The sequence below is a fragment of the Dendrobates tinctorius genome, unplaced genomic scaffold (genome assembly GCF_039654945.1).
Source record: "Dendrobates tinctorius isolate UK_male_01 unplaced genomic scaffold, ASM3965494v1 ptg000015l, whole genome shotgun sequence".
In the NCBI taxonomy this organism is placed as follows: Eukaryota; Metazoa; Chordata; class Amphibia; order Anura; family Dendrobatidae; genus Dendrobates; species Dendrobates tinctorius.
The window spans coordinates 9,101,930-9,174,018 of record NW_027361683.1 but is presented as its reverse complement, the minus strand read 5'-3'; the positions used below and the strand labels follow the sequence as shown (position 1 = coordinate 9,174,018).

The 72,089-nt window shown below is 44.7% G+C and overlaps 1 protein-coding gene across 2 annotated transcripts; it reads left to right on the top strand.

The window, feature by feature from the left end:
* The first annotated feature begins 26,706 nt into the window (after positions 1-26,706).
* Positions 26,707-56,115, top strand: ZC3H12A (zinc finger CCCH-type containing 12A). Of its 2 annotated transcripts, none has more exons than XM_073562486.1 (6): positions 26,707-26,776; positions 31,833-32,402; positions 45,052-45,191; positions 51,221-51,455; positions 52,644-52,750; positions 53,266-56,115. In XM_073562486.1, the coding sequence occupies exons 2-6, from the start codon at positions 31,879-31,881 to the stop codon at positions 54,201-54,203; spliced, it is 1,944 nt and encodes a 647-aa protein (XP_073418587.1). In that variant the 5' UTR covers positions 26,707-26,776; positions 31,833-31,878; the 3' UTR covers positions 54,204-56,115. The 2 variants fall into 2 exon arrangements, with proteins under 2 accessions (XP_073418587.1, XP_073418578.1); XM_073562477.1 differs by lacking the exon at positions 26,707-26,776 and adding an exon at positions 30,779-30,898.
* Positions 56,116-72,089: the final 15,974 nt, after the last annotated feature.

Below are 72,089 nucleotides of genomic sequence, written 5' to 3'. Positions count from 1 at the left end.
GCACTATGCGGTGGCCATAATACTGTATGGAGTAATATACTGTCTGCTTTTGGAGCTATTAGAGAATTTAAAATGGATATCAGTCATGTGATGTAAGAAGTGAAGTATTTTTCATTGTACTATATCGCTATTTCTCTGCCGTATCAGAGGATCATGAATTGTGGCATGTGTTAAAGGAACCCATTGACACTCTTGGGACCTGGGCCCACGAAAATCTGGAGCCAGCCCTACCCCCCCCCACAACTTTAGTGAAATAACCCCCAGTTTTCAATGCCTAACTATTATTATAAAGTAAATTAAGGTTGACAAGCTTAAGGAATAAGAATTTATGTTTTTGGCATTAAAATGGGCACTGTAGGTGTGTTTCCTGTCCTCCACTCACTGCCAACTTTTCTTCCCCATTAACTTGCATTGGGTTTTGTGTTTCAGTCGGCCTTCGACTTTTCACGATAATCGGCCGATTTCGCTCTACCCGACTTTTGCGAAAGTCGGGTTTCATGAAAAAAGGCAAAGTCGCTCATCTCTACTAATGACAACATTTTCAATATGATGACATAATATTATCAAATTCTGTGTCGTATATGTGGGTTCAAAATGTTCGCTATAGACATTAACCCCTTTACCCCCAAGGGTGGTTTGTACATTCATGACCGGTGTATCAGACCAGATTAACCCCCCACCCAGAATATACCCGGGGTTAAAGTGGCCTAGGCCAGATTATACCCCGGGTATATTCTAGCCTAGGCCAAACTATACCCCAGGGTATAAATTGGCTTAGGCCAGTTTATACCCCTCTGGGCTAGATTATACCCCAGCTGCTGTGGATCAGATTTTTCACACTTTTAAAAACCATAAAAAATGGGGCTCCCATGCAGTACACGGGGCCCCAGGCAGCACACGGGGACCCCAGGCAGCACACAGGAGCAAAGACAGCGAATGGGTTGCCAGGCAGCACATGGGGCCCCAGGCAGCACATGGGGGACCCAGGCAGCGCACAGGGGGTCCCAAACATCACACAGGGGGTCCCAAACATCACACAGGGGGTCCCAGAAAGTGCAAAGGGGGGCAGAAACAGCGCACAGGGGGCAGAGACAGTCTCTTCCCCCCTTGCGCTCTGTCTCTGCCCCCTGTGTGGTGCCTGGGACCACGTTCACTGTCTCTGCCTCTGTGTGCTGCCTGAGGCCCACTTGTGTGCTGCTGGGGGCACTATGCGCTGCCTGGGGCCCCCCGTGTGCTGCCTGGGGCTCCTGTGTGTTGCCTGGGGTCCCGTGTGCTGCCTGTGGCCCCTGTGCTCTGCCTGGGGCCCGTTTGCTGCGTGGGTCCCCTGTGCACTGCCTAGGGCTCCTGTGTTCTGCCTGGGGCCCTGTGCACTGCCTGGGACCCCATGTGCTGCCTAGGGCCCCTGTGTGCTGCCGGGGGCCCTGTGCACTGCCTGGGGCCCCATGTGCTGCCTAGGACCCCTGTGTGCTGCCGGGGGCCCTGTGCACTGCATGGGGCCCTGTGCGCTGCCTGGGGCCCCTGTGTGCTGCCTGGGGCCCCCGTGTGCTGCCTGGGTCCCCGTGTGCTGCCTGGGGCCCGTTTGCTGGTTGGGACCCCTGTGCACTGCCTAGGGCTCCTGTGTTCTGCCTTGGGCCCTGTGCACTGCCTGGGGCCCCATGTGCTGCCTAGGGCCCCTGTGTGCTGCCGGGGGCCCTGTGCACTGCCTGGGGCCCTGTGCACTGCCTGGTGCCCCTGTGCTCTGCCTGGGGCCCCGTGTGCTGCCTGCCTTTGCACTGCCTAGTGCTCCTGTGTGCTGCCTGGGGCCCTGTGCACTGCTTGGGGCCCCATGTGCTGCCTACGGCCCCCATGTGCTGCCAGGGGCCCTGTGCACTGCCCGGGGCTTCTGTGTGCTTCCTGGGGCCCAGTGTGCTGCCTGTGGCCCCTGTGCTCTGCCTGTGATCCCCGTGTGCTACCTGGGGTCCTTGTGGGCTGCCTGGGGCTCCTGTGTGCTGCCTGGGGCCCCGTGTGCTGTTTGGGGCCCCCGTGTGCTGCCTGGGACTCCTATGTGCTGCCATGGGGCCCAATGTGCTGCCTGGGGCCCCGTGCACTGACTGGGGTCTTCTTTTTGATGGTTCTCAAAAGCGTAAAAAATCTGATCTACAGCAGCTGGGGTATATTCTGACATGGGATATATTCTGACCTAGGTTTGGCCTAGGCCAGAATATACCCAGAGTAGGTATAATCTGGCCTAGGCCATTTTAACCTCAGGTATATTCTGGGCGGGGGGGTTAATCTGGCCTGTTACACCAGGCCAATTTTTACAATTCTCTCCACTGTCACTTTATGAGGTGAAAAAAATGGAAATTTGGCAAAAATTTTGAAAACTTCACAATTTTTCAACTTTGAATTTTTATGCCCTTAAATCACAGAGATATGGCACACAAAAAACTTAATAAGTAACATTTCCCACATGTTTACTTTACATCAGCACAATTTTGGAACCAAAATTTTTTTTTTTAGGAAGTTATAAGGGTTAAGAGTTGACCAGCGATTTCTCATTTTTACAACACCATTTTATTTTAGGTACCACATCACATTTGAAGCCACTTTGAGGGGTCTATATGATAGAAAATACCCAAAAGTGACACCATTCTAAAAATTGAACAACTCAAGGTGCTCAAAACCACATTCAAGAAGTTTATTAACCCTTCAGGTGCCTTACAGGAATTTTTTGAATGTTTAAAAAAAATGAACATTTAACTTTTTTTCACAAAAAAAGTTACTTCACGTCCAATTTTTTATTTTACCCTGGGTAACAGGAGAAATTGGACTGCAAAAGTTATTGTGCAATCTGTCCTGAGTATGCTGATACCTGATATGTGGGGGTAATTACTGTTTCGGCGCATGGCAGAGCACAGAAGGGAAGAAGCCTGTTTGACTTTTTCAATGCAAAATTGACTGGAAGTCAGATCGGTCGCCATGTCACGTTTGGAGAGCCCCTGATGTGCCTAAACTGTGGAAACCCCCCCTCAAGTGACCCCATTTTTGAAACTAGACCCCCCAAGGACCTTTTCTAGATAGGTGGTGAGAACTTTGAACCCCTAAGGGCTTCACAAAAGTTTATAATGTACAGCAGTACAAAAAATCATATTTTTTCCACAAAAATGATCTTTTCATCCACGAACCCCCAATTTTTATTTTCCCAAGGAAAACAGGACCCAAAAAGTTACTATGGAATTTTTCCTGAGTAGGCTGATACCCCATATGTGGGGGTAAACCACTGTTTGGGCGCATGGCAGAGCTCGGACAGGAATGAGCACCATTTGACTTTTTCAACGCAGAATTGGCTTGACGCCATATCGCATTTGGAGAGCCTCTGATGTGGCCAAACAGTGGAAACCCCCCACAAATTACACCATTTTGGAAAGTAGACCCCCAAGGAACTTATCTAGATGTGTGGTGAGAACGTTGAACTCCCAAGGGCTTCACAGAAGTTTATAACACACTGCTGTACAATTAAAAAATCATATTTTTTCTACAAAAATGATCTTTTCAGCCTCAACTTTTATTTTCCCAAGTTAAATTCCCCAAAAGTTATTGTGCAATTTGTCCTGAGTACGCTGTTACCCCATATGTGTGGGATAAACCACTATTTGGGCGCATGAAAGAGCGCAGAAAGGAAGCAGCGTCATTTGACTTTCTTAACGAGAATTGAATCGGACGCCATGCTCCGTTTGGAAAGCCCCTGATGTGCCTAAGCAGTGGAAACCCTCCCACAAATGACACCATTTTGGAAACTAGACCCCCCAAGGAACTTATCTAGATGTGTGGTGAGCACTTTTGACCCCCAAGTGCTTCACAGAAGTTTATAACGCCCGGGCGAGAAAATAAAAAAATCATATTTTTCCACAAACAATTTTTTTATTTTCCCAAGAGTAGCATGAGAAATTGTACCCCAAAAGTTGTTGTCCATTTTGTCCTGAGTACGCTGATATCCCAAATGTGGGAGAAAACTACTGTATGGGCACACGTCGGGGCTCGGAAGGGAAGTAGTGACGTTTTGGAATGCAGACATTGATGGAATGGTCTGCGGGTGTCATGTTGCCTTTGGAGAGCCCCTGATGTGCCTAAACTGTGGAAACCCCCCACAAGTGACCCCATTTTGGAAACTAGACCCCCCAAGGAACTTATCTAGATTTGTGGTGAGCACTTTGAACCCCCAAGTGCTTCATAGAAGTTTATAATGTAAATGTCACGCGGGGATTAGTTCAACTAAGGCTGAAATACCCGGGGCCCCTGTGATGTCCCTTTAACTAGGGGAAACCCTGTCTGACCCTCAACCCAGGGTTTTTGCTGATGGTGCAAATGCCTGAGCCTCCAACCTTTCCTTATCTCCTGCTCAGCCCTGCACTTAACCCTCCACCCTCCACCCAGTGAGGAGACACACCACCAAAGCCCCCACACAAATTATGACAGACAGGGAGAACTTAAACTGCACTGCGCCGCACACACAGGAATATACAGTAATGTGAACAGGGCACAACTAAACACAAATATGGGAAGGAGAAAGGATAACAACGGATCATACGCCACCAGATACGAACCTCTCTCTCTTCAACACCTCCACTCCAGACCGGAACCACTTGGTATGAAACACAAGCTATAATCGGCGACGCCCATAGGCCAGCATGACTATTTAAAGACCGTGGGCGTGACTAACCATCCAACCTGGTCTCCAGCAAGGTTAACCCCCGAGAGCCTGAAGATCAAGCCGGCGCCACTGAGGCTATAGTGGATGGAGGTGGAACTACCTCTGCCTGCCGGACGCTGTGGTGTGAACAGAGTCCGACATGACATTACCCCGTCTTCTACAAGGGACCCCCGGACCCTCAAGACTCATCGGACCCGGCTTGTCCGGATGACGATGGTGAAAGGAACTGACCAGCCGATTCGCATGTATGTCTGAGGCTGGAACCCAAGACCTCTCCTCCGGACCATACCCCCGCCAGTGCACCAAATACTGAAGAGTACGGCATACTACTCGAGAGTCCACTACCTTGGCGACCTCAAACTCTAAATCGCCATCCACCATGACTGGAGGTGGCATCGGCGTCGTGTCCACCAAGCCTACCACCTTTTTCAATAAAGCCCTGTGAAACACGTTGTGTATCTTGTACACGGCAGGAAGTTCCAACCGATAAGCCACTGAGTTAATGATGGCAGAAATCCTAAAAGGCCCAATAAACCTTGGACCCAGTTTTAAAGGTGGAATTTTGAGTTTTATGTTCTTCGTAGCTAACCACACCCATTCACCCACACACAGGTCCGGACCTGGCACGCGTCTACTGTCAGCCACCCGTTTGTACCTAGCACTCATGCTCAACAAACGCTGTTTCACCCTCCTCCAGACCGATGACAATTGGGCTCCTAGCTGATCCTCCTCCGGGACACCCCCCGAGTCACCCTGACGTAAGGTGCAAAACTGAGGATGTTGACCGTACACACAAAAGAATGGAGACTCTCCCGATGACTCTTGGCGGTGATTATTTAACGCGAATTCGGTCAGAGGAAGGAAAGTAGACCACTCCTCCTGGTTGTCGGACACAAAGCATCGTAAATGCTGTTCTAGATTTTGGTTCATGCGCTCAGTTTGTCCATTAGACTGTGGATGAAACGCCGATGAATGTGACAGCTTGATCCCCAAACGTGAGCAATAAGCTTTCCAAAACCTCGCCACAAATTGCGTACCCCTATCAGATACTATGTCCGACGGAACTCCGTGGAGTCTGACCACCTCCTTCACAAATACCTGATCCAACGTCTTTGCATTGGGCAATGAAGACAACGCCACAAAATGCGCCATCTTTGAAAAACGGTCAACCACCACCAGGATGACCGTGTTCCCCGCCGAGGCTGGCAAGTCAGTGATGAAATCCATGGAGATTTCTGTCCATGGCCTATTGGGTACCCCCAGAAGCTGTAGCGTGCCAGCAGGACGGGTTCGGGGTGACTTAGCCCTAGCGCACGTGATGCAAGCTGCCACGTATGAGACCACGTCCTGCCGGATTTTGGGCCACCAGAAACGACGCGATACCAGCTCTAAGGTGCCCTTCACCCCTGGATGACCAGCCAGTACCGAGTCGTGGTGTTCCTTCAACACCTTAAGCCGAAGATGCAGGGGTACAAATGATTTGTTGACGGGAAGTCCTGGCAGTACCTCCTCTTGGGCCTCGGAAATCTCCGCCTCTACCTCCGTCGTGAGAGCCGAGACCACTACCCCTTCCTGGAGGATGGGTACCGGCTCTTCCTGAGGTTCTCCCCCCGGAAAACACCTAGACAAAGCATCCGCCTTGGTGTTTTTAGCCCTGGGACGGTAAGTCACAAGAAAATTGAAACGAGTAAAAAACAATGCCCAGTGGGCCTGCCTAGGAGACAGACGCTTGGCCGACTCCAGATAGAGCAGATTCTTATGGTCGGTGATGACTGTGACCTGGTGAGCCGCCCCCTCCAAGAAGTGTCGCCATTCCTCAAAAGCCAATTTGATGGCCAACAACTCCCTGTTGCCGATATCATAATTCCGTTCGGCCGGCGACAGCTTCTTGGAGAAGTAGGCGCATGGATGCATCTCGCTCAAGGACGAGCCTTGAGACAGTACTGCCCCCACTCCCACCTCCCACGCATCAACCTCCACCACAAAAGGTTTAGACACGTCTGGTTGCACCAGAATGGGGGCTGAAGCAAAACTATTCTTCAGACGCTCAAATGCACGTATAGCCACCTCAGGCCAGCTCGCCAGATCGGCACCTTTTTTTGTCATGTCCGTGAGCGGTTTGGCGATAGTCGAAAAGTGTTTTATAAATTTCCTATAATAATTCGCAAACCCAAGGAACCGCTGGAGCGCTTTCAGACTCTCCGGCCTCTCCCATTGCAGCACCGCTTGCACCTTAGCGGTGTCCATTTTAAACCCGGCTGAGGACACAATATATCCCAAAAAGGGCAACTCCTGGACAAAAAATAAACATTTTTCCAGCTTAGCATAGAGCTGGTTCTCCCGGAGCAACTGTAACACCTGCCTGACATGCTCCATTATGAGTGTCCCGATCACTAGAATAAATGAGGATATCATCCAGGTATACAATCACAAATCTCCCCAGGACATGAGCAAATACATCATTAATAAAATGTTGAAAACCAGCAGGCGCGGTGGTCAACCCAAACGGCATAACTAGACTCAAAATGACCCTCAGGAGTGTTAAACACCGTCTTCCACTCATCCCCCTGACGGACCCTTATGAGGTTATACGCCCCCCTGAGGTCCAGCTTGGAAAACCATTTCGCCCCCGCTACCTGATTGAACAAATCCGGGATCAACGGCATTGGGTAGGGATCACGGATAGTAATCTGGTTTAACTCTCGGAAATCCAGACACGGGCGTAACCCCCCATCTTTCTTCTTAATGAAGAAAAACCCCGCGGCTACAGGCGAGGACGAAGGCCGGATGTGTTCTTTGCTCAGACTCTCCGCAATGTAGTCTTTCAGAACTTGTCTCTCAGGACCAGAAATATTAAACATCCTGGCCTTAGGTAATTTGGCCCCGGGTTTTAACCTAATCGCACAGTCATAGGCCCTATGTGGAGGCAGTTCTGAGCAACCCTTCTCAGAGAAAACATCCGCGAAATCCTGCAAAGCTTCCGGCAGGCTGGGCGTCACGGCGGACACACATGTGGCCAAGCAATTGTCTTGGCAGAAACCACTCCATTGTACTATGTCCTGAGTTTTCCAATCATTTACCGGGTTGTGCCTGGACAACCATGGAAAACCCAGGACCATTTGTGCTGGGAGATTATGGAGGACCCTACATGTAACCGACTCAGAATGTAGGACCCCAATGTGGAGTTTCACCTCTGCCACAAACTCCGTAATCTCCCCTTGAGGGAGGGGGACAGCATTAATGGTAACCACCTGTATGGGGTGAGGAAGTATTTCGATCTTAAACCCGGCGGTGTGTGCAAACTCCTCATCTATGAGATTGGTGGCGGAACCGCTATCCACAAACACTGATATTGGTAGCTCTCTGCCCGCGATAATAACCTTTGCAGGGAGCATACATTGAGATACCATCATGGAGGATATGCATACGCTCAGTTGAGTCTCCTCCATACCCTCTGAGCTTAACAGTTTTCCGGCGGTGTGACCCTCTTAGGTAGTACCGGGCAAACGTTAACATAATGACCTCTTTTACCACAGTAGAAACATGCTCCGGGCTTCCGGAATCCTGGAGCGCGACGCTTAACCTGTGCCACGCCAGCAATCTGCATAGGTTCCGGGGACTCATCTACTTCAACCACACTTGCACCTCTGCTTTCCCCCAGAGGTAGCGTCTCCTGTGCCCCCTGACGAAAACGGCGATCAATACGTATCACCAAACTCATGGCAGACTCCAACAATGCCGGAGTCTCATACAGTTGTGGCCAAAAGTATTGACACCCCTGCAATTCTCTCAGATAATACTCAGTTTCTTCCTGAAAATGATTGCAAACACAAATTCTTTGGTATTATTATCTTCATTTAATTTGTCTTAAATGAAAAAACACAAAAAGAATTGTCCTAAAGCCAAATTGGATATAATTCCACACCAAACATAAAAAAGAGGGTGGACAAAAGTATTGGCACTGTTCGAAAAATCATGTGATGCTTCTCTAATTTGTGTACCTGTAACTTACCTGTGGCACCTAACAGGTGTTGGCAATAACTAAATCACACTTGCAGCCAGTTGACATGTATTAAAGTTGACTCAACCTCTGTCCTGTTACCTTGTGTGTACCACATTGAGCATGGAGAAAAGAAAGAAGACCAAAGAACTGTCTGAGGACTTGAGAAACCAAATTGTGAGGAAGCATTAGCAATCTCAAGGCTACAAGTCCATCTCCAAAGACCAGAATGTTCCTGTGTCTACCGTGCGCAGTGTCATCAAGAAGTTTAAAGCCCATGGCACTGTGGCTAACCTCCCTAGATGTGGATGGAAAAGAAAAATTGACAAGAGATTTCAACGCAAGATTGTGCGGATTTTGGATAAAGAACCTCGACTAACATCCAAACAAGTTCAAGCTGACCTGCAGTCTGAGGGTACAACAGTGTCAACCCGTACTATCTATTGGCGTCTGAATGAAAAGGGACTGTATGGTAGGAGACCCAGGAAGACTCCACTTCTTAACCCGAGACATAAAAAAGCCAGGCTGGAGTTTGCCAAAACTTACCTGAAAAAGCCTAAAACGTTTTGGAAGAATGTTCTCTGGTCAGATGAGACAAAAGTAGAGCTTTTTGGGCAAAGGCATCAACATAGAGTTTACAGGAGAAAAAAAGAGGCATTCAAAGAAAAGAACACGGTCCCTACAGTTAAACATGGCGGAGGTTCCCTGATGTTTTGGGGTTGCTTTGCTGCCTCTGGCACTGGATTGCTTGACCGTGTGCATGGCATTATGAAGTCAGAAGACTACCAACAAATTTTGCAGCATAATGTAGGGCCCAGTGTGAGAAAGCTGGGTCTCCCTCAGAGGTCATGGGTCTTCCAGCAGGACAGTGACCCAAAACACACTTCAAAAAGCACTAGAAAATGGTTTGAGAGAAAGCACTGGAGACTTCTAAGGTGACCAGCAATGAGTCCAGACCTGAATCCCATAGAACACCTGTGGAGAGATCTAAAAATGGCAGTTTGGAGAAGGCACCCTTCTAATATCAGGGTCCTGGAGCAGTTTGCCAAAGAAGAATGGTCTAAAATTCCAGCAGAGCATTGTAAGAAACTCATTGATGGTTACCGGAAGCGGTTGGTCGCAGTTATTTTGGCTAAAGGTTGTGCAACCAAGTATTAGGCTGAGGGTGCCAATACTTTTGTCTGGCCCATTTTTGGATTTTTGTGTGAAAAGATCAATGTTTTGCTTTTTGCTTCATTCTCTTTTGTGTTTTTTCATTTAAGACAAATTAAATGAAGATAATAATATCAAAGAATTTGTGTTTGCAATCATTTTCAGGAAGAAACTGAGTATTATCTGACAGAATTGCAGGGGTGTCAATACTTTTGGCCACAACTGTACATCAGGAGGGCTTGTTTAACCTTCCCTGATACCCCATGAATAAACTGGCTCCGCAGTGCTGGGTCATTCCACTGTGTGTCTACGGCCCAACGGCGAAATTCCGAACAATAGGCCTCTGCCAAGCGCTCCCCCTGGCGGAGGGCGCGGATTTTAGATGCCGCTAGAGCCAGTCGGTCAGGATCATCGTAAATGAGCCCGAGGGCAGAAAAAACATTATCGACAGAATGAAATGTAGCAGAGTCAGCTGGTAAGGAAAATGCCCATGCTTGGGGGTCACCACTCAGTAATGACAACACCAGCCCTACCCGCTGGGCCTCATTACCTGAGGAGATAGGGCGCATGCGGAAGTATAACTTGCAGGCCTCCCGAAATACGACAAATTTGCTGCGATCCCCTGAAAATCGTTCTGGCAGCGGAAACTTCGGCTCTGCACCAATACCTGCAGATGCCGTTTGCACCTTCGCTACTACCAGGCCCTGCTGCTGAACTGCCCCTTTCAACTCGGAGACCTGTAAGGACAGCGCCGCCAACTGGTGGGTTATGGAATCTAATGGATCCATGGACTCCTGAAAAATGTAGGCCGATTATAATGTCACGCGGGGCTTAGTTCAACTAAGGCTGAAATACCCGGGGCCCCTGTGATGTCCCTTTAACTAGGGGAAACCCTGTCTGACCCTCAACCCAGGGTTTTTGCTGATGGTGCAAATGCCTGAGCCTCCAACCTTTCCTAATCTCCTGCTCAGCCCTGCACTTAACCCTCCACCCTCCACCCAGTGAGGAGACACACCACCAAAGCCCCCACACAAATTATGACAGACAGGGAGAACTTAAACTGCACTGCGCCGCACACACACAGGAATATACAGTAATGTGAACAGCCTGCCTGCCGGACGCTGTGGTGTGAACAGCGTCCGACATGACAGTAAAACCATAAAAAAATCATATTTTTTTTTCCACCAAAATGATATTTTTGCCCCCAATTTTTTATTTTCCCAAGGGTAACATGAGAAATTGGATCCTAAAAGTTGTTGTCCAATTTGTCCTGAGTAGACGGATACCCCACTGTTTGGGTGCATGCAGTGGCGTAGCAACTGTTTGTGGCGCCCGGGGCGGTCGAAAAATTTGCCGCCCCTTTGGTCGCTGATAATCCGGAAGAATCCGAAGAGCCCACACTACACTCGAAGATCTAATTTTTAGTCTACTACTAACTCTGCTGTTATTATTTCTAAATTTCTAGACTTTCATCTTCTTGCAGTTCTCTCTCTCTATATATATATGTGTATGTATTAGCGTGATGACACTACTGAACCTCCACCACTGCCCTGCCGAGAGCTGCACCATAAAACAGTGTAAGGAGACCCACGTGTCTTCCCCCTGCACAGACCCACAGTACACCCCCTACAGAGCCCTCATGTTCTCCCCTTGCACAGCCCCCCTCCCCCGTGTACCCCCCTGCACAGCCCCTCCATGTCCTCCCCTACACAGCCTCCCCATGTACCCCCCAGCACAGCCCCCCATGTCCTCCCCTGCACAGCCCCCCATGTCCTCCCCTACACAGCTTCCCCATGTACCCCCCTGCACAGTCCCCCATGTCCCTCCTACAGAGCCCCCCCATGTCCTCCCCTGCACAGCCCCCCATGTCCTCCCCCTACAGAGCCCCCTCATGTCCTCTCCCTACAGAGCCCCCCCATGTCCTCCCCCTACAGAGCCCCCTCATGTCCTCTCCCTACAGAGCCCCCCCATGTCCTCCCCCTACAGAGCCCCCTCATGTCCTCTCCCTACAGAGCCCCCCATGTCCTCCTCTGCACAGCCCCCCATGTCCTCTCCCTACAGAGCCCCTCCATGTCCTCCTCTGCACAGCCCCCCATGTCCTCTCCCTACAGAGCCCCCCCATGTCCTCCTCTGCACAGCCCCCCATGTCCTCTCCCTACAGAGCCCCCCATGTCCTCCTCTGCACAGCCCCCCATGTCCTCTCCCTACAGAGCCCCCCCATGTCCTCCTCTGCACAGCCCCCCATGTCCTCTCCCTACAGAGCCCCCCCATGTCCTCCTCTGCACAGCCCCCCATGTCCTCTCCCTACAGAGCCCTCCATGTCCTCCTCTGCACAGCCCCCCATGTCCTCTCCCTACAGAGCCCCCCATGTCCTCCTCTGCACAGCCCCCCATGTCCTCTCCCTACAGAGCCCCCCATGTCCTCCTCTGCACAGCCCCCATGTCCTCTCCCTACAGAGCCCCCCATGTCCTCCTCTGCACAGCCCCCCATGTCCTCTCCCTACAGAGCTTCCCCATGTCCTCCTCTGCACAGCCCCCCATGTCCTCTCCCTACAGAGCCCCCCCATGTCCTCCTCTGCACAGCCCCCATGTCCTCTCCCTACAGAGCCCCCCCATGTCCTCCTCTGCACAGCCCCCATGTCCTCTCCCTACAGAGCCCCCCCATGTCCTCCTCTGCACAGCCCCCATGTCCTCTCCCTACAGAGCCCCCCCATGTCCTCCTCTGCACAGCCCCCATGTCCTCTCCCTACAGAGCCCCCCCATGTCCTCCTCTGCACAGCCCCCATGTCCTCTCCCTACAGAGCCCCCCCATGTCCTCCTCTGCACAGCCCCCATGTCCTCTCCCTACAGAGCCCCCCCATGTCCTCCTCTGCACAGCCCCCATGTCCTCTCCCTACAGAGCCCCCCCATGTCCTCCTCTGCACAGCCCCCATGTCCTCTCCCTACAGAGCCCCCCCATGTCCTCCTCTGCACAGCCCCCCATGTCCTCTCCCTACAGAGCCCAACTGTTTTGCATAATATCAGCTATATGAAGATGTAGGCAATCCAACTCCAAGGATTAGGGAGCCTCAACTTTAGAATTAGTAAATGGGGGAGAGGGAGTAATTACCTAGATGCCGCCCCCTGTAGCATAACATTACATGATGGAATGAAATTCAAGGGGCAATCACATACCGCGGTGTCTCCCTCCCCTCACAGACATCATGGGCAGGCTGGGCAGCGCTTCCCGCCGTCCCCCTCACTCACCGGCTCCTGTGTCCCGGGATCCGCTCCTCCTGCGTCACCTCAGCCACACGCCACGTGTTCTTCTGGCAGCTCCGACCGAACAACCAGCCCCGAGCGGCCAACACCTCCGCCCAGCACCGGCTCAGGAGCGGAAAGCAGCCGGGGCTCCGAGTCCGAGTCCAGCAAGGCAGTGGCGTAGAAGGTAGAAAGCACCTGCACTGTGCCTCCGCGGAGTCCGCGCTGTTCTCCCAGTCAGAGGAGAGGAATTGAATTGCTGCTGCCGCCGCGCCGCCCCCACACACGTGCCGCCTGGGGCGGACCGCCCCCCCCGCCCCCCCCACGCTACGCCACTGGGTGCATGGCAGAGCTTGGAAGGGAAGGAGCACCGTTAGACTTTTTCAACGCAGAATTGGCTGGAATTGAGATCAGATGCCATGTTGCGTTTGGAGAGCCCCTGATGTGCCTAAACAGTGGAAACCCCCCAATTCTAACTCTAACCATAACCCCAACACACCCCTAACCCTAATCTCAGCCCTAACCCTAGCCCTAGCCCTAGCCCTAACCCTCACCCTAACCCTAGCCCTAACCTTATTCCTAGCCGTATCCCTAACCCTAGCCCTAACCCTAGCCCTAATGGGAAAATGGAAATAAATAAATTTTTTTAATGTTATTATTTTTCCCTAACTAAGGGGGTGATAAAGGGGGGTTTGATTTACTATTTATGGCAGGTCTTTATGTTTGGCAGCTGTCACATGCTAAAAGATGCTTTTTATTGTAAAAATAGTTTTTGCATCACCACTAGTGTTGAGCATTCCGATACCGCAAGTATCGGGTATCGGCCGATATTCGCTGTATCGGAATCCCGATACTAAGTTCCGATACTTTTTTCATATCAAATACCGGAATCGGAAGTTCCCATAATGCTAGGAGCCCGCTCGATTTGATTCAGCCAATGGGGATCCTCAGAAGTGTGGGCACATCCTGTTAGGCATGTAGGCATGTTAACTACTGGCATGGCTGTGATTGGTGAAGCAATGATGTCATGATGCACTATAAAAACCGCAGCAGCCGCCATTTTGGGTTCACTCTGCTGTGAATTCAGTTAGGGACAGGCTGCTGTTGAAGACTGTGAGGGACAGTTAGAAATAGCGATCATCAAACATATCTATTGCTCTACCCAGGCTACATAATCCACCACTGTAGCATTTTTTTAGCCCAGCAGCGCTGTTTTAATAGCTGTCTGCAAGGGCTTTGTGAGTGCAGACCCACACTGTGTAGTGTGTCCTGCAGGCACGTCTACTTGTAGGCCGCCCAGCGTGTCTCTGCCTCATACACATTTTTCTTTTATTGCTGCTTTTTTTTTCTCCTGTATAGTGTGCTTCCATACGTATCCATATACGTTGGTTGCAAACACTAAAGGAGTGGACAGCGGAGCCTTTCAGCAGCCTTTCAGTGCTATAGCCCATTTCTCTGCACTGTTTTTGGCTGTCTGATAGGTCTCTCTGTGTGTGAGTGCAGCTCACATTGCAGTGTGTTCTACAGCCACCGCTGGTTGCAGTCCGCTCAGCGTGCGTCACTGCCTCATACATAGTCCTTTTTTTGCAGCTAATTTGTCCAGATTTTTGCTCCTATATTAGTGTGCTTCCATCCGCATCCATTGTCATTGGTTGGTTGCAAACACTATATAGGATTAGATAGAGGAGCCTTTTTGCTGGCTTGTGCCCTTCAGGGCCAGCCAGACTAGTATCACCCTATTTTTTGGAGCCTCATCAATTGCATTGTAGGTTAGCTTCCTGCATTGTAATCGCTCCAAAAAGTTTGTGATACTATAGCTTTCAAACTTTGGTCACATCCTTTTATTTTTCCCCCAAAAAAAAAAAAGGAAATAAAGTTCACCAAACACTCCACTTTAGAGTTGTGTAGGCCACATTAGATCATATTAAAGTGTAGTACACACACTCTTAGCAAAATTAGTGTTTCTTATACTGGTTAGCAGGTGTTCAGGAATAAGAACACTAAGCCCCCCCTTTTTTACTTTTCTGCCTATCTTTATCAGTCTACCAAGATGAAGAAGGCAGGGAGTAAGGCACGTGGTCGTGGCCGTGGAGTTTCAGCAGGGAGAGGACGGGGGATTCAGCAGGGAGAGGACGTGGGGATTCGGTGTCTGCTGCGGCCACCAGTGACCCGGCATCCCCCACTTTTACCAGGCAACAGTCCTTCATGCGCAGCTTTGTAGGACCTCGCCGTGCCCCACTGCTGCGTGACGAACAAATTGAAGCCGTTGTCGGAAGGTTGGCAGCTAACGCATCCACTTCAATGACTTCCGCATCCTCCCAGGGCCAGAGCACTGAAGAGCAACCATCTGTCTCTTCACCACCTGCCAAATTGCCCAGGCAGTCTGAGAGCCCTGGACAGGAGCCATCTCAATCTTTACTTCTGTTCTCAGAATCTGTTGGCTTGGAAAGAGGTGGCCAGCCAAGCAGCATTCTAGAGCTTGAAGAAGAGGGAGTATGCAGTGATGCGCAACTGCTTTGTCCCTCTGAATCTGAAGAGGTGGGTGGGCCAGTGCCTATTGTCAGCACACCTCAGTACTCATCTGATGATGATGAGACTCAGTTGCCAATTTCTGGTGCGTACGGTGCTGGCGAGACAACCCAGGACAAGCCGGTGCTTGAAGAGGGGAGTGGAGATGATGAGGTCCTTGACCCATCATGGCGTCAGCCACAGGAAGGTGGTGGGAGCAGCTCTGAGGAAGAGATTCCCCGAACGGCCAAAAGAGGAGGGAGAGGGCGGGGGCAGACTTGGTTGCCTCTAGCCTCCACTTTGGCACCCGTGAGGAGCAATCCTCTTCCAAAGCAGAAAACGGGCGCTCCAAGGACTTGCAGTGCGTGGTCTTTATTTAACACAGTTGCAGATGATATTTGCTTTGTCAAATGCAAGCTGTGTCATCAGAAAGTTAAATGAGGGAAAAATGTGAGCAACCTCAATACCACAAATATGTGGAAACATGTGCGCACCAAGCATGAGGTGGAGTTACACAGACACACTGAAGATGTAGGCCAACCTTCAGCAGCACCTACCACCTCTTCAGCTCGTGTTGGGGCCTCTTCCTCCAGCTCACACACAGCTGGTTCGGCTTCCTCACTGGAACACCATGGAAGAACCTCTGCCACTGTTGTCCAGAGACCCAGTGAAATTCCACCCACTGAACCACGTTCTCAGTCATCAGCACACTCCCAGGCCACTCACCAGCAATCGGCAGCACAGGCATTGGAGAAAAAGCGGCCATACTCGGCAAACCATCCCCAAGCACTGGCTCTGAATGCCGGCATTGCCAAACTACTGTCCCTTGAGATGCTGTCATTCAGGCTGGTGGAGACTGACACCTTCCAGAACTTGATATCATTGGCAGTTCCACAATACAATGTGCCCAGCCGCTTTTATTTCAGCAGGCAAGCCGTCCCTGCCCTGCAAAAGTATGTAGAGGTAAAAATTAAAAATGCGCTACTAAACGCCATCAGTAGCAAGGTCCACCTGACCACCGATGCGTGGACCAGTAGCCATGGACAGGGACGATACCTTTCCCTCACTGCCCATTGGGTCAATGTTGTGGAGCCGGGTACAGATCTGGAGAGTGGCTCTGTACGTATTCTGCCAACTCCAAGGATTGCAGGAATGCAGTCTGTACATATTGAGTCCTCCTCCTACTCTAGTTCCTTGGAATCAGCACTGCATGAGCCTGTTAGGCCAGATATGAGCACAGGTGTGGCCAAACGTCAACAGGCCGTCCTTAAATTAATTTCTTTGGGGAATCGGAGCCACACAGCACAGGAGCTCTGGAATGCCATCAAGCAGGAGAGCGATGTGTGGTTTGTGCCAGCGAATCTCCAGCCAGGTTTGGTAGTGAGTGACAATGGCCGACATCTAGTGGCAGCTCTGGGCCTAGGCAACCTCACTCACATACCATGTCTGGCACACGTGCTCAATTTGGTCGTGCAGAGCTTTCTGAGGGACTATCCGGATCTTGATGCACTGCTGCACAAGGTTCGCCTAGAGTGTGCTCACTTGCGGCGTTCCAGCATGGCAAGATTGCGCATTGCATCTCTGCAACGCCGATTCCGCCTGCCAGAACATCGCATCATATGTGACCTCCCCACCAGGTGGAATTCAACGTTACATATGTTGGAGCGGTTGTGTGAGCAGCAGGCAGCAGTAATGGAGTACCAGCTGCATCAGGCGCAAACAAGTCGCACTATGCGCCGGACACACTTCACCACCACTGAGTGGGCCACTATGAGGGACATCTGCCAAGTTTTGCGTGCCTTCGATGACTCCACGCGGATGGCCAGTGCAGATGATGCACTAGTCAGCATGACTGTCCCCCTTATCTGTCTGCTTTAAAAAACCTTACAAGCACTAAGTGAGGAGGTTTTTGAAGAGGTCGAGGATGAGGAGTCAGAAATGCCATCTGCTTCTGGCAAGTCTGCGCAACGTGCTTCCACACAAAGGCCCAGGCAGGGGACACTTAGTGAGGAGGATGATGAGGAGTCAGTGGAGGAGGAGGAACACATCTCTCCAGAGGAGGGAGGTTCCCAAGGCTCTAGTAGTAAGTGTGTACAGCGAGGGTGGGGTGATGCTGAGCAGGCTGAGATGCTGCCTCAAGCTGGGGACAGCGTTTCCGGTAAAGTTGGAAGTCTGCAGCACATGGTTGATTTCATGCTGCAGTGCTTGTTAAATGACCGCCGCATCGCCAACATTCTCCACACGGCTGATTATTGGGTGTACACCCTCTTAGATCCTCGCTACCGGGACAACTTACAAAGCCTCATACCACAGTTGAACGGGGAGCGTAAAATGCGGGAGTACCAAGAAACACTTGTGCAGGCCATCATGTTCTCCATTCCCCCCGCAAGTGTTGCTGGTAGTGCTTTTCAAAGCAGCCATGTGGGTAGAGGCAGTGGAGGAAGCTCTGCACAAAGAGGTAGCAGAGGCAGTGCCTCAGGACAAGGCAAGGCCAGTATGGCCCAAATGTGGAAAAGTTTTGTGGGACCACCACAAACGGCTACACCATCACAGACGGCTCCAGTCAGCAGGAGGCAACGTTTCCGTCAGATGGTGACAGACTACTTGTCTTGCCCTGTTAGTGTACTCCCAGACGGCTCTTCCCCGTTCAAGTATTGGGTCTCTAAGCTGGATACATGGCCAGAGCTTAGCCAGTATGCATTGGAGGTGCTGGCTTGCCCTGCTGCCAGTGTATTATCGAAACTTGTCTTTAGTGCTGCAGGTGGTGTGGTAACAGACCGTCGCACGCGACTATCCGCCGATAATGTTGACCGGCTTACTTTTGTGAAAATGAACAAGGCCTGGATCTCACCTAAATTTGCCAGTCCTCTTCCAGAATAAATAATTTGCTGGCAACAGGATCCAGGTCTCCTGTTGTGTTCATGTTTCTATGACCTGAACTTTATTTCCTGGGCTACAGCAATGCCCGTTGTTGCTCAGAAGTGCTGTCCACACAGACAAAACACTCGCTCATGTGTAAGTGGGGTTTGGTAACGTCAGCTGATCCCCTGCTGTGTGTATGGCAAAGTGTCCTGCTCCCTCCAAGCTCAAAGTACCTCAGATTTACACCTGGCTCCAAGTAGGCCTCGGCCTACTACCTGATTTTCCCTTGGCTCCGACACCGCCAGTTGGTGCTCAGAAGTGCTGTACGCACAGACAAAACACTCGCTCATGTGTAAGTGGGGTTCGGTAACGCCAGCTGATCCCCTACTGTGTGTACGGCAAACTCTCCTGCTGCCTACAACTTCTGACTACCTCTGATTTAATATGTTCTCTGATTTGCCCTCTGTCTCCACTCTGTTTTGAGTATTTCCTCCGGCCTACAATACCGCCTGTTTCTGCTCTCAAGTGCCGTCTGCACAATCAACACTTGTTCCTGTGTTACCTGGGTCCTGTAACATCTGCTCATCTCCAGAGGTGAATCCGGCAATGTCTCCTGCTTTGTCTACGTTCCCACTACTTGTAGTGGAAAAGTGGACAGAGCAGGAGACATTGCCTGACTCACCTCTAGGGAGAAGCTGGTGTTACAGAACCCCAGTAACACAGGAACAAGTGTTGGTTGTGCAGACGGCATTTCAGAGCAGCAACTGGCGTGGTTGGAAGCCAGAGGAAATACTTGAAACAGAGAGAAGCCAGAGGCCTAATTGGAGTACGTTGACAGTTAGTAGTAGTGTAGAAACAATCGAAAACTGCCACCAAGTAGGCCTCAGCCTACTACCTGATTTACCCTGGGCTCCGACACCGCCAGTTGGTGCTCAGAAGTGCTGTACGCACAGACAAAACACTCGTTCATGTGTAAGTGGGGTTCGGTAACATCTGCTGATCCCCTGCTGTGTGTATGGCAAAGTGTCCTGCTCCCTCCAAACTCAAAGTACCTCAGATTTACACCTGGCTCCAAGTAGGCCTCGGCCTACTACCTGATTTTCCCTGGGCTCCAACACCGCCAGTTGGTGCTCAGAAGTGCTGTCCGCACAGAAAAAAACACTCGTTCATGTGAAAGTGGGGTTCGGTAACGTCAGCTGATCCCCTGCTGTGTGGAGGGCAAACTGCTGCTGCCTCCAAATTGTAACTACTTCTGATTTAAACATTCTCCGATTTGGCCTCTGTCTCCACTCTGTCTCTAGTATTTCCCCTGACCTCCAACACCGCCAATTCCTGCTCACAGTTGCCGTCCACGCATTCCACACTTGTTCCTGTGTTCCTGGTGTTCTGTTACGTGAGCAGATCCCCCAATGTGTGTCCGGCACTGTTTCCTGCGCTGTCCACCTTCCCACTACAAGTGGTGGGAATGTGGACAGAGCAGGAGACATTGGCAGATACACATCAGGGGATCTGCTGACATTACAGAACCCCAGTAACACAGGAACACGTGTGGATTGGGCAGACGGCTACTGTACGCATAAACTGGCGGTGTTGGTGGTCACGTGAAATCCTGGAAACAGAGTGGAGACAGATGCCTAATTGGAGCACGTTGACAGTCTGTTGTAGCCTACAAACAATCTAAAACTGCCACCAAGTAGGCCTCGGCCTACACCATGTTTGTCCCTGGGCTCCAACAACGCCAGTTGGTGCTCGGAAGTGCTGTCCACACAGAAAAAAACACTTGTTCATGTGAAAGTGTGGTTCGGTAACGTCTACTGATCCCCTGCTGTGTGTACGGCAAACTCTCCTGCTGCCTCCAAATTCAAACAACGTCTTATCTTAAACTGCCTCCAAGTAGGCCTCAGCCTACAAAATGACTATCCATGGGCTCCAACATCATCAGTTGTTGCTCGGAAGTGCTGTCCACACAGAAAAAAATACTCGTTCATGTGAAAGTGGGGGTCAGTAACGTCAGCTGATACCCTGCTGTGTAGAGGGCAAACTGCTGCTGCCTCCAAATTGTAACTACTTCTGATTTAAACATTCTCTGATTTGGCCTCTGTCTCCACTCTGTCTATAGTATTTCCCCTGACCTCCAACACCGCCAGTTCCTGCTCACAGTTGCCGTCCACGCATTCCACACTTGTTCCTGTGTTCCTGGTGTTCTGTTACGTGATCAGATCCCCCAATGTTGTGGCCGGCACTGTCTCCTGCACTGTCCACCTTCCCACTACAAGTGGTGGGAATGTGGACAGAGCAGGAGACACTGGCAGACACACATCAGGGGATCTGCTGACATTACAGAACCCCAGTAACACAGGAACACGTGTGGATTGGGCAGACGGCTACTGTACGCATAAACTGGCGGTGTTGGTGGTCATGTGAAATCCTGGAAACAGAGTGGAGACAGATGCCTAATTGGAGCACGTTGACAGTCTGTTGTAGCCTACAAACAAGCTAAAACTGCCACCAAGTAGGCCTCGACCTACAACATGATTGTCCCTGGGCTCCAACAACGCCAGCTGGTGCACGGAAGTGCTGTTCACACAGAAAAAAACACTTGTTCATGTGAAAGTGAAGTTCGGTAATGTCAGCTGATCCCCTGCTGGGTGGAGGGCAAAGTGTCCTGCTCCCTCCAAAGTCAAAATACCTCCGATTTACACCTGGCTCCTAGTAGGCATCGGCCTGCACCATGATTGTCCCTGGGCTCTAACAACGCCAGTTGGTGCTCGGAAGTGCTGTCCACACAGAAAAAAACACTCGTTCATGTGAAAGTGGGGTTCAGTAATGTCAGCTGATCCCCTGCTGTGTGGAGGGCAAACTGCTGCTGCCTCCAAATTGTAACTACTTCTGATTTAAACATTCTCGGATTTGGCCTCTCTCTCCACTCTGTCTCTAGTATTTCCCCTGACCTCCAACACCGCCAGTTCCTGCTCACAGTTGCCGTCCACGCATTCCACCCTTGTTCCTGTGTTCCTGGTGTTCTGTAACGTGAGCTGATCCCCCAATGTGTGTCCGGCACTGTCTCCTGCGCTGTCCACCTTCCCACTGCAAGTGGTGGGAATGTGGACAGAGCAGGAGACATTGGCAGACACACATCAGGGGATCTGCTGACATTACAGAACCCCAGTAACACAGGAACACGTGTGGATTGGGCAGACGGCTACTGTACGCATAAACTGGCGGTGTTGGTGGTCACGTGAAATCCTGAAAACAGAGTGGAGACAGATGCCTAATTGGAGCACGTTGACAGTCTGTTGTAGCCTACAAACAATCTAAAACTACCACCAAGTAGGCCTCGGCCTACACCATGATCGTCACTGGGCTCCAACAATGCCAGTTGGTGCTCGGCAGTGACTTTGGCACGGGTACTCCCTGTTGCTCAGCCTGGTTCCAGCACGCCAGCTGTTTCCGGGTAGTGTCAAGGTCACTATGCCACCAATCCGTTGTCCTGTCGTCTTGCAGCCGGGTTAGCCGACTCTACGGTGCCTGCAGTTTAGGTGACTCCTATGTGGGCTGCGGGAACTGGCACTGAAGGCTGGATCCGTAGTGCCAATCGGACATGGACCCCCTGTAGGACTGTGGGTTTCGGTAACTGCGGCCGGCTTGCGGCCTGGCTACTTTGCTTTGGATGGGTACCTTCTGCTACCCACCCAGGTTCCAGCACTGTCAGCTGGTTCTCGCCAGAGCCTTTGGCCTAGGTGCCTCCATCTCGGTATCCGAAGGTCCAGCACCATCAGCTGGTCCCTGGTAGTGCTTTCTAGCACAGGTACCTCCTGCCTACTAACCATGGTCCAGCACCGTCAGCTGTTCCTCGGTAGTGCCATTGGCTCTTGTAGCTTTTGCTACCCATCTGGGTTCCAGCACCGTCAGCTGGTTCTCGGCAGTGTCTTTGGCATGGGTACTCCCTGTTGCCCAGCCTGTTTTCAGCACGCCTGCTGTTTCCGGGTAGTGTCAAGGTCACTATACCACCAATCCGTTGTCCTGTCGTCTTGCGGCCGGGTTAGCCGACTCTACGGTGCCTGCAGTTTAGGTGACTCCTATGTGGGCTGCGGGAACTGGCACTGAAGGCTGGATCCGTAGTGCCAATGGGACATGGACCCCCTGTAGGACTGTGGGTTTCGGTAACTGCGGCCGGCTTGCGGCCTGGCTACTTTGCTTTGGATGGGTACCTTCTGCTACCCACCCGGGTTCCAGCACTGTCAGCTGGTTGTTGCCAGAGCCTTTGGCCTAGGTGCCTCCATCTCGGTATCCGAGGTCCAGCACCGTCAGCTGGTCCTTGGTAGTGCTTTTTAGCACAGGTACCTTCTGCTTAGTAACCGTGATCCAGCACCGTCAGTTGGTCCTCGGTAGTGCCATTGGCTCTTCTTCCTTCTGCTACCCATCCGGGTGCCAGCACTGTCAGCTAGTTCTCGCCAGAGCCTTTGGCCTAGGTACCTCCATCTCGGTAGCCGAAGTCCAGCACCGTCAGCTGGTCCTTGGTAGTGCTTTTTAGCACAGGTACCTTCTGCTTAGTAACCGTGGTCCAGCACAGTCAGTTGGTCCTCGGTAGTGCCATTGGCTCTTGTTCCTTCTGCTACCCATCCGGGTTCCAGCACTGTCAGCTGGTTCTCACCAGAGCCTTTGGCCTAGGTGCCTCCATCTCGGTATCCGAGGTCCAGCACCGTCAGCTGGTCCTTGGTAGTGCTTTTTAGCACAGGTAACTTCTGCTTAGTAACCGTGATCCAGCACCGTCAGTTGGTCCTCGGTAGTGCCATTGGCTCTTGTTCCTTCTGCTACCCATCCGGGTGCCAGCACTGTCAGGTTGGTTCTCGCCAGAGCCTTTGGCCTAGGTGCCTCCATCTCGGTATCCGAGGTCCAGCACCGTCAGCTGGTCCTTGGTAGTGCTTTTTAGCACAGGTACCTTCTGCTTAGTAACCGTGATCCAGCACCGTCAGTTGGTCCTCGGTAGTGCCATTGGCTCTTGTTCCTTCTGCTACCCATCCGGGTGCCAGCACTGTCAGCTGATTCTCGTCAGAGCCTTTGGCCTAGGTGCCTCCATCTCGGTATCCGAGGTCCAGCAACGTCAGCTGGTCCTTGGTAGTGGTTTCTAGCACAGGTACCTCCTGCACAGTAACCGGGGTCCAGCACCGTCAGCTGTTCCTCAGTAGTGCCATTGGCTATTGTTTCTTCTGCTGCCACTAGGGGTTCCAGTACTGTCAGCTGGTTCTCGCCAGTTTCTCACCCTTCTTGTACCTTCTGCTACATTTCCAAGATCAAGCTTTTTGAAATTGTCTTTGGTAATCCTTATTGATCTCCATGACGACGACCCTGATGATGATGACCCTGAAGACCACACCAAAGAAGACCAGAAATATGACCCTAAATAATATGACCAAGAGGACAAAGAACATGAAGACAACCACCAAGATACAGAACAAAAGACAGAAGAACAAGAAGCAGAAGAAGCAAAAGCAGAAGAACAGAAAGCAGAAGAACATTAAGCAAAAGACTAAAAATCATCATAGAAGAAATCAAAATTATAAGCAGAAGAAGACTAAGCGGTAAATGGGGGTGAGTCCGTTCCTCCTTCTGGTGCCCCTGGAAAATGCCTGCTGCTGCAGGCCAAACTGAACGCGGACAAATCCTGTTGTAAATCTTTAGCGACAGGCAGAACGTAAGGTGTAATCTTATAACTTTTATAGATAAGTACTACAGGAATGCCTGTCACCATAAGAAAATGAAGAAAAGGAAGAATAGGAAGAAGATGAAGAAATAGCATATGAAAATTAATAATAGCTGAATAAAAAGAATATGAATAATGGAAAAAAAAATTAATGGGAAGAAGATGAAGAAGAAGAAGATGAATAAGGTGAAGAAAAAGTTGATGAAAAAAATGCTACTGCTGCGGATCATGAAGGAGAAAGTGTGGGAGAAGTACAAAAGAAGGTGAAGAGCATGGAAGTTGTGAAACATACATATCTGACAAAATATTAAAAAGTTAACATAGTCAATATCTTTTTAACTCCGAACGTCTTGAAAAAAAAATTGGAATTAATGCTATGCCATGTGATTTGAATAAACCACTATGCCTTTAATGTCTCCTCCACCTCCCACAATACATTCTACATGATTCTTATTTGTTTTCAATTATGTAGAATTAGCCAACAAGGAAATAAAGGGCTTTTTTAAATTCCGATACCGGAAGTCCCATTGACTTGAATGGGACTTCCGGTATCGGAATCGGCGATACCCGATATTTTTTTCGTATCGGGCGATACCATCCGATACGATATTTTTGGGTATCGAACGGTATCGCTCAACACTAATCACCACATATTGAGAGCTATAATTTTTCCATATTTTGACCCACCGAGTCATGTTAGGCCTTATTTTTTGCGGGACGAGTTGTTGTTTTTATTGGTTCCATTTTCAGGAACGTGACTTTTTTTATCGCTTTTTATTCCGATTTTTGAGACGCAGAATGAACAAAATCTGCATTTCATGCATTTCTTTTGGGGGTGCGTTTACACCGTTCTGCATGTGGTAAAATTGATAAAGCAATTTTATTCTTCTGATCAGTACTATTACATCGATACCTCATTTATGTTTTTTTATGTTTTGGCGCTTTTATGCAATAAAAACAATTTTATATAAAAAATAATTATTTTTGCATCGCTTTATTCTGCGAGCTATAACTTTTTAATTTTTTTGCTGATGACGCTGTATGGTGGCTCGTTTTTTTTGTGGGACAAGATGCTGTTTTCAGCATGACCATGGTTATTTATATATGTCTTTTTGATCGCGCGTTATTGCGTTATCTGACACAGGCACTGCAGCAGGCTTTCTCGGCGCCTGCTCTCTGCAGGCACTGAGGAAGCCACCTCCCTGCAGGCCCCTGAAGGCCCTCGCAGGGAAGGAGACCCTCAGAGCAGCGCTGCACATCGTGCTGCTTTGGAGGTCTCAGGGAAGCTCCCTGTGTGATTCTTCCCTAATCCCCGGTACACTGAGATCATGCTTGATCGCAGTGTGCCAGGGGTTAATGTGCCGGGAGCGGTCCGTGACACAGAGTGTTGGGTGTCAGCTGTAGCAATCAGCTGACACTCGGCCATGATCAGCTGCGCTCCCCCCGGGGGGCGCTGCTCATCATTATGATGTACTATCCCATCCTTGGGAATTAAGTCCCAGGTCACATGCATGGGATAGTATGTAGTTAATAAAATCCTTGCGTGGTGTGGCTTCCAAAATGGGGGTCACTTGTGGGGGGTTTCCACTGTTTAGGCACATCAGGGGCTCTCCAAATGCAACATAGTGTCTGCTAATTATTCCAGCAAATTTTACACTGAAAAAATCAAATGGCGCTCCTTCCCTTCCGAGCCCTGCTGTGTGCCCAAACAGTAGATTTTCACACAAATAAGGGGTCGGAGTATTCAGGAGAAATTGCACAACACATTTTTGGGTCCATTTTCTTCTGATACCCTTGTGAAAATAAAAAAGTTTGGGTCTACATTTTTGGTGAAAAAAATTAAATGTTCATTTTTTCCTTCTACATTGCTTCAGTTCCTGTGAAGCACCCGAAGGGTTAATACAGTTCTTGGATGTGGTTTTGAGCACCTTGAGGGGTGCAGTTTTTAGAAAGGTGTCACTTTTGGGTATTTTCTGTCATATAGTCCCCTCAAAGTCACTTCAAATGTGAGGTGGTCCCTAAAACCTTTTTAACCCTTATAACTTCCAAATTTTTTTGTTATGTTTCCAAAACTGTACTGATGTAAAGTAGACATGTGGGAAATGTTATTTATTAACTATTTTGTGTGAGATAACTCCGATTTAAGGGAATAATAATTAAAAATTTCAAAGTTGTGAAATTTTCTAAATTTTTGCCAAATTTCTGGGGTTTTTTTCATAAATAAACTCAAGTCATATTGAAGAAATTTTACCACTATCGCGAAGTACAATATGTTACAAAATAATTCTCTCAATCACCGGGATTCATTGAATCGTTCCAGAGTTAGTACTTCATAAAATGACACTGGTCAGAATTGTAAAATTTGGCTTGGTCATTAAGGTCAACTTTGGCTAGGTCCCTAGGGATTAAATAATTTGGCATTGCTTTTAAAGCGAGGCACCTTCTATCTACTCTTCAGTCAGCAAGCAGGAAAACCAATAGAAGCGGAAGGGAATCCTACAATCAGGTGTGAGTGCCTCCCCGACAGGTATAAAGAGCAGCACAAGTGTCTCTACTTGTCACTGAGGAGAGAGCAGAGCAATGTGTCCCTCCCTGACTGTACACTGCTCCGAGAAACCAATGTGAGTACAACTGCTTCATTCTTCACTCTTCCCAGTGATGGCAATGTGGAGCCTGTGTGAGCTGGGAAAGCCCTCAGGAAAGCCTGTGACTAAACACTGACTATATAACACAGCTTCGGGAGGGCATATTCTTCTGAAGTCCTGCTGTGCCCTGAACAGTAGCATTATGTGTGAGGGGGAAGTGACGACTGTTTTTAATTTATAGTATTAATATTAATATTAGTATTATAATGTCATCCTACTATCAATAATGTTATTGGTAGAATGATCATATATATAAAAGATTTATATGGCACAATTTGGAGCACCAAGTTCATTTTTTCCTGATGGTACTGGACATTTGCACATATTTTGCATTGTTTGCACTTCTTTTTTATATAGTTTAGCACTTGTCTCCATTACAGTGTAAAAAAATGCATAGTAAAATTATCAAATTTCAGAATAAATGTAATATCAGCTGTTGATCCCACTTTGGTAGGGCACTCTGGCGTATGCCAGGTTTTAGGCAGCCCATCACATAGAAATAGGCCTTGTACACTCTCCTCCTATGTTGCCATATACAGAAAAGTGAACGTTCTGTAGGAATTATTGGATTTTAATGGAGGGTAGCTGCAGTATATACTGTGCTCCATAGCTGACTGCTCCACCTGAGGTTCATTGTATTGGAAGCTTTCACTAATATAATTAATGCTATCTAAATACACAGTGCTGGAGATTAGCTCTCCTTCAGTGTAGGGTGAGGTTTGTGATTGATTGACAGGTTGTGAACAGTTGTCACTGCTTGGGGTCAGAGTACGTGACCCACCTTGCTTCTTTACTAAGCAAACTGCAGATAAACTGCCAAAGACAGAAGCCTACGTAAGGCTTCCTGACGCACACATAGTATTTAATTAGACTGTCCTACAAAGAAAAAAAAATGGTGATTTAACGGCACTGCAGTCTGAGGAGTGACTTCAGACTTGTGAGTCCTCACATCATGCGCACTGCACACTGTGAGGAGTGACTCCAGACTTGTGAGTCCTCACATCATGCGCACTGTACTCTGTGATGAGTGACTTCAGACTTGTGAGTCCTCACATCATGTGCACTGCACATTGTGAGGAGTGACTTCAAACTTGTGAGTCCTCACATCATGTGCGCTGCACACTGTGAGGAGTGACTCCAGACTTGTGAGTCCTCACATCATGTGCACTGCACACTGTGAGGAGTAACTTCAGACTTGTGAGTCCTCACATCATGCGCACTGCACACTGTGAGGAGTTACTCTAGACTGGTAGCCTAAGGTCGGACAACCCCTTTAAGATGATCAGGATTCACTAATACTTGCTTTGATGTATAGAGGGACTCCTAACCAAGAGACCCCTCTGTATAAAGGCCATATGTTCTAAAAGGACATATAGTTAAGGATTATCTTTAGGTGGTGAACCCCTTAAAGAGGCTCTAATTGCATTTGCTATAAGTCAAATACTTGATAAATTCAACAAAAGAGCAGATGTTAAAGTGAAACTATGCAATTAATGATAATGACATCAGCTCTAGACAGTCTGTAACAGGCATGGTTATGGTGTGCTTAGTAGAGTTGAGCGAAACGGGTCGGTCAATTTCAAAAGTCGCTGACTTTCGCAAAAGTCGGGTTTCATGAAACAAAACCCGACCATAGCGTGAGGTCGGCCACGAGGTCGGCGACCATGGCGCCAAAGTTGCGTTTCATAAGATGCTTCCAGCGCCCTTTTTCAGCCAATGATGGAGGACGCACACTGTGGGCAACGCGATGACATAGGCAGCGGTCACCACCATCTTTGAGAAGGGCATGCAAGTGATTGTCATGTGTTAAAGGAGCCCAGTGACACTCTTTGGCCCTGGGCCCATGAAAATCTGGAGCCAGCACTACCCCCCCACAACTTTAGCCAAATAACCCCCAGTTTTCAATGCCTAACTATTATTATAAAGTAAATTAAGGTTGACAAGCTTAAGGAATAAGAATTGATGTTTTTGGCATTAAAATGGGCACTCTAGGTGTGTTTCCAGTCCTCCATTCACTGCCGACTTTTCTTCCCCATTGACTTACATTGGGTTTCATGTTTCAGTCGGACTTCGACATTTCACAATAATCGGCCGATTTTGTTCGACCCGACTTTTGCGAAAGTCGGGTTTCGTGAAACCCGACTCGACCCGAAAAAAAAGGCAAAGTCGCTCATCTCTAGTGCTTAGCTGACAGCTATTGTCTGCTAAAGAAACATGTTCATTCAGCACCTATTTGTACATATAAATTCCAATAGAGACTAAGGATACATTTATATAGACTGACCGGCAGCAAGATGCGACAATTGATTGGTAAACCTTTACTGATGGGTGGTCATTTTAATGCCTGTTTTGACAGGCAGATCACAGTAAACAATGTGCGTAAGTGATCTCCACTAGATCGCTCAGTGCGCATAAGCTGCCATAGTTCACGGCAGTGCGAGACCAGCTTAAATGGGAGGATGCACCGCTGAAAACGACAATTGTTTATTCTGCTCATCGGGTGATTTCCACCTGTTCATATGGCAAGGTAATTGTGAACAGAGTGTTTATAACACTAGTTCACAATTATTTTGAAGTGTAACTACCTAATTATCCCTTAAGGGTGCATTTACCTTTGGCATACACAGTGTTAAACGACCGCCTAGCAGCAATATGTTTGCCAGCCGGTAGTCATTTAATAGCCAGTTTATGCAGGCCAATCATGGTTCAGATGTGCACGGAGCAGTCTGTATCATATCGTTCAGTGTGCATAAGGTGCTATTGTTCTCGGCAGCACGAGTCCTGATTACAGAGGAGGATGTGCTGCTTACAATAGTGATGTGCAAACCAATAGATCAATTCACCTGATGACCTAGCATTTTGCTTGCCCGTTCGTTGGCCAGCAGCCTGCTTAGACTGCACAATTATCAGGAAACGAGCATTCCTAGGCACTGTAATTGTGCAGTGTAAGTGCAACTTTAGGCAGGAAAGATAGATTTTTGTGGTAGACTTCAGAAAGATCATCCTTGCATCCTGCTTGAAAATCAGCAAACTTCACCGCCAAAACCACATATAACCCTAGCCCTACTGTGCTAAGAACCAACGTCTACACATTGCAAGGCACCATTATGCTTCTGCAATTGGAGCTTTACTAGCAGTATCGTCTCAGACGTCCATTTTTTAAGTATGAGTTTTTCACATAGAATACAAACCCATTATAATTTATAGGGTTACTCACATGTTTGAGTCCCCCCCCCCCAAAAAAAAACATAGACATGTCACGTCTTATTTTTTCATTGACTTTTAGAAGAAGCTTGAGAAACTGCCATCATTTGCCAAAACCGACATGTGAAAGAAGCCAAACTGCAAAAACAAGAAGAGTCAACACTGTCCTCTCTGCCTTGTGATAGGGAGCCTACATCTATATTGTGTGCTGCCTTGAAAAACTCCTAAATATTTTCAATAGAGAAAAATTGGTTTCCGCTTTATAAAATGTATTAAAAACTATTGTGATACTTTTTTCTTTAAATGGAAAAAATCCTTATTGGAGGCTTTTTCTACATGAAGTCTTTTAGTGTGCAGAATGGGGAACAAGGAAATGAAAACTATATCTGTGTGTAAAAGGTAGTCAGACCTGGAAGGACAGGTTGACATCGTAATGCTACAATGAAGCGACTATAAATATGCAGCCCAATATAACAATGTATCCAGGACAAACACGACACAAACACCGAGCGTGATGGGTGTCACGCAGATTTTATATGTGCAGCAGGTTACATTTTCCATACTAACCCTGGTATATTATTACAACTCCCATATACACACGGAATGTTTAGTATTGAGCTTTCTAGTCATCGGAGATACTGACGTTGGACAGAGGTATAACACATCATTAATGGGCTGTTTGACATCTGAGCCATACAATTGAGTGAATGTATCTTTAAATCACCGGATCCAGCTATGTCATTACCACCCACTGTACACGCCCGACTGACTGTACTCTAGCTTCCTGTTACATAAAACACAGAGTCGAAATGTCACAGGCCGGCCTGCACTGCAAGTCTCAGACCCTAAGCTTTACCAACTCTTCTATGTTGCTTGTCTGTTGTGAATCTTCTGGTAAGCTATATAGATTCTTCTCTCTATACATTTACTTCTTCTACTAACTCACATTCGGCTGAAAGTGGTATAATAATGCGACTTATAACAAGTAAAGTACTCTTTCCTTGCCTTGCTGTTTAACCCCATCCTCATCATGTATCTGTGTATGTATCTGCAGATAGTATGTTCTACCTACATACACGAGACTTGTATTTTTTGTGAAATACCCATTCCTTACGTGTTCAGATTGGTGACATGGTCTCATTTACAGGAAGATTGCTCAACCCCCACCTGATCTTGCCTAATGTTCTACTTCTTCTTACTTTTCTCATAACTATATTATTGAGTATAATAAACAGGATAAAAAGCAGAAGTCTAACCACATTTTTATGAATTTGAAAGCAAAGATGTAGAACAACATTCATGATGTCACCTTTTTTAAATACCTTTAATATTGCAGTTAGTATAAAAAATTTTTTGCTAATATATAATTTAAGCATGTAAAAAAAAAATATTGTTATGGACCTCCAGATTGAAGATCTTTACAGTGAACGGTGCCTGAATGTTTTCATTGAGGGAATTCTGATTGTCTAAGCTATTAGAAGACCAGTAGTGTCATTTTCTAACATTTTTACCTGGCATATTAAAAGTTAATAAATGTAAGATCCCATTTAGGTTTCAGAATAAGCAATAATATTCTCATTTGGATGTCTATGAAATAAGGTTTTTGCTTTCTTTTATGACCAAGCTTTGTAAATCGATACTTATATCAGCATTACTGTAGCACACGTTTCCTGAAATATTAACCAGCTACAGGTCTGCATTAATAATGATGTCATTTATCAGTGGCTTTAGTGGAAAGTTCTTGAGCTATTTAAGATGAGAAAGACAGGTTTAAAAGGTGCAGTTAATAGAAGTTAACCTTAGTTAATGATTTATGTTCTGCTTGCAGTTAAAACTGGAGGTCATCACAGCATACTAGACTGAGAACTCAAAAAATGGATAGCCTTCCTTTTGATCTCAATCCTTGTTTGGATGTTCCGAGCAGGACTGATCCCAACAACCTAAAGAAGAATGACTCTTTGAAGGGTGACAGTGCAGTAAAATTCGAAGACTCTTATGATTCAGGATTTCGGAGTATAAACAATATGCCACCCAGAGGACATTCTCTCCAAGGCACAAGAAGTGACTGGTCATCAGAAAAGTCCAGTTTTCCAGATGTTGCAGACCCATCCGAGATGCGGATGAAAGTAGACTTTTTCCGGAAGCTAGGCTATTCTTCTGGAGAAATCCATACCACCCTGCAGAATCTTGGTGTGAATGCAGACATAAATACTGTTCTAGGAGAGCTAGTAAAACATAGAGGTAATCCAGAAAAGGAGGTTGTACCAGAGGAGCCAAGTGATGCTGTTCTAGTCCCACGAGGAGGCTCAGGCGCATCGCCAACCACATCTTCAACAGAGGACAACGATAGTACCAACCTACGGCCAATTGTTGTTGATGGAAGCAACGTGGCAATGAGGTTTGTTTTTCCCTTTCTTCAGATCCCCACAGCAAGGTGTACCCAAACTTTATTGCGAACAGCATTGAAGTTTACTCTAATACTGTCTCTCTTCATAAATAATGGCTTTTGAAGTATTGAAAAGGTATTGCAGTTTTTTGAGGTTTAGCTTATCATTTTCAAGATCCCTGCATGCTGTCAAGAAATAAAATATTCATTATTCATATCCAAGAGGTAAAAAAAAACCTGTCTTTCTTATCTCCATCACATACAGGTTTAGTGATTGGTAAACACTTTATCTTATGTTCCATTATCTTACATGGTAAACCCATATTATTAGCCAGAGACACAAGCAATTACAATTCCTTACTCTGAAGGAATCTGTGCAGACATGTATTACTTTAGCAATCGTTTAATTGACACTATGAAATATTTTATTTCTCATACACCTTTACTGTGCACACACCAGCAACTTGCCTAGGCACTAAAAACTATACTCTACATATAATATTGAGGTGTTAAAGTTTCTTTGCTGTGATGTATCCACATAGTTATCAATATTTTTCCCATGGTACAGTGCATTGTTATTGACAATACAAAGGAAGAAGAACAGGCAGGGACATCTTCCACAGGACTACTGCTGTGACCACACTCGGACATTCCTCTTCTATTTTCCATTTTTAGGAACAGATAATTGAATTAATGTAAAAAATGGATCCATTACTTACCTGACATAAACAGAAGCTAAGGGGCCCCATACATGAATATGGTGTATGTTTGTGTTCTGTTATGTAGACAGAGGTAAGGAACCTCACACCTCAAGGCACTTGGAGATGCTACGAATAGGATTTATTGACAGTATTTCATATCCATTAGTTACACCACAGTAAGCAAAATTTTACATAACATTTTGAGTGAAAAGCCCTTCATCAGCTGTATAGGCTATGCTTAATATATATAGGACAAAGGGATTCAGGGTGCGGAAAGGGCTTCCCCCAAACAAGGATCCAACTATATCAAGACCTGCGGTGTGTCACACCTATTTGACGCATCTCCACGTGCCTTTTGGTGTGCTGTTCCTTCACTCTGTCTACTATTGGTCTACAGGAGCTAAGTGGTTGGCTCCAGAGGAACTACAGTAGTACACGTCTAAAGCTAACTCTAATTTGTTGGACGTGCCACCTACTCATTTCATTACTACAGGTTCCATTATGTGTCAGTTTTTTGAATGGAAGAAATAGCACAAGATGCAGGACTTTCTCTTCTGTTCCAAAAATTGACACCTAAAGGAGCCCAGAAGGATCCCAACATAATAATCATGGGGGAGCCTCTGCAACCCATTTTGGACATTAAATTCATTTGTCTGTTCCTATAAACAACAAACAGAATTTCCTAACGGAAGTGTGAACATAGCCATAGCGTTTGCTCATCAAAATGATGCTGCATACAAGAAGCAAACTAATAACTGTCCAGTTATTACAAGCATCTGACCATCACAATACTGACAAATATGACAATGAATCTTACATTTCACACATTTGTGTAACCTGAACAGAAGCCAAATCAGTGGCCAATAGTCATTTGAGCATGTCAACCTTACTGCAATATATCCAGGCTGCAAGACAACATCATGTACAGACTTAACAATGCCTTCTGGCTGATGTACAAAATATGGTGTATGGTTTTGCCATGGATATTATTATTCTCCTTTATTACTGTTACACTCATGTGAAACAAATGTTTTGTTTAATGACCCTGAATAACACTAACATAGAGAAAGAATATGTGCTCAACATTGCCAAGGCTTTCTCCACACCTTCCAGTCAACTGAGATGGATAAATTACTTTAGCATTTCCACTCCTAATAGCTGAAATGCAGTAATATACAGTATATACTTGTGTATAAGCCGATCAGCGTATAAGCCGATCAGTGTATAAGCCGACCCCCCCTAATTATGCCACAAAAACTGGGAAAACTTATTGACTCGTGTATAAGCTGAGGGTGGAATCCATAGACTATGCCCCCATATGCTGCTCCATAGTTTATACCCCCATATGCTGCTCCATAGAATATGCCCCCATATGCTGCTCCATGGAATATGCCCCATATGCTGCTCCATAGATTATGCCCCCATATGCTGTCCCATAGAATATGCCCCCATATGCTGCTCCACAGTTTATGCCCCATATGCTGCTCCATAGATTATGCCCCCATATGCTGCTCCATAGATTATGCCCCCATATGCTTCTCCATAGTTTATGCCCCATATGCTGCTCCATAGACTATGCCCCCATATGCTACTCCATAGAACATGCCCCCATATGCTGCTCCATAGAATATGCCCCATACGCTGCTCCATAGATTGTGCCCCCATATGCTTCTCCATAGTTTATTCCCCCCATATGCTGCCCCATAGACTATGCCCCCATATGCTGCTCCATAGACTATGCCCCCATATGCTGCTCCATAGACTATGCCCCCATATGCTTCTCCATAGAATATGCCCCCATATGCTGCAAAAAAAAAAAAAGCCATACTCACCTATCCTGGGTCCATCGCCGCTGTCTGACGCTTCTTGTGTCAGTGACTGTTCAGCCAGCAGAGAGGTGGCGCGCACTAACCACGTCACTGCGCCCCCTGCTGCCTAAATGTCACTGACACAGGATGCAGCAGAGACAGCGGTGAGCAGTGATGGACCGGGGATGGGTGAATATCGCTATACTCACCCATCCTGCCGCGGTCTCTGCAGCCTCGCTTCTCCACTGTCTCCTTTCCTGTCTTCAGTGGTCATGTGGTACCGCTCATTACACTTATGAATATGCGCATATTCATGAGTGTAATGAGCGGTACGATGTGACCGCTGAAGACAGGAAGGGAGACAGTGGAGAAGAGAGGCTGCAGAGACCGCGGCAGGACAGGTAAGTATGATCTCTGAGACCCCCGCTCCCCCTCCCCCAAGGACCCCCAGGTATATGACCCGTGTAAAAGCCGAGAGGGGGACTTTCAGCCCAAAAAAATGGGCTGAAAATCTCGGGTTATACATGAGTATATACGGTACTTCATGCTAAAAAAACATTATAAACCCTCATAGCTGTGTACTTGAAGCATACAAACAGACATCCACTATGTCCTCTTCCTGTAGTATATTTTCTTACAACTCTGCATTGTACCCCTCCTCTGTTATTCATCTTAGAAAATTAACAGATAAATTGACAAATGGGTGTTAACAGTTAGGGGTGTGTCCGCATATATTCTGACACCGTCCAATAAGTGCTGACTTTGCAAGAACACACCTCTAATACAAGGCAAATGGTAACACCCAGATGTCCATTGGCAAGGTCATTGAATGCTGCTGCCAGTCGGGAGCAATGTGTACTGCATTTTAACGTAGCATTTTCCCAGCTGTGACATCATGCCTGATCGGCTAATCAAAAGAGCACCAATGCTCCCTTTTGAGGGCCACAAGTTGCTGACAAGTCCGTGGTACCAAATAATGTGAATCTATTTGCCTCACCTCTATTTAGGAGCAATAACACAGTGGTATAAGAGTACTATGAGAAAAGTGCTCCAGGGGGTTTTAGGGGGATACACATATTTAGTAAATCAGACCTTTCAGGAGAGGTGACAGGTTTCTCTTCAAGCTCTTCATAGAGACAAGATTAATGTTGGCAGAAATGTACATGAGGTCTCTGAACAGATGACTGTTGGGAGAGTTAAAGGGAATTTCACACGAATAAAGTTAATTTTAATCAACGTTTCAATAAATAGATTGATTGGAATAATAATAAATTCCACAATTGGATGTGATGTGTTTATATAAAATGTTCCTGTGCTGAGATAATCTTATAAATGTGCCCCTGCTGTGTACTGTGTAAAGGCTGTGTCTGACCGTACAGGGGCATAGCCTGATCATACCACAGCTCCTGGGCAGGGGAGGAAGAAAAAAAGAGAATACAGATATTACAGTACAGGATTGCAGTGAATTCTTTCTTTGAGATAAAACATTGTTGAAAAAACAGGCAGGGAAATGTTTTACCTCACAGAATCAGCTACGATATCATTCCGTAATGACTATATACGATCTCTTTTTTCCTCCCCTGTCCAGGAGCTGTGGTATGATCAGACCATGCTCCTGTATGTTTAGACACAGCCATTACACAGCACACAGCAGGAACACATTATAAGATTATCTCAGCACTGGAACATTTTTGTTTTATTTTTTTAACACTTGCAATTATGGAAATTAATTTAAAAAAAATATTTATTACTTAAAGTGTACTTTGTTCTGGGGAAATCCCTTTAAGGATCAAGAATGTCCCATTTCAGACTGCCAATGCTTTTGCCTTGCCTGATGTAGAAGTCTGGCAAGGGCTTTCTAAGAGAGATCCCAGGAGCGCTTGGCAGATCAGGTATGGGAGGAACAGCCGGGATAGCTGCCAGACGACAGATCATCCGAAGCATCATTTGGCTGACAGTCATCAAAGGTGTATTGGGGTTTTAGGCACTGAGACCCCCTAGAGTTCATATGAGCAATGTATTGATGGGCTATTATCCTAGGTTTACTTCTCTATGCTAATCAATGAGGACAGTAAATGTTCTGTAAAGCCAACATCATTTATCTGCTTTTTGCGGCTGGGTGTAACTTCTATGCAAATTGTTACTGCTAAAAATGCTCTGGTTTTGCTGTTTGAAAGCAGGACTCTGCTGATTCATTTCCTTGCAGAGGGTTTTGTTAGCTTTTCAACCCTATTTCAGAAGACCGTAAGTGTAGAACTTGCAAACCCATTGACCTACATTTAGAATGGTGCACAATTTTTCTATCTATCTATCTACAGTTGTGGCCAAAAGTATTGACACCCCTGCAATTCTGTCAGATAATACTCAGTTTCTTCCTGAAAATGATTGCAAACACAAATTCTTTGGTATTATTATCTTCATTTAATTTGTCTTAAATGAAAAAACACAAAAGAGAATGAAGCAAAAAGCAAAACATTGATCATTTCACGCAAAACTCCAAAAATGGGCCAGACAAAAGTATTGGCACCCTCAGCCTAATACTTGGTTACACAACCTTTAGCCAAAATAACTGCGACCAACCGCTTCCGGTAACCATCAATGAGTTTCTTACAATGCTCTGCTGGAATTTTAGACCATTCTTTTTTGGCAAACTGCTCCCGGTCCCTGATATTTGAAGGGTGCCTTCTCCAAACAGCCTTTTTTAGATCTCTCCACAGGTGTTCTATAGGATTCAGGTCTGGACTCATTGCTGGCCACCTTAGAAGTCTCCAGTGCTTTCTCTCAAACCATTTTCTAGTGCTTTTTGAAGTGTGTTTTGGGTCATTGTCCTGCTGGAAGACCCATGACCTCTGAGGGAGACCAGCTTTCTCACACTGGGCCCTACATTATGCTGCAAAATTTGTTGGTAGTCTTCTAACTTCATAATGCCATGCACACGGTCAAGCAGTCCAGTGCCAGAGGCAGCAAAGCAACCCCAAAACATCAGGGAACCTCCGCCATGTTTGACTGTAGGGACCGTGTTTTTTCATTGAATGCCTCTTTTTTTCTCCTGTAAACTCTATGTTGATGCCTTTGCCCAAAAAGCTCTACTTTTGTCTCATCTGACCAGAGAACATTCTTCCAAAACGTTTTAGGCTTTTTCAGGTAAGATTTGGCAAACTCCAGCCTGGCTTTTTATGTCTCGGGGTAAGAAGTGGGGTCTTCCTGGGTCTCCTATCATACAGTACCTTTTCATTCAGACCCCAACGGATAGTACGGGTTGACACTGTTGTACCCTCAGACTGCAGGGCAGCTTGAACTTGTTTGGATGTTAGTCGAGGTTCTTTATCCAACATCCGCACAATCTTGCGTTGAAATCTCTTGTCAATTTTTCTTTTCCGTCCACATCTAGGGAGGTTAGCCACAGTACCATGGGCTTTAAACTTCTTGATGACACTGCGCACGGTAGACACAGGAACATTCAGGTCTTTGGAGATGGACTTGTAGCCTTGAGATTGCTCATGCTTCCTCACAATTTGGTTTCTCAAGTCCTCAGACAGTTCTTTGGTCTTCTTTCTTTTCTCCATGCTCAATGTGGTACACGCAAGGACACAGGACAGAGGTTGAGTCAACTTTAATCCATGTCAACTGGCTGCAAGTGTGATTTAGTTATTGCCAACACCTGTTAGGTGCTACAGGTAAGTTACAGGTGCTGTTAATTACACAAATTAGAGAAGCATCACATGATTTTTCGAACAGTGCCAATACTTTTGTCCACCCTCTTTTTTATGTTTGGTGTGGAATTATATCCAATTTGGCTTTAGGACAATTCTTTTTGTGTTTTTTCATTTAAGACAAATTAAATGAAGATAATAATACCAAAGAATTTGTGTTTGCAATCATTTTCAGGAAGAAACTGAGTATTATCTGACAGAATTGCAGGGGTGTCAATACTTTTGGCCACAACTCTATCTATCTATCTATCTATCTATCATTATCTATCTATCTATCTATCCCATATCTATCTATTTAAATCTAGAAAAATAGGCAGCACTCCAAATTAAATGTGAAAAAAGTGGAGACTTTACTGATCCTCAGATGGCGATGTTTCAACGGTGACCCGTCTTTATCAAGCTTGATAAAGACGGGTCACCGTCGAAACATCGCCACCTGAGGATCAGTAAAGTCTCCACTTTTTTCACATTTAATTTGGAGTGCTGCCTATTTTTCTTGATTTATTAACTCGGTTGTTTGGACACTGCTGAATAGGTTTTGCACCAATTGTATAATTTTGGTAGTGCTGCCCTTTTTTGATTTATCTATCCATCTATCCCATATCTCTCTATCTATCATATCTATAAATGTGTCTGTCCGTCCATCCATCTGTATATCTATTTACCCTATATCTATCTATCTATCTATCTATCTAACTATCTATCCCATATCTACAGGTTTGGCAAAAATTAAGAGACCACTTCCAAATGTTCAGTTTGTCTGATTTTTCTCTTTATATTTTTGAGTACAATGTAAATTGTTCTTTTAGCCTACATACCTATGACAATATGTCTCCGAATTTCCAAGCAATACATTTTGTTATTATTTTTTTCTGAAAAGGATAAATGGTCAAAATTTTTTAAAAAAACAGTGCTTTCAGACTTCAAATAAGGCAAAGAAAACAAGTCCATAATCATTTAGAAACAACAATACTATTATTTTAACTCAGGAAGAGTTCAGAAATCAATATTTTGTGGAGTAACCATGATTTTTAATCACAGCTTTCATGCGTCTTGGCATGGTTTCCACCAGTCTTTCACACTGCTTCAGGCGCATAAATTTAAGCAGTTCTTCTTTGATGGCTTGTGACTATCCATCATCCTCTTGATTACATTCCAGAGGTTCTCACTGGGGTTCAGGTTTGGAGAATGGGCTGCCCATGACAGGGTTTTGATGTTGTGGTCTCTTAATTTTTGCCTGAGCTGTATCTATCTATCTATCTATCTATCTATCTATCCATCCATCATATTTTGTGATTCCTTCGATTCTGCTGTCCACATGCTGTTTGCTTCCTGAAACTTTCCCAAAACCCAAGTTTAATTACTATTTACAAGTTCTGATGAGATAATTCAGGATTTTATCCTTTACTATAGATCATTGGTTACTGATATGAAAAGCATTTTCCCGTTCCCATTATTGATTGTTAATTTCTTTCCTGGAACAACATGCAGGATAAGGAAAGTCGAATAGATATTGAGCGTGGATACAAGGATATTGTTTATTGTATCCAGTCAGAGAAACGTGTTTGACGACACTGCGGAACAAAGTACAAGGTTTATCTATAGTGTCAGGTAGACGCAGGGAATTTCCACTTTGCTGCTTCCTGTATGGTTAATCTGCTACATTGTTCCTTACTGAATCACAGGCCTGGAGACCTGCCTGCCCGAACAGCTCACTACTAGTCTTATGCAAATGCACTTTATGTAAATAATCTTGTTCTTTCCTCCTCCTGGGAATTTTTTTTCTGCTTTTACAATTTTGAAGCCTCTTATCTTAGACATTAACACCTTTTAGCCTTGGGTAAATACTACACATATTTCAAGGTTTCACCAGGAAGTATGGCTAATTTTCAAAAGAGCGTATAAAAACTTGTTGCCTCCCTAGTATATTACTGCATCCATTGCTTAGGATGTGGTTAATCCCAAAGGCTATTTCCCTTAATGCAAAAAACAATAGAGGAACCTGTATCATACATCAGTTATCATCTTCATCATATCCCGTGTTCTGCTCTTAAACACGCATGCATCTATTTTTAAGGGAGGGGTGGTAAGAGATCAAATAAAAAAGGCCTGTATTTTTTTTTTAGCCAAAAGCAGTTCCACTCTTGTCCACTGGTGATGCCAGGTATTGCAGCTTTGACCGTTGACTTGACTTGTGTTTATTTTAATTCCTACACTAATACATTTAACACGTCTGTATTATGAGGCTATTTTATCAGCTGTTTTCTATTAATTTCTATGTTCTTTTTGCCTAGTTTGACTGTTAGTTGCAGGGCCAGGCAGGAGAAGTTGGAGAGAAGTCACACAAAGGACATGGCTGTCCGTGACACCTTCTTTCTCAAATTGAGGTTCAGTGTAAAACATTTTACAATGATGGTCACTATTTCATGTTACCCATGGATTTGGCAGTATAAAACAGATTCCCTTTAAATTGAATGGACCACAATATAATCTGCGATATAACTTAGAATTATTTTTTAACATTGAATAGCATTTAGTTGGGTTAGAAAATTGTGTTTTATTTTAGTATTTTTTTAATGTGCTTTGGTTTCCGTCATAGAGCGTATTCCAATTTTATTCTTAACAGACGTAAAAGTCCATTTACTTTATTTCATAGTAATAGTTTAATGAAGAACTCTTTCTGGAACACAACATGGGCTCTATCACTTCATTGTACTGAACTCCATTAAATTGAGGAAAATATATAAGTATGACCAATGACCACCTTTCGTACCCAGCAAATGAGTGAAAGTGTTGGTGGCACCAGTATCACTGATGTCCACCAGATGCTCCAGAGCATGCGTGCGCAATCTTCTCTGATTCTAAGGCCATGCAATACCCAATGGACTCAATGAAGTGGTATGTTTCCATCTAATTAATGTATGACATATTGAAACTGTCATGATTGTCTGGTAGGTGCAGGCCTATTGGGCTCCCAAATTTTCTCGAATAAATACTTCATAGAGGAGGAAGCATGCATGTCCACATCTACATCATCGTGTGGTGGTAACAGCTGTCATAATGTACAGTGATGAGGCTTACGTAGGTTACTTATTAGCCACTCTCCCGATGAAGCGGAAACCAGAGATAGTTACATAGAGCGCTAATTCCAATTTTTTATGTTTAGATAGATCGATTTATTTGCAAGACTTTGATCCATCAGCCAGGTTAGTAGTTTCTGGTTGCTGGACAGTAGCCACATAAATCTCTTACCTTATGTGATCCCTGCCTTTTATTAGCTGGGCTGGCACAAACTCATATGCATGTCACACCACAATGATGATGCCTGGCTAATCAAAAGCCATTCCAGGGTTAAGATAAGAGGTTTACAAGCCTCCTATCCAGCTGCCAGGACTAGTGGATGATGGACCAGAGTCCTGTGAATCTATCCGCCCAGCTCTAATGACACATTACTGTTTCTGAGGTGTTTACTATGTTTACTACTCTTCTTCTTATCATGGAAACTACATACAAGCAGCTACACGTTTCTGTATCTAAATGATCGGGGCCTCACAGAATGGCATTATGGCCACGTGTGGCCCCCAGGCAGCAGATTGTATACCTCTGCTTTGTGACCCCGTTAGATCTCATCAGGAGTAACATGATCCAAATAACTCATCTTTCCGATATGGCTTACCTTGCTGAAGAGATTTGAGTCTAATTTAAATGCATTAGGAAACTCATGTTTTTACAATAGTTTCTCTATGATGAAGAATGTGATGGGCCTCATCTCTGGAATGTACAAAACCCCATACAGTCTTTAGTTGTGAGTCATGGTAAAATCAGTAAATTGTTACTCCTAAGGAATCGCTTACGCGGATAGACTGGCAGTACAATATGACCGCTGATCAGTAAGCTTTTTCCTATCGGCAGTCATTTAAAAGACTGCCTACACTGGCAGCCCAAAGTAAACGATACACACTAATCTACAATGGATTGCTCAATTCACATAGACTGCCATGATTCTTGGCACTGCAAGTTCTGTTTAACCATAGACCGATGCACCACAGAGAAGATGATCGGTTGATCGTCAGTCTATTTATACTGCAAGATAATCATGAAGCGAGCATTTGAGAACACTTGTTCACCATTATCAGCTTCACAACGAATTCTGAGCTCAGAGTACCATAGGTCAGCACAGCAGTGTTAAAAGGATTCTTTCTCCAGGTTTTTGCTAACCCATCTGTGTCCATCATGATGTAAGGGCAGACACCCTGATTTCAGCAATGTGTCACTTATTAAGCCAAAGCCTGTCATTTTGAGAAAATCACTGATTTATCTGCTGCTGATCTACCAGTTCTCTTAATGCTGAGCTCTGTAGAACCCATCCCACGCCACTGATTGATAGCTTTTTGTATTTTTTTTTTTATTTGCAATTTCTCTGATAATTGCATAGTCCAACCTTAGTGTGTATTGGGATGTCAAATTCTGGAAAGATTGTCATCTGTATCAATATTTTCCACCATGAATAATCATTCTTACTGCAGAATGATGGACTGCAAGTTTGGAAATAGCCTTATAACTCTTCCCACATTGATCGGCAGCAACAATTGCCTATCCAAGATTATCCTCTTTGGCGTTGTGTTAACGTTCACTTGAAGGCTCCAGACCAAAACTTCTGTTTTTATAGAGGTGGTCACACTTGCTGTTGAACAATTAATCAAAGGCATTTGATTAGGAGGGCTTTGCTGCTACTTACCCTATTAATTCCTATAGGAGCTGTAAGGGAATGTTTAATTTTTCACAATCTCCTTCTACATTTTGTCAAGATTTTGTTAAATAAATAATAACGCGATGTAATTTATCATATATTGTTCATCTGAGGTTATAGTTACCAAATCTTAAGACCTTCTAAGGACCAGATGATCTTTTTTCACAATTAGATTTCAGAAATGATGTGCTTAGTTTATTTCATGATTGCATCTAGAACAGTATTTCCCATCTCCAGTCCTCAAGACCCACCAACAGGTCAAGTTTTCAGAATTTCCTTAGTATTGCAAAGGTGATAATTTCATCACGTGCTCAAGCATTAATTTCATCACCTAGGCAATACTTAATAAATCCTGAAAACATGACCTGTTGGTGAGTCTTGAGGACTGAACTTGAGAAACACTGGTCTAGAATAAGGGTCCCGTTTCACTTAGCGACGCAACAGCGATCCCGACAATGATATGACCTGGTAAGGATCGCTGGTACATCGCTAAATGGTCGCTATTAAGCTGCCAAACAGGCAGATCTACTCAACGATGCTGCAACCATCCAGCGATCCTCTGAGGTCGTTGGTACCTTGTCACACAGCAGCTTTTCTGATCGATTCCCACCTGTGTCCCGGATTTCTGCGTCGCCAACGAGGTCGCTCATCGGGTCAAACGCAGCGATGCACGCTGGCCAGTGGGACACCAACGGTGAAAAATTGGTCCAGGACATTCGAGCACGATCAGCGATATCCAGCAGGGGGGGTCGGCCGCTGCTGCGTGTCACATGTAGCGAGATCGCTGGCGAGGTCGCTATTGCATCACAAAATTGGTGACGCTTCAGCAATCTCGCTATGTGAGACGGGGGCTTCAGGAGTGGGCAGTTTCAGTATCAGTATAGCCATCCATTAAAATTTGGATCTTGCATTTACCATTTTGGACTATTCCTAATCCTATATCAAGGAAGATATTATTGCCTGGTTTCTTAAATTAGCTTTTAGACCGCTCTAACTCATTTCTTAAGTTTGCATTGGTTTTTGTGATATATAATGGATGATAGGTTTAAAGATGTAAATACATATATGTACCAAACTCAACCAATGCAGAAAATAATTTTCCACATGCTGTTTCGGATGATTAATATCCTTTCTTGATCCATTTCATGCTGTGTAGAGCATTCGCCAGTGCACTTGTCAACATGGGTGACGACAGATTCATGATGGAATAAAGTTAATAGTTAAAACAGAAAACTTGGTGATTGTGAAAACTTAACTTGCTCAAGCAGGAAGTAGTCCTCCAAAAATACACTGAAATTCCATGTTGAAGGTCGATTGCAATATGAGAAGAGGGTTATTTTAATTCATGTTAATTTCCTGTTCAGTGACCTTTGATGAAACGGTTGTGGTTCTCAGCTATAGTGTAGTGGTCGATGTCTGTCTAGATGTGTCTATAAAACTATCTAACAGATGAATAAACAGTAAGACATGCACATTTTAATGAATAATACATAGATCAAAACATTTGTAGTCTGGAGCAATGTGCATTGGTTTTACCAATTCTGGGTTTCCATATTATTTTTAGCATCTTGCCCCATATAAGTTTTGCGCACAATTTGTTTTTCATTTTTCATGATAGTTCTTTAGAATTAACCTCCAGAATAACACTTTTTGTCTGTTGCTGATGATTATTTTTTCTCCTTTCTTTAGTCATGGAAACAAGGATGTTTTCTCCTGTCGAGGGATATTAATTGCTGTCAATTTTTTCCTGGAAAGAGGCCATACAGATGTTACAGTTTTTGTACCAACATTCCGAAAGGAGCAACCTACACTTGACATGCCCATTACTGGTAAGCATAAATAAGTGACACTTAGTTGACTGCATGGAAGAAGGGGAAGATTATCTTTCCTTGAACTGGTGTGGTCTTAAAAAGTCACCTATTCATAGAGTGAGGTAGCGCTGTCATTCAAGTAGGGGATACTCGCTCAGCAGCCACAAAATCAGATCCTGCACAGATTTTCCATAAACTAATAACAGTCCATGCAGTTTATTCAGCAGCATAAACCCATAGAAGCAACATAAAGTTCATATAACAGCATAGCGTCCATGACAGAGTTCAGCTCTGTAATCCCTGTGGTCACACAGATTAAACATACACAGGCTTTCTAGCCTCAGTTATCTCACCCACGTCAGGGTCACTCATGGATCCTTTAGCATACTGCAGACGTCTATTCCCTCCAGGGAACTCCCAGGCATGTGAAGCCATTAACACAGCGTTCACTTGCTGTCAGAAGGCAGCCCCATCTCACTCAGACGGGACCTTCCACACTGGACCAACCAGGTCCCAGCATTCACCCCTTGTGACTCATCCTGGCCACATTATATGGTTCATAGCCACGCCCACCGGGTCACATGACTCTGACCTCATCACAGGTCCTACAAGCATTTACACGCTCTTTACAACAGTGTTCTTTAAACACACCCCCTGGGTGGGTTTGTAGGTAACCAGGCCTGCCCATCTCCCTAGTTACCTGGAGACTTCTCCCTGACATATTAAAGCAGCACCTCAGCAGTATCACTGCTGATCAACACACATACCTAAGTCTCCATTTCAAGACCACCCACCTTGAGATACACAACCGTCCTTCAGGATTCTGCCCCTCATCCTCTCTCTTGGGACATCCAAACAGCGCCCCCTAGTGGACACAGTGGTTACTACACCACATACCTCCCCCCTTTGTTCAAACTTGTGGGGTTGAGCACACAACATTACATCAGGCTCTCGAGACCGGGCACTCATTACACCTTGCCCCTCAGGTAGAGAGAACTGTCTCCATCAGTCATAGGCCTCATCTCTAAATCAGGCCTCCCCTGCCCCCAGCGGTCAGAGTACCAGCCCTGATCTTTGGCCCTCCAGTAACAGTCTGTCTGCATCATCAGACACTGTTTGGTAACCACGTTCCTCTCCCTGTTTGTTCCGTTCCCCGACCATCTCCCTCGGTTGGTACGGTCATCAGTCTTAATCAGGCCTACTGTCTTGCCTGGGTCTGACTCATTCAGGGTCTCACAGGAACTACAGTCTCTCAACGTCATCCTGCCAGTCGAACTACCACTTGCTGACATTCTTCGGCCATCTGCCCTGTCACTTCTTGGTGGAACCCTTCGGGTCCTTACATCTTGGGTTGAAGGCGGCCGCGACCTGGTATTCCGTACTTCTTTATTAATTCGCCGGCGGTCCAGCCTCAACTGCTCAATTTCTTGCAGGTACCCGACTCAATACTCCACAAGCATCCGAAAGTCTCTCAGACTCTCCGCGGAGCCAACCACCATGATGGGAATTCTACCCACTTCACTGGATACCTGGTTTTCATCATCAGAAGGGATCCTCACCCTCACCACACCGGAGATATTCACAAGGTCTTGCATTACCTTCCCGGATCTTCCAATGAATCTTCCAATCAGAGCTTTGGGTACCGGAACCACATCTTTCCGCAAACCCAGCCGATCCATAGCCTCCTTCGCTAACTCTAGGCGTCGAGCAGCCTTCATGTTACTCCGCCTTACCAGCTGTTTGGCATGGAGACATTGTAGATGCATCTCTTTCAGGACAGCTACTTGGTTTGATGTATCTTCTCTGGCTGATACTATCACCAACTGCCGAGTCTCAGGTGCCCAGTGCACCTTACATGCGTTGACCGCCTCTTTAAAAGCCTCATGCACACCTTCCTCAGCACAGGCTTCTTGCATGTCCTCTGGTACATCAATCACAGAATGGAAGGTCGTGGTCTTGCTCTGTTCCTGGACCGAAGGCTCTAGCTTTACCACGGACACTTCCCTCACTACCGTTGACCCGACCGGGTGACTATCTTCTTTAGTTCTTAACTCACCAACTTCACATGATTTCATCACTTCATGACCCTTTGCCACGATGGCTACTGGCAATTCTGTCTTATCATCACTCGCACTCACCCGCGGTAAGTCTTCGTCCAACTTCTCCCGCAGAAGACTTTTTACTACTCCTCTGAGTTTCTCCATCTCTTCCTTGAGGTTCTTGTTCACACTTTGCCAGGTGGACAGGTGACCTCTGAGCACCAAGACTTCTTTCTCGAGCCCCTCCACCCTCTGCTTGGCCATTTATCTCAGGACTCTTTCTCGTTCGAGATGTTCTTCCACTGTCACTTTTATTATCTGTATCTCACGATCTTGTTCTCTTTTGGCCAGCACGTGGCGCACTACTACCTCTTTAATTATATTGTCAAAGGGTACAACTGAGTCAGTCCCATCCGCTGAGTGAACCGTCCCGTTACTATTTAACTGTGTTTTTACCCCAGTCGTCTCATCTCCCAGGCCACCATCCGTCATATCAAAAGACGTCAGATCCGTAAGTTGGGCAGATGTACTTCTTCTTCTGATCATTTCTACCTCTGACCTGTCCACATCAGGAGCCATCACTTTCTCAGTGTCTGCTGGCCCCACAGTCGAAACGTCTCCATCGTCCGACCATACATCATCAAACAATACAAAGTCTCGGCCCCTCTCCAAGGCATAGACTAAGTCCCGTGGTATCACGCCCCCTTGGCACTCACCACCTTTGGTCCCCTCAAACATTACTCTGTCTACGGCATAGTTCACCATGACCCCGTGTTTACAGCGAACCCTGACGTTTTTATCGGCCAGAGATAAAACAAGAGGAGTTCCTGTCAGAGTCACCTGACTCTCTGAGTCCAGTCTACCAGAGACTCCTTCCCGGTGCAGCATCACGGTACACACCTGTGGCTCGTCATTATCTGGAAAATACATGCTGCACTCCTCAAAACTCATACAGACACACTGCGGTTCCCCAGACATACCCAGTGAGGCAACCAATGCTGCCATTTCCTGAACCATCCCAATTTGGGTCACCGCCCCCTCCCGGGACTCCACCCCTTTTTGGGTTGCCACCCCAATTTGGGTTACCGCACCCTTCTGGGACTCCACCCCCTTTTGGGCTACCACCCCAATTTGGGCCACCGCCCTCTTTCGGGATTTCCCCATGTCCGTTATACCAATCTCCTTAGACCACAGTTCACACAACACAGTTTGTCTCTTTTACGATACCACACAAGTCTTTGTTGGCATCACCACAGCTCCTGCTGTCACCGATCACCGACACCACCGGCTGCTGTTCACACACAGCGGCTGGTGTCCTCTTCGTAACCCCGCCGAGTTACAGGAAGCCACTTGTCCCCTTCGTAACCCCGCCGAGTTACCGCAAGCCGCTTGTCCCCTTCGTAACCCTGCCGAGTTACAGGAAGCCGCTTGTCACCTTCTTGACTCCCACTGAGCCACCGCAGGCTGAGTTGAGAAAAGAAAAAAAAACACCACACAAAAAACTCACATGTCCTGTCTGTGTGCTATTCAGGATGTACCGTCTCCACCTGAGACCGTCCAACACATAGGGCGCACCAGGTGCTATTCAGGGAGCTGACCCTCCTGCCAGGGTTTCCCAACACACCAGCCTCACCAGGTCCAAGGGCTCAGTGGGTGCTCTTCAGGATATCCGTCTCCTCCTGAGACTGCCCAACACTCACGCCTCACCAGGTCCAAGGTCATACCACGTGCTCCAGGGAGATGATTCTTCTCCTAGAATCTCCCAACACTGACCCTCCAGGACCTTGCTCACTGAACCCTCCAGGTACACAGTCTTTCCCACTGACCCAGGTCAGTACAACACGAACACCTGTCCGTTACCTGTGTCGGCCACACAGGTCCTCGGATACCTCTTCTCCACATAGGCACCCTATCAATCACCAGTCTCTTTCTCACTGACCCCGGTCAGTACAACACGGTTTTCACGACTGTCACCTGCTGGCCGTGCAGGTTCTCGGACTCCTCAACCGCAGTGTAGTTCTCTAAGTCTCTTTCTTATGGGGAAACGGCCGCACTGGGCTCTCCGATCCGGACAGTGCCTTACTCACTAGGCCGCCCCACGGTTCCAGAACCACAGCCGGGCAGTGGATTCCCCAACCGTCAGCCCTCCCGGCTCAGCGCTGCCCTTAGCAACCGACTTTGCAGTCCTCTTCCATTGCTCCAGGCAACAAGGCTACAACATTGCCCATAGCATTCTCCACCAATTGTGAGGTAGCACTGTCATTCAAGTAGGGGATACTCGCTCAGCAGCCACAAAATCAGATCCGGCACAGATTTTCCATAAACTCATAACAATCCATGCAGTTTATTCAGCAGCATAAACCCATAGAAGCAACATAAAGTTCATATAACAACATAGCGTCCATGACAGAGTTCAGCTCTGTAATCCCTGTGGTCACACAGGTTAAACATACACAGGCTTTCTAGCCTCAGTTATCTCACTCACGTCAGGGTCACTCATGGTTCCTTTAGCATACTGCAGACGTCCATTCCCTCCAGGGAACTCCCAGGCAAGTGCATCCATTAACATAGCGTTCACTTGCTGTCAGAAGGCAGCCCCATCTCACTCAGATGGGACCTTCCACACTGGACCAACCAGGTCCCAGCATTCACCCCATGTGACTCACCCTGGCCACATTATATGGTTCATAGCCACACCCACCGGGTCACATGACTCTGACCTCATCACAGGTCCTTCAAGCATTTACACACTCTTTACAACAGTGTTCTTTAAACACACCCCCTGGGTGGGTTTGTAGGTAACCAGGCCTGCCCATCTCCCTAGTTACCTGGAGACTTCTCCCTGACATATTAAAGCAGCACCTCAGCAGTATCACTGCTGATCAACACACATACCTAAGTCTCCATCTCAAGGCCACCCACCTTGAGATACACAACCGTCCTTCAGGATACTGCCCCTCATCCTTTCTCTTGGGACATCCACACAGTGCCCCCTAGTGGACACAGTGGTTATTACACCACAATAGCCACTAACATATATTAGAGGTAAAGTGTGATGTCAAGGAATGTAAGGCTGGATTCACACCTCCATGTGGCACATCTGTTTTTTTGCTCATACAGCACATTGATCCATAAAGTTTTATTAATCCATACACATATCTGTTCTAAAAAACGATGTTTCCCATTCTCAATTTTTTTTCTGATGATACTCGGTCATTAAAGTCTATGTTAATCCTTATAAGACATACTTGATACTTCAGAGTCCCATCTGTGTTTCATTTGTTTTCTACTCTGTTAAGAGTCAATGAATAAGCTGGAGCTCAGACATTCTACTTCCTTCAGTTTCTGAGAGCATATGAGAAAAAAAAATAATGCAATATGATTGCAAAATGGATGAAAAGTAGTGTTTCTCACGGATATAGAAATTTACACAGATGTGTGAATGTAGCCCAAGGATAACCCTATTACTGCAACATTCCTAGTGTTCTGTTAACAAGTCACACAAATTGAGAATTTATTAAGATTAATTTCATATGCCAGTTTTAATGTGAAAAGCAATAGCGTACAATGCACCAAATTGCTAGATTAGCATGCTTCTCTTAAAAAAAACATGTTCAACTGCACTTGCACCAAAAATTGAAATCTATGACTATTAGGGTAGCACTTCTGGCATAGGTGAAGGTAACTCTGTCTGTGGAAGCCTCATTGTACTATAAAATACTAGTGAAAATTGTTGAGGGGAGTGAAAAGTAACATATGAAAGAATATTCTATACATTGTGACTTTTCAACACTATTAAATTTGTGTTAATTGTTTAAAAAATTATCCTGCAGTGTTTTTTTGTCAATATAATTCTGTTCATAGAAATTATACCCTTGATGTACTTGCAGAAAATCTACTGTTTACAGAGTACTTGTACATCATTAATTACGCTTATGATAAAGTAATAATCCAAAACTGAAAAAAAGAAATGTAACTAACTCTAAATAATATCATTGTATTCTTCAGATCAACACATTTTAACAGATCTTGAGAAGAAAAAGATCTTGGTTTTCACTCCTTCTCGGCGAGTTGGTGGGAAACGGCTGGTATGCTACGATGATAGATTTATTGTCAAGTTGGCCTACAAAAGTGATGGGGTCATTGTCTCAAATGATACCTATAGAGATCTCCAGAGTGAAAAGCCAGAATGGAAGAAATTCATAGAAGAGCGGCTTCTTATGTACTCTTTTGTGAATGATCTGTAAGTCATGTCATTGGACTTTTTCAACCTTTACAAGGCTGCTTTAGGGTAGTTTCACATTTGTATTTAAGGCCGCAGTGACGGCCTGCGCATGGCCGTCGCTAAGCCCCGCCCCCTGCCACGCCTCCTCCGGTAGCTCCGCCTACGGGTGCATGACGCTGCATGCGTCCTGCATCCCCTATCTTTAGCAATGGGGACGCAGGCCGTGCGCAGGAATGCGTTTGGCGGTGCATACGTCCTTTTGACGCTGCGCCGACCGCCCCAAATTGCAACAAGTTGCGTTTGGAGCTGGTCGGCGCAGCGTCAAAAGGACGCATGCGCTGCCAAACGCATACCTGCGCACGACCTGCATCCCCAGTTCTAAAGATAGGGGACGCAGGACGCATGCAGCATCATGCGCCTGTAGGCGGAGCTACCAGAGGAGGCGCGGGGCGGGGCTTAGCGGCAGCCGTGCGCAGGCCGTCGCTGCGGCCTTAAACGCAAATGTGAAACTACCCTTATTGGATTGTTCGATGGTTAGCCTTGAAATTAGTTTTTTAGATTATAAAGTAAAATACTGTAATTTGTAAATTTTAAAATCAATTTTGATTGAATACAAAACAATAGCTGAGATTTGGTGCATCTTGTCAACTATCAAAAACTTCAAGTTATACCTTGCAAAGTGCTTTGATTTCACATAACTTACACTTTAGATGATAAAGGGAATGTGTCACATTTCAGACATGTCATTTTTAGAAAATACTTGCTTTCCCCATAAAATAACAATTCGGAAGCATATTTTCTTAGAAGTGTGGATTATGTCATTTGTTCGTTCTCCTCCTAGAAATTTAGGAACAAAATGAATACTGGGCATTAACATTCTTCTTATCATAGAGGTGTGTCTTCACACATTCTGATACTAATTGTACAGTGACAAATGGTGTAAGCTCTCTATGCCCCAACTGGTAATACCTAGTTGTTAATTTATTTAGAAACTTCTTTGAGGAATAGCATTGGTACCACACAATGTAGAGTTATGCGAATATGTATATTATGGGAATTACTACTGATTGCTAAACAGACATGTCAGAAGGATTGACAGTTCTTAATACATATCATTCCTTGTATTAATAGCAAGTTGTTGGAATCTTTAAGCACTCTTTAAAATGTTTTGCCTTCTAACTAATATGAAACATGTTTTTCAATTAGATTTATGCCACCGGACGATCCCATGGGTCGAAAAGGACCAAACTTAGATGACTTTCTGAGAAAACGGCCATTCGGACCAGAAAGCAAAAAAGTGCAATGTCCTTATGGTAAGTATGAATTCTCTTTTCTTCATACCAGCAAATATCATAACTTAAACAAACTAGTTAAAACTTAGTGTTAAACCCAACATCACCACCTCTGTACCTGTAGTTTGCAGATTTTCTGGACAGCTGCTGCAGAAGCATGTACTGTCTATCTATCTATCTATCTATCTATCTATCTATCTATCTATCTATCTAGCTAGCTAGCTAGCTAGCTATCTGTACATAGGTACATGGATCCACTGTTTCCCAGCGTGCACTTATTCTGTCACACTCTTATACCTTTCTACAATGCACACTATTAAAACCTTTCTTTATATCTTTGATTTTGAGTGCCAAAGCTATCAAGGCATTCAAGAGATTCTAGGAACAAAAAGTTTGTTTGATGATAATTCTGAAGTAGTGATTTACTGAGTGTCATATTAACAAAACACTTCAGTTTCTATGTTGAGTAAAGGTTTATATATCATAATGGTATGTTTGAATCTATTTATTAACTCCATTTTCCACTTTTATTGTAGGCAAAAAATGCACCTACGGAATGAAATGTAAGTTTTATCACCCAGAGAGAATAAATCAAACTCAACGGTCAGTTGCTGATGAATTGCGTGAAAATGCAAGGCAGTCCCCTCCAAAGAATGTCTATTCAGAAGATAAAAAGATAAGAAAAGCACCGGTTTCTGAGATATCCACAATGGACCCTAATTCAATCTCTATGCAGAAACTTCCTTTAGAGAGAACTGGATCTTTACAGAAAGTTAGGACATCAGATAAAAATAAATTAAAACATTGGAATGGAGCTTCTGAATGGTATTCTCAAGGTGTTTGCCCAAAAGATTCCCATACTCAAAGCTCTTACGACTCTGGGGTGGACTTTAGGACAAGTGTTTCAAACAGTTCCTGTGACCATTCACACGAGCAAGGAAATTATTGTAATAGTAATCAACGGATCCCATGCTGTCATCCTAGAAATGGTTTGGATAGCGATCCACGTCAACAGTATATTTCTCAGAAATTGGTTCCACATGATACTCATGCAACATCTTATTACCAATACAGTCCATCTTCTTCATGGTCGTCCCAAAATGCATCACACCAAAATTACAGAGAAATGGTCAAAAAGTCTGCAGAAGCCCACCATAGTTTACCGACTGACTATACAGCCCTGCCTACCCACTCACTTGAGTATTGGTCAGAACCAGGACCCATTCTCCCTTCCTCAAGTAGACCTCCATCTAGCTATCAGTTATATAGCTCTGTTTCACCTTTTAGCCATGATTTTCAACAGTGGCAAAACTCTGATCGTTACACAAGAGAGAGACTGAGCGTGCGCAACAGACTTTGTGCCATTTTTCAGCACTCATTAGTAGATTCTGTGATGCAAATGTTTCCACATATGTTGGATCCACAAAGCTTAGCAGTGGAAATAGTGAATTACAGGTCTCAAAACGGGTTGTAAAAGTAACTAGGTCTTAGAAAAGAAGTCTCACGATTAATATGTGCAGTCACAATGTTTGGTATAAGTACTTGAATCAGCCAACTTATGCACTGGTTCCATCCAGCAAACTGCACATTATAGTCTTTGTTTTCCATTCTGCTGAAATTCCACTTTTTTAGTGATGAAGCTAATACATTATTCTCATTTTTGAGAAGCAATTGAGTAACACGTTGTAAAGGAAAGTCACCTAGAAGATATGTTCATAATACTGTGAATTGATCATTGCAGAGGTACATTATGTGTAATGTTAGACCATTGTTTTATAGAATGTAGCTGCATTTGAGTCTTTCGTTTTGCATAGCTTTTATATCCTTTTATATTTTTTTATCTGAAATTAAACATTGTATGTTTCAGAAGAAAGAAAATTAACTGAGGTATAATATGATCAGTTCTTGCCTAAGGGAACATACAATGTCTAGTGCAGGGCCTAAGGGGGAGTGCAGGAGACATGGATTCGAGCACCACCTTTGCTACATCACTGCTCAGTGTATCAGTTATGATGGAGTGCTTCAGTAACTATAGATCTATTATTTGTCTATGTGTTTGTCTTGCACAGACGTATCAGTGCTTTAAGCTTTTAAAGATCTCCATGGATTCTGATTTTTCTGCGATGTGATTGCACAAGGCAGAGAAAGAAGAAAGCTAATATTAGAGAATATTTTACAATTTGGGACAATTTTGTTTCATTTTAATATGGTATTTAGGGTTTGGATTTGATTTGCTTTTCTATGGAATCCTTTACTTATGGATTCAGTACATTTATCATTCATAGCTCATCTGCACAAAGCAAGCTAATACATCATCACAATGTAAGTAGATGTAGATATATACACATATGGTAAACAGTGCCAGACTTGTGATGGGGAAACAGCCAAAACAATTGCCATAGAGCAGTTGACATGTTGATACATATTGTATCAGAACCTGAGTGCAAAATCCAGTGGTTGGTGTATTTTATCAGGTAAAGGGATTGACACTTATATTATCAAGGAAACCTTCAGAACTGCTCACATACCGTTAGGCCAAGACCACAGCTTGTGAAGTAGACCCATAGATGTTCATCTTGGCTAAATGAGTCTATTCGAAATGATTCGGTTCAGCCATCATTTTTCATAACTGTCTCAAAGAAAATTGATGCCTGGGGTAGCAAATCACAGCCCACCTTTCATTTTGTTAACTGATCTGGAAAAATCAAAACTGCAATGTAATAGGTAACAATTATAAGAAGAAACAAAGTAAACCTGCTCACCGGTATGCCACAGGTGCACGGAACTCTGCCGAATCAAGCGTGTATAACATGGAAAAAGAAAAAGAATGGTGTTCCAGCACCCATAAAATCTTCAATTTTATTGTTCTAATAAAAACATTAGATAGGTTAGCATGCTCAATGGGTCAGCTCAAGGCAAAGCAAAGCTTTGCCTTGAGCTGACCCATTGAGCGTGCCAACAGAGCTAATGTTTTTATTGGAACAATAAAATTGAAGATTTTATGGGAGCTGGAACGTCATTCTTCTTTTTCCATGATAGGTAACAATACCAGCTTTTCTTTCAGACAAGGTGTGTTCTTACCTTACATAATATGTGACTGTGTTGCCCTTTACACTTGATAATATATATAACCTTTTGAAATGACACTATGTGCCGTTTCACCACCACCCCGGAATGCAAATCTTTTTATTATCTGATTATCAACATTACATAAGCTGTAATGTTTCAAAATTGTAAGCAAAATGCTTTATTAATTATTTTCTTGTACTATAACATAATAATATGATATAGGGTGAAATCACTTGGACGAGTTTCATTCTGTGTAAGTTTGTGGCACCACAGTTGTTTGTGTACAGCTGATTGAGTGAATAAAAATTTTGATTTTCACAAAATGTTGTTCCGCTTATTTCATTTGATGTATAGGGAAAACATATACTCACTGAGCGAGATATGCTAAGCTAAGTGAGCCCGAAATCTGGTATAATTTGCTCTAAATCTGTTTTTCAAGACTCTCCTGGAAGACCCATGACCTAAGATGCAAACCCAGCTTTCAGACCCTGGGCACTACATTGCGACCCAAAATCCTTTGGGAATCTTCACATTTTTATGATCCCTTGCACACAGCCAAGGCATCCATGGCCAGACTCAACAAAACAACCCCAAAATATCTTTGAACCTCCACCATATTTGTTTTTAACTACTGTGTTCTTTTATTTGCAGGCCTAATTCCATTTACTGTAAACAGTAGAATGATGTGCTTCACCAAAAAACCCTATCTTCCTTTCATCTGTCCACAAAACACCTGCTGACCCTCTAAAAATAGTGGGGGACATCTGCTGGCCTTGTATAAATTGTGAGAGCCACCTGGTTGCCCTCCGAGTTTCAAACTTTACAGTATTAATACGAAAAGGAAAATTTGCCCACCTCAGATTGATAAATTATATTGCAGAAGCAACATACTCCTATGCAAAGCATAGCCATCTGATGGTCATCGAAAAATACTTAGTAAGGGCTGGCTGCTGATCCTCTAAAATTAGAGTAAAGGCTGCCTGATGGCTCTCTGACAATATTGAGGGTCACCTGCTGGTCCTCTAACAATAGTAATGGCTGCCTGATGGCCTTTTACAAGTAGTGATGGCAGCCTAATGGCACTGAAAAAAAAGTGACTTTTAGAGCCCCAACTTCATAAATTAAACAGGATGTATCTGATCATGTCTCACACACCACATGGAAAAATAAAGTATAAAAATGCTAAAATTACATTTTATGTAGAATGTTTTTTTCACCATTGAAAGCAATGCAAATGTTCAAAACCACAGCAAAATCACAACATGTGAACATAGCCTAAGTGGTGCAGGAGCATTTTTTTTCTTATTTATTTTAGCTTATATGCAAGTCATATTCCTGGAAAGAATATTAGTGCACCGGCTTTACTTCCGGGTCATCGGCACTCTGACCTCTTCTGGCGAATGCACATTACAGTACTATGCTCTTAGATGTCAGCTTAACAGCTATTTTTTCTATCACCCTTATACACATTAATGGCACAACAGGTTTTCCAACTTGATTTTTTTTTTCTGGACAGCTTATCTAAACTTCACAGACAACCAACAGACACATTAGAAAACCATCATAAATAATTAGGATTGAAAGATATGTATGTATATAGTCCATAATTCCGATATGTACACATTAGCAGTATTTGTGACCGATAAAAGGCAATTATTACAGTCATAATGATCTGTAGAAGTTTAGCAGATTCAAACAAATAAGGTCAGGTGAAAAAAAGTGCCCTTTTTCATAGACTGTCCAGGAATTTTTTAAACGATTGACAACCCTGCAGCTTGACTTGGTCAATCTATGGGAAAATGAAACAAAAGGATCAGTTGAACAATATGATCTGTCAGGAGGGTTCAGGTGATTATTATTTAATGTGTATGGAGACTTTAGAAGGAGTCTGTTAGCACAAACTGATGGTTTCAACTATGCAAAAAGTCCTGATTCATCAGGACCGATGTGAACATGCCAATCTTTGTGAGGGGGCATGTTAGAGTCAGAAGCTCTTGATTTACTGTATTAAGAGGTGCATGCTTGTAGATGAGTCAGCAACGGCTGACATTCGACATAGCTCATCAGGAATTAGACAAATTTTGCCATCACGCCCCTATTCCATCCGTGACCATCCATTGAGGCAGAGCTGGTCAAAGCTTAGTTCAAATTGCCAATAATCACACAATTTTTACTCAACTCAGCATTCCAAAAAAGTTTTGCAATTTTTTAGTTAAAATTATTTCTTGCAAGGTGCCTCCCAGCCAATAACTGATAGGCATCTTGTATAAAAGGCACCCTCCCCAATAAGGAGGTGCCTGAGCAATCCCTATAGCAGTGCTCCCTAACTCCAGTCCTCAAGAGCCACTAACAGGTCATGTTTTCAGGATTTTATTAGTATTGCCCAGATGATGGAACTATTGCCTGTGCAGTTACTGCAATTATCACCTTGGCCATACTAAGGAAATCCTAAAAACATGAACCATTGGTGGCTCTTGAGGACTGGAGCTGGGGAACACTGCCCCATAGTTTAGTCTTATTGGTGTTGGTGTGTGCAACTGTATGTTGCCAGGTCTCTCATCCTTAGTCTGTTAAAGTTATAGCCTGTAGAACAGTGGGTCCACGAAACAACTGCACCACCTGTGCACTACCTTTATAGTTTCAATACAATAAGTGATTTATCAGTAGGAGAATATCACTGCATGTCTAGGTCTCACATACATGACAGTCAGGCTAATCTGTGCAACGCTGCTCCCACAATTGCTTGGCAATTTGCTGACAAAGTACTCAAGATCAGCCAATCAGTCAATCAGGGGTGTGGGTGGGGTTATACACAGCTTAGCATTTTGAACACTACTCTGCTACAGCTACAACAGATAAAATAGGGATTCTATAAAAACCGCACCAAACAGTCCAATAAGTGACACATCCCTGGAGTCAGGGTTTCTTGCCCTATATTATGCTGCTCTCAGATTACATAGCAAAAATATGCTGACAGATTCTCTGTAAAGTCTAAGGTGCTATCCACATGTCCACACATTTTGCCCTCCAAAAGAAACCATAGAAACATGTCTGTTTTTGATCATTCAGACATTAAAGTCACCCATACCAGTGTGCGAGCATCCATGAAAATAGCGCACAGCACATGGATGCTATCGGTGTACAGTATGTGTGCTTTCCGTGATATACTCTGTAATGTATAAGAAAGCATTGAAATTTTTTTCATAAGTTAAAAATCACTGATGATAAAAACTGACACTGTTCAAATACTGATGAAAGTTTTTTGCATACATTACATACCTTATTATTCATGTATACAGTACATTATTATTATTCATTTTAAGAGCACCATTGATTCTATGGTGCTGTACATGTGAATAAAAAAATCATTGACTCTGGCTGATTCTTTACTTCAGAAAAGAAGTGCAAAGACAATGATAAATATATGACTGGGTGCTGAGTTTATACTGTTAGTCCGAGCTAATAGACATCCTTTAAGATTAAAATACTGGGGGTTTTTTTCCAGGTACAGCTCCAACACTGATATTTAGAGAAATAAGTGACATAAGCTATACGACCTTCTTTGTCTGTTATTTTGTCACATTTGTGCAAGTGGTTTAATAAAAGTTCTTATAAAATGTTCAATTATTGTGCAGAGCAAGGTCATCTCAGTACAGTTTCGTTATAAGGCACTGTGAATGTTGTTGAGGAGTTGCATAAAGTTCCTAATTATAGTATTTGTCCTTGCTGGCATAATATTCTATTTCTAGTGCCTATGTTCCCATTCCTAATTTCTGTTCTCTTAAAGGTCATCGACCGAATCATCATGTGGCATTAAATAACCTTTCTTAGCCTACTTTTACTATTTATTCCAAACCAAATCAAGCTTACAGCTCAGTGCCCTACTGTGATTGTGGCCTTTTAGTAATAAGCCATGGTTGTACATGAGATACCCAAGGGATCTGTATATTGAAATGCCCAGCATGCCTTACATTTATACAATCTGGCATTGTATTTCAAAAAATTACTTTCTGAATTAATTTAAAAAAAATTAATGGTTGATTGGACCTACAGAGACATCAATATCGTCAAACAACTTCTTGGTCTGGACCACCAAAATACCGTGAAATGTTAACACAAATATTGGACCCCTAGAATACCAAGGTCCTAAAGTCCAGAGAGACAAACTCTTTGAATTTTCTTTATTTCTGCAAGGAAACAACTACATTACAATTTTTATCAGTAAATCCCCAAGGAAACGCTTTTATAACATATCATTTAGACAAATCATAAAAGAAGGATGTGTGTGGGAGGAGCAGCGAAACATCACAAATTCTGAGAATGAAACAGTCCTATTCCCTATTTCATTAGATAGGTGGCCTAAAAATTAAAAATAATGTTAGAGAAAATGTCTAAAATGCCATAAGTTTTTTTTTCCTGGAAAACCTGGATAAGTTTTTGTAATCTCTGAGATCTCCATTTACTATGGTTATGACAGGAACATTAATCACACTGGGTACACATTCCTATTTACCTGGCATAGTTTGAGACTTTTATAGCGGTGTCATTTTTATTTTTTATATATATATTGACCTCAAAAAGGAGGAAACTAGAAAAGAAAAGCAACTGCTAACTAATATTAAAGGTAATCTGCCAAAAGGGTCAACCTTCCTCAACCGTTTACATGGACATGCAGGTCATAGAAAGTTGAATAAAATGATACTTTGAAATCTACAATCTGATGTTTTTAATTTAATTTTCCAATCTCAGTTGTTTATTTTCATTGTTTCACTTCATCCCTCAGGGTTTACTGACTTTTTCTTGCAAATTTGCATCAATTAGCATGAAATAACTCATAGATCCTTAGTAGGTATCAGGCTTTTCTCGTAGTTTTGAGACCCTAGTCAACAATTGCGCTGATTAAAAAAGCAGTGTACAAAGAAGTCTGTTGGAAAGTTTAGCCCTTTAACCCCTTCACCCCCAAGGGTGGTTTGCACGTTCATGACCGGGCCAATTTTTACAATTCTGACCACTGTACCTTTATGAGGTCATAACTCTGGAACGCTTCCATGGATCCCGGTGATTCTGACATTGTTTTCTCGTGACATATTGTACTTCATGTTAGTGGTAAAATTTCATTCAAATAACTTGCGTTTATTTGTGAGAAAAACGGAAATTTGGCGAAAATTTTGAAAATTTCGCGATTTTCCAACTTTGAATTTTTATGCCCTTAAATCACAGAGATACGGCACACAAAAAACTTGATAACTAACATTTCCCACATGTTTACTTTACATCAGCACAATTTTGGAACCAAAATTTTTTTTTGTTAGGAAGTTATAAGGGTTAAAAGTTGACCAGCGATTTCTCATTTTTACAACACCATTTTATTTTTAGGACCACATCACATTTGAAGCCACTTTGAGGGGTCTATATGATAGAAAATACCCAAAAGTGACACCATTCTAAAAACTGCACCCCTTAAGGTGCTCAAAACCACATTCAAGAAGTTTATTAACCCTTTAGGTGCATCACAGGAATTTTTTTGAATATTTAAAAAAAAATGAACATCTAACTTTTTTCATAAAAAAAATACTTCAGGTTCAATTTTTTTTATTTTACCAAGGGTAACAGGAGAAATTGAACTGCAAAAGTTATTGTGCAATTTGTCCTGAGTACGCAGATACCTGATATGTGGGGGGGAACGACTGTTTCGGCGCATGGCAGAGCTCAGAATGGAAGGAGCGCCGTTTGACTTTTTCAATGCAAAATTGGCTGGAATTCAGATTGGACGCCATGTCACGTTTGGAGAGTCCCTGATGTACCTAAACAGTGGAAACCCCCTACAAGTGACCCCATTTTGGAAACTAGACCCCCCAAGGAACTTATCTAGATATGTGGTGAGAACTTTGAACCCACAAGGGCTTTACAGAAGTTTATAACGTACAGCAGTACAATTAAAAAATCATATTTTTTCCACAAAAATGATCTTTTCACCCCAATTTTTATTTTCCCAAGGGTAACAGGACCCTAAAAGTTATTGTGCAATTTGTCCTGAGTACGCTGATACCCCACATGTGGGGGTAAACCACTATTTGGGCGCATGGCAGAGCTCGGAAGGGAAGCAGCGCCATTTGACGTTTTTGGCTGGAATTGAGATCGGACACGATGTCGCGTTTGGAAAACCCCTGATGTACCAAAACAGTGGAAACCCCCCACAAATGACACCATTTTGGAAACTAGACCCCCTAAGGAACTTATCTAGATGTGTGGTGAGAACTTTGAACCCCCATGGGCTTCACAGAAGTTTATAACATAAAGCCATACAATTAAAAAATCATATTTTTTCCACAAAAATGATCTTTTCACCCTCAATTCTTATTATTCCAAGGGTAACAGGACCCTAAAAGTTATTGTGCAATTTGTCCTGAGTACGCTGATACCCCACATGTGGGGGTAAACCACTATTTGGGCGCATGGCAGAGCTCGGAAGGGAAGCAGCGCCATTTGACGTTTTTGGCTGGAATTGAGATCGGACACGATGTCGCGTTTGGAAAACCCCTGATGTACCAAAACAGTGGAAACCCCCCACAAATGACACCATTTTGGAAACTAGACCCCCTAAGGAACTTATCTACATGTGTGGTGAGAACTTTGAGCCCCCATGGGCTTCACAGAAGTTTATAACATAAAGCCATACAATTAAAAAATCATATTTTTTCCACAAAAATGATCTTTTCACCCTCAATTCTTATTTTTCCAAGGGTAACAGGACCCTAAAAGTTATTGTGCAATTTGTCCTGAGTACGCTGATACCCCACATGTGGGGGTAAACCACTATTTGGGCGCATGGCAGAGCTCGGAAGGGAAGCAGCGCCATTTGACGTTTTGGGCTGGAATTGAGATCGGACACCATGTCGCGTTTGGAAAACTCCTGATGTACCAAAACAGTGGAACCCCCCACAAATGACACCATTTTGGAAACTAGACCCCCTAAGGAACTTATCTAGATGTGTGGTGAGCACTTTGACCCCCAGTGCTTCACAGAAGTTTATAACACCCGGGCGTGAAAATAAAAAATTCGTATTTTTTCCACAAACATGATCTTTTAATCACCATTTTTTTATTTTCCCAAGGGTACCAGGAGAAATTGGACCCCAAAAGTTGTTGTCCAATTTGTCCTGAGTATGCTGATACCCCATATGTGGGAGAAAACTACTGTATGGGCACACGTCGGGGATCGGAAGGGAAGTAGTGACGTTTTGGAATGCAGACTTTGATGGAATGGTCTGCGGGTGTCATGTTGCCTTTGGAGAGCCCCTAATGTACCTAAACAGTGGAAACCCCCCACAAATGACACCATTTTGTATACTAGACCCCCCAAGGAACTTATCTAGATGTGTGGTGAGCACTTTGAACCCCCCAGTGCTTCACAGAAGTTTACAACGCCCGGGCGTGAAAATAAAAAAATCGTATTTTTTCCACAAACATGATCAATTAGTCCCCAATTTTTTCATTTTCCCAAGGGTAACAGGAGAAATTGGACCCCAAAAGTTGTTGTCCAATTTGTCCTGAGTACGCTGACACCCCATATGTGGGAGAAAACTACTGTATGGACACACGTCGGGGCTCGGAAGGGAAGCAGTGACGTTTTGGAATGCAGACTTTGATGGAATGGTCTGCGGGTGTCATGTGCGTTTGGAGAGCCACTGATGTACCTAAACTATTGAAACTCCCCACAAGTGACCCCATTTTGGACATTAGACCCCACATGGAACTTATCTAGATGTGTGGTGAGCGCTTTGAACCCCGAAGTGCTTCACAGAAGTTTATAACACTCGGATGTGAAAATAAAAAAATCAATTTTTTTCCACAAAAATGATATTTTTGCCCCCAATTTTTTATTTTCCTAAGGGTAACAGGAGAAATTGGACCCCAAAAATTGTTTTGCAATTTGTCCTGAGTAGGCTGATACCCTACATGTGGGGGTAAAACACTGTTTGGGCGCATAGCAGAGCTTGGAAGGGAAGGAGCACCATTTGACTTTTTCAACTCAGAATTGGCTGGAATTGAGATCAGACGCCATGTTGCATTTGGAGAGCCCCTGATGTGCCCAAACAGTGGAAACCCCCAATTCTAACTCCAACCCGAACCCCAACACGCCCCTAACCCTAACCCTAACCCTAGCCCTAACCCTAGCCCTAACCCTAACCCTAGCCCTAACCCTAACCCTAGCCCTAGCCCTAACCCTAACCCTACCCTAACCCTAACCCTAACCCTACCCCAACACACCCCTAGCCCTAACCCTAGCCCTAACCCTAATGGAAAAATGGAAATAAATACATTTTTTTAATTTTATTATTTTTCCCTAACTAAGGGGGTGATAACGGGGGGTTTGATTTACTATTTATGGCGGTTTTTATGTTTGCCGGCTGTCGCACGCTAAAAGACGCTTTTTATTGTAAAAATAGTTTTTGCATCACCACATATTGAGAGCTATAATTTTTCCGTATTTTGACCCACCGAGTCATGTGAGGTCTTATTTTTTGTGGGACAAGTTGATGTTTTTATTGGTACCATTTTCGGGCACGTGAAATTTTTTGATCGCTTTTTATTCCGATTTATGGGACGCAGAATGAACAAAAACCAGCGTTTCATGAATTTCTTTTGGGGGGGTGCGTTTACACCGTTCCGCGTGCGGTAAAATTGATAAAGCGGTTTTATTCTTCGGGTCAGTACGGTTACAGCGATACCTCATTTAGGTTGTTTTTTATGTTTTTGTCGGTTTTATGCAATGAAAACTATTTTATATAAAAAATAATTATTTTTGCATCGCTTTATTCAGCGAGCTATAACTTTTTTATTTTTTCGCTGATGATGCTGTGTGGCGGCTCGTTTTTTGCGGGACAAGATGACGTTTTCAGCGGTACCATGGCTATTTATATGCATCTTTTTGATCGCGCGTTATTACACTTTTTGTTTGGCGGTATGATAATAAATCATTATTTTTTGCTTCGTTTTTTATTTTTATTTTTTAAGGGGTTCGCTAAAGGGGTTAACTAATGGGACAGTTTTATAGGGCGGGTTACGGACGCGGCGATACCTAATATGTGTACTTTTATTGTTTTTTTTTTTTATTATTTCCAAAAAATGGATTTATTGGGGGAATATTTTTTTTTTTTTTCTAATTTATTTGGCGATTTTTTTTAAATTATTTTACACTTTTTTTTATTTTTTTTTTTACTTTATTAAATAGTCCCAGGTGGGACATCACTGTCCTGTGACAGATCGCTGATCTGTCACATCACAGATCACTATGACAGATCAGCGATCTGACACAGGCACTGCAGAAGGCTTCCTCCTGCCTGCGCTTTGCAGGCACTGAGGAAGCCAGCTTCCGCAGGCCCCCGAAGGCCCCCGTCGCCATCTTGGATTCGGGGGCCTGGAGGAAGGGAGTCCCCCGCAGCAGCGCTGCACATTGCGCTGCCGTGGGGGGCTCAGGGAAGCACGGAGGGAGCCCCCTCCCTGCCGATGCTTCCCTTTAACCCCCGGTACACTGTGATCGTGTTTGATCGCGGTGTGCAAGGGGTTAACGTGTCGGGGGCGGTCCGTGACTGCCCCTGACACATTGTGCCGGGTGTCAGCTGTGATAATCAGCTGACACCCGGCCGCGATCAGCGGCGCTCACCACGTGGGCGCTGCTGATCGCGCCGACGTACTATCCCGTCCCCGGTCATATGGGCCCGGGTACCGTGGACGGGATAGTCTGTCGGATGGCAGGAAGGGGTTAAACCATATATGTATGCTTGTAGGTCTTTTAAATGTAAAACCATTGACACTTGTACATCTTATATGCATTGCTACATTCCCATGAAATTAATGTTTAATTCATATACAAGTTAGGCTTTAAAGGCTCTGGGTGTGATAGAGCATTTCGCTAACAACTACCTCTTGCCCAGCACCAGCCTCCTTAGCTTGATTGCTAGCTTACTGAGTTCCTAGTCTGGCTCCTAAGATCACATAGACAGTGAATAAAATATAGAATTTATACAGGCATCAATAGTTTTACTTTTAAAGATCTGCATGTACAAGTGCTTCTCACTAAATTAGAATATCATCAAAAAGTTAGTTTATTTCAATTCTTCAATATAAAAAGTGAATCTCATATATTATATACAGTCATTACAGCCAGAGTGATCTATTTCATGTGTTTATTTCTGTTAATGTTGATGATTATGGCTTACAGCCAATGAAAACCCTAAAGTCATTATCTCAGTAAATTAGAATACTTTACAACACAAGCTGAAATGTATGTTCAATAAATGCACTCAATACTTGGTTGGAGCTTCTTTTGCATCCATTACTGCATTAATGCGGCGTGACATGGAGGCGATCAGGCTATCGCACTGCTGAGATGTTATGGAAGCCCAGGTTGCTTTGATAGCAGACTTCATCTTTTCTGCATTGTTGGGTCAGGAGTCTCTCATCTTCCTCTTGACAATTACCTATTGATTCTCTATGGGGTTAAGGTCAGGTGAGTTTGCTGGCCAATCAATCACAGTGCTACTGTTGTTTTTACACCTGGTATTGGTACTTTTGGCAGTGCGGACAGGTTGGAGAATAACATTTCCATCTCCAAAAAGCTTGTCGGCAGAGGGAAGCCTGAAGTGCTCTAATATTTCCTGGTAGAGGGCTGCGCTGACTTTGGTCTTGATAAAGCACGGTGGACTTACACCAGTAGATGACTTGGCTCCCCAAACCATCACTGTTTGTGGAAAACTAACACTAAACCTCAAGCAGCTTGGATTGTGCGTCTCTCGACTCTTCCTCCAGACTCAGGAACCTTGATTTCCAAATGAAATGCAAAATTGACTTTCATCTGAAAACAAGACCTTGGACCACTGAGCAACAGTCCAGTTCTTTTTCATCTTGGCCCAGGTAAGACGCTTCTGGCAATGTCTATTGGTTATGAGTGGCTTCACACAAGGAATGAGACACAATGTCCTGGATACGTCTGTGTGTTATGGCTCTTGAAGCAATGACTCCAGCAGTAGTCCACTCCTTGTGAATCTCCCCAAAATTTTTGAATGGCTGTTTCTTAACAACCCTTTCAAGGCTGCAGTTATCCCAGTTGCTTGTGTAACTTTTTCTAGCACACTTTTTCCCTCCACTCAACTTTCCATTAATATGCTTAGATACAACACTCTGCTAAAAAAGCTGGCTGTTCACAATGACCTTTTGTGGCTTACCCTACTTGTTGAGTATGTCAATGACAGCCTTCTGGACATCTGTCAAGGCAGTAGTCTTCCCCATGATTGTGCAGCCAACTGAAACAGACTAAGGGACCTTTTTAAATGCTTAGGAAGCTTTTGCTGGTGTTTTTTGCTAATTTTTCTAATTTACTAAGATAAAGACTTTGGGGTTTTCACTGACTGTAAGCCATAATCATCAAAATTAACAGAAATAAACACTTGAAATAGATCACTCTGTTTGTAATGACTCTATATAATATATGAAAGTCACTTTTTGTATTGAAGAACTGAAATAAAATAACCTTTTGATGATATTGTAATTTAGTGAGAAGCACTTGTACATATAAGCAGTTTGGAAGGTTGATCTCACTGAAAGACTCCCTTTAAATAGTATGGGGGAACCTACTGTATTACTTTGAATGTGACCTAGACCATTGTGGAAATGACTGCAACAGTTTACAAAATAGCTCATATTTGTTAGATAAATATAGTTATAGGTGAATAACTCTGACTTGCAAGTTACTTCAAACTCTTTGTTACCATTTAGAGATCTGATGTCATATAAACATGCCTTTAAAGGGAACCTGTCTCATGAAAAAAGCGCTATTAACCTGCAGATGTGGGGTCAATCTGCAGGTTAATGTTTTTGTGAACCTACCTGGAGGCAGCACTTAGCACTGCCTGAAGGAAACTAACTTTCTTTGTTCCGGTAACGGTCGGTGTTTAGTCATTGAGGCAGCACTGGCGCGGTTTTAGGCACCACTCTGTGTTTAGAGAGCGGTGCCTGTAACTGCGCCTGCGGCAATGACTGACAGCAGAAAAGCATTAGAGCTAGCTGTCAGTCATTGCCAGAGTGGGGTTACAACCACAGCTCTCTATGCACAGGGTAGTGACTGAATCTGTGATGTTGCCACCCCTGTGACTGAAATCCAAACTTTACAAATCCAAAATAAAGTCTATTTCCTCCCGCAGCGGGGGTCTAAGTGCCGTCACCGCACTATTGACCTGCAGATTAATCCCATATCTGCAGATTAATAGCATGTTTCTTATGATTTGTTCCCGTCAAGAGAATCAAGCGTCTAAATAGGAAATCAAAATGCATCATTATGAGTATCCCAAATAAACATCTCACTCTACCTTTACTTTCTCATTATCTATCTCCTGGTGGATTGTGGACACAGACAGAAGAGGTCCCTTGTGCAAGAAAAGTATCTGCTATGGTATATGGAATCTACAGTAGAGAAAAAAAGTATTTAGTCAGCCACCAATTGTGCAAGTTCTCCCACTTAAAAAGATGAGAGAGGCCTGTAATTGACATCATAGGTAGACCACAACTATGAGAGTAAAAATGAGAAAACAAATCCAGAAAATCACCTTGTCTGATTTGTCAAGATTTATTTTGCAAATTATCGTGGAAAATAAGTATTTGGTCACCTAAAACATGCAAGATTTCTAGCTCTCACAGACCTGTAACTTCTTCTTTAAGATGCTCCTCTGTCCTCCACTCATTACCTGTAGTAATAGCACCTGTTTGAACTTGTTATCAGTAGAAAAAAAGACACCTGTCCACAACCTCAGTCAGTCACACTCCAAACTCCACTATGGTGAAGACTAGAGTTGAGCGAAACAAGTCGAAAAAATTCAAAAGTCGCCGACTTTCGCCAAAGTCGGGTTTCATGAAACGAAACCCAACCTTAGCGTGAGGTTGGCCACGAGGTCGGTGACCATCGCGCCAAAGTCACGTTTCAAAAGATGCTTTAGCACCCTTTTTCAGCCAATCAGGAAGAACGGACACTGTGGGCAACGTGATGACATAGGCAGCGGTCACCACCATCTTGGAGAAGGGCATGCAAGTGATTGGCTTGCTTTGTGTGGCGTCACAGGGGGTATAAAAGGGGACGCCGACCGCCATGTTACTCATGCTGATCTCAGAATAGGGAGAGCTGCTGCAGCTGCTGATTCTGTAGGGAGAGCGTTAGGAAGGCAAAAAGAAAAAAAAACTGCTTCTGCTGCTAGCCCTTTTCACTGTAGTTATTGTGCAGTGACAGGTGAAGATTTTTGCTTTTGTGCAGCAGCGCTGGTGGTGATTAGCCTGCCTTTTAAGGCTAGCTGCATTGCTGTGTGCACACTGGTGTTCAAACTGCTTTTTTTAAAGCAATCCAAATTGTATTGTTTTGTCCTGGTAAGGTAGTGAGCATTCATTTTTTCACACACCGTACAGCGGTGTACGCTCCTCACACAGTACCATGTAACGGCTGTTATCACGGCCATCTTGAAGCTATCTACGTGTGTGACTCTGTAAGGAAAAGTCGAGGAGTTTGTCCATTCTTACAGACCTACACCTTATAGTTTTGTCCGTTTTTCAAACAGTTTAGTATATTTGCTGTTTGATTACATTCAAAACTAGAGAGAGACAGCGTGTGTCAGTCCGTATACAAAAACAAGGGCTTGACAATTTCACATACACCGTACAGCGGTGTACATGCACGCTCCTCTCTCAGTACCGTGAAACGGCTGTTATCACGGCCAAATTGAAGCTATCTAAGTGTGTGACTCTGTAAGGAAAAGCCGAGGAGTTTGTCCATTCTTACAGACCTACACTCTAGGGAGATTCCAATTCTGCCCAATTCTATATACACCTTGTAGTTTGTCATACACTAGGCAATTTCTGCCTTTCATATTGTGGTGTAATATAAACAGGGGCTGACAGAATCCAACTGTGTCCTGAAGTCTAGAGAGATTCCAATTCTCCCCAATCCTCTATACACCTTTCTTACACCATCCAGAATCTGCCTGTCACATTGTGGTGTAATATAAACAGGGCCTGACAGAATCCAACTGTGTCCTGAAGTCTAGAGAGATTCGAATTCTCCACAGTCCTCTATACACCTTTCTTACACCATCCAGAATCTGTCTGTCACATTGCGGTGTAATATAAACAGGGCCTGACAGAATCCAACTGTGTCCTGAAGTCTAGAGAGATTCGAATTCTCCACAGTCCTCTATACACCTTTCTTACACCATCCAGAATCTGCCTGTCACATTGCGGTGTAATATAAACAGTGCCTGACAGAATCCAACTGTGTCCTGAAGTCTAGAGAGATTCAAATTCTCCCCACACTACAGATTACTCCATGGAGCTGTTTTCACATACCATGCCTGGGTTATCAAGTCAAATCGTGAATTACCCAGGCCAAGATGAATCTGACATGGAGTGCACTGATGCACAGCCACTAATAGATGATTCTGCTGGTACATTCAATCAGAGCACTACATTGTCCTCGCAGTGTACCGAGGCAGAATCTGACCCTGATTAAACTCAGGTGCCCCTTCCCGCATACTATACCACCATACACGGTGACACAGAGGAAGGTGCACATGACATTGAAGAGGAGGTGATGGATGACCCAGTTGTTGACCCAGATTGGCATCCATTGGGGGAAGAGGGTGCCGCTGCCAATAGCTCAGAAGAGGAGGAGGAGTATCCGCAGCGGGCATCGACATCACAACAGCTGTTATCTGGCAGGCCCGGAGCAGTCCAAAAACAGGTTACAAAAACCAAAAGAATTGCAGGACAGCTTGGCCAGATGGTCAAAATAACACAGCGTGCAAGGCCTCAAAATGTCTTCCATAGTAGGAAGTGTGCAGTGTGGCACTTTTTTGAACAAAATCCTAATGATCAGGCAAAGGTTATATGTAAGAAGTGCGCAAAGACCTTTAGCCGAGGGAAAAATCTGAGAAATTTGAATACCAGTTGCATGCTAAGACATTTAAACACCATGCACTTGCAAGCGTGGACGGACTACCAAAACTCACGTACCACATGTGCAACTGCTCCCAAAGAAGGTAGTCAGCAACACTACATTGTTTCCCCCACTGTAAGCCCACCGGTTAGCACACCACCAGCAGCAAATGTTGAGTTGTCGTCGCAAGGGCAAATCAGTCAGGGAATCACACTGTTATTGCAGCGAAATACTGAATCTAGGCCATCAGAAAGAACACCAACTTCATCACCATCATCAACCCTCTCTCAGTCCGTCATGTCCACCGCTAGTTCGACCATATGCAGCTCTCAAGTCCAGCTCACCCTACCAGAGACTATGAGTAGGACAAGAAAGTACTCATCCTCTCATCTGCGTACACTGGGTTTGAAAGCCCACATTGCCAAACTAATCTCGTTAGAGATGATGCCCTATCGGTTGGTTGAAAGCGCAGCTTTCCACAAACTCATGGCCTATGCAGTACCACGCTATGACCTACCCAGTCGCCACTTCTTTTCTCGCAAAGCCATCCCAGCCCTCCACCTTCATGTGAAAGACCACATTGTCCATGCACTCAAGCAATAAGTGAGTGGAAAGGTGCACCTCACAACTGATACATGGTCCAGTAGGCATGGCCAGGGCTGTTACGTGTCCATCACCGCGCACTGAGTTATTGTGGTGGATGCAGAGTCCACAGGGGACAGCGGTGGTGGGACAGTGCTGCCTAGCCCACGATATAGGAAACAGTTGGCTGTAGGCGTTCGACCCTCCTCCTCCTCCTCCTACTCCTCCAGAAGCGAAAGCTCGTCCACAGAATGCAGTCGCACGAGCACTCCATCCGCAGCTGCCAGTGTTGCACACGAGGTGTCCCCCTATCGATCAGCTAGTGGAAAGCGTCAGCAGGCTATGTTGAAGATAATGTATTTGGGCGACAGACACACCGCGGAGGTACTGGCCGACTACTTTCAGCGACAAACTGAGTCATGGCTGGGCAGTCTACATCTTGAGGCAGGCAAGGTAGTTAGTGATAACGGCTGGAATTTTGTGGCAGCCATAGCCCTTTCAAAACTCAGACACATACCTTGCTTGGCTCACACCTTGAACCTGGTGGTGCAGTGCTTCCTCAATAATTATCCGGAGTTAACAGGCCTGCTCCAGAAGGTCCGAAGACTGTGCTCGCACAGCCGCCAATCGCCGGTACACTCCAGTCGTATGCAGAAGCTGCAGTGATTGCTCCACCTTCCCAAGCACCGCCTAATTATCGACGTAGCAACAAAGTGGAACTCCACCCTGCACATG

Excerpts from the sequence above, each read along its gene's own strand:
- ZC3H12A (XM_073562486.1), top strand. The coding sequence starts at position 31,879 with ATGGATAGCCTTCCTTTTGATCTCAATCCTTGTTTGGATGTTCCGAGC. Across the intron at positions 45,192-51,220 it reads ACTTGACATGCCCATTACTG|ATCAACACATTTTAACAGAT; the intron begins GTAAGCATAAAT and ends TGTATTCTTCAG. Across the intron at positions 52,751-53,265 it reads AAAAGTGCAATGTCCTTATG|GCAAAAAATGCACCTACGGA; the intron begins GTAAGTATGAAT and ends CTTTTATTGTAG.